The sequence below is a fragment of the Pistacia vera genome, unplaced genomic scaffold, assembly GCF_008641045.1.
Source record: "Pistacia vera cultivar Batoury unplaced genomic scaffold, PisVer_v2 Contig521, whole genome shotgun sequence".
Lineage (NCBI taxonomy): Eukaryota > Viridiplantae > Streptophyta > Magnoliopsida > Sapindales > Anacardiaceae > Pistacia > Pistacia vera.
In genome coordinates this window covers 995363-1065869 of record NW_022196359.1, presented here as the reverse complement: position 1 = coordinate 1065869, position 70507 = coordinate 995363, and the positions used below count along the sequence as shown (strand labels likewise).

General features: G+C 35.4%; 9 protein-coding genes across 11 annotated transcripts in view; 5 read left to right on the top strand and 4 right to left on the bottom strand.

Annotated features, from left to right (window-relative positions):
• The window catches only part of LOC116106777 (multisubstrate pseudouridine synthase 7), an 8126-nt gene extending 3331 nt beyond the window's left edge, over positions 1-4795 (bottom strand). For 2 of the 3 annotated variants that reach the window (XM_031393101.1, XM_031393100.1), the window contains exons 1-14: positions 4620-4795; positions 3972-4050; positions 3660-3863; positions 3204-3418; positions 2759-2831; positions 2436-2492; positions 2092-2171; positions 1945-2007; positions 1751-1838; positions 1403-1505; positions 1189-1292; positions 832-905; positions 402-466; positions 82-257 (exon numbers count right to left, since the gene is read on the bottom strand). In XM_031393101.1, coding sequence (XP_031248961.1) covers positions 82-257; positions 402-466; positions 832-905; positions 1189-1292; positions 1403-1505; positions 1751-1838; positions 1945-2007; positions 2092-2171; positions 2436-2492; positions 2759-2831; positions 3204-3418; positions 3660-3863; positions 3972-4050; positions 4620-4702 — 1464 coding nt within the window. In that variant the 5' untranslated portion in view covers positions 4703-4795. The remainder of the gene's footprint in view (positions 1-81; positions 258-401; positions 467-831; positions 906-1188; positions 1293-1402; positions 1506-1750; positions 1839-1944; positions 2008-2091; positions 2172-2435; positions 2493-2758; positions 2832-3203; positions 3419-3659; positions 3864-3971; positions 4051-4619) is intronic. The other variant, XM_031393102.1, reaches the window with a different exon arrangement.
• Positions 4796-9952: 5157 nt separating this feature from the next.
• Positions 9953-14250, top strand: LOC116106766 (ER membrane protein complex subunit 2-like). Its single transcript, XM_031393090.1, has 9 exons — positions 9953-10308; positions 11300-11364; positions 11750-11798; positions 12200-12294; positions 12452-12537; positions 12632-12691; positions 12792-12873; positions 13469-13582; positions 13838-14250. Exons 1-9 carry the CDS (start codon positions 10122-10124, stop codon positions 14003-14005), a joined length of 906 nt encoding a protein of 301 aa, XP_031248950.1. The 5' UTR covers positions 9953-10121; the 3' UTR covers positions 14006-14250.
• Positions 14251-14497: 247 nt separating this feature from the next.
• On the bottom strand, positions 14498-19668 carry LOC116106776 (protein tesmin/TSO1-like CXC 2). Its single transcript, XM_031393099.1, has 10 exons — positions 19615-19668; positions 18834-18997; positions 17969-18746; positions 16492-16958; positions 16333-16407; positions 15938-16118; positions 15618-15713; positions 15477-15543; positions 15144-15285; positions 14498-15058 (listed from the first exon to the last, which is right to left on the bottom strand). Exons 1-10 carry the CDS (start codon positions 19666-19668, stop codon positions 14734-14736), a joined length of 2349 nt encoding a protein of 782 aa, XP_031248959.1. The 3' UTR covers positions 14498-14733.
• A 10815-nt stretch (positions 19669-30483) lies between these two features.
• On the bottom strand, positions 30484-30869 carry LOC116106743 (gamma-interferon-inducible lysosomal thiol reductase-like). The gene is made up of 2 exons (XM_031393069.1): positions 30771-30869; positions 30484-30636 (listed from the first exon to the last, which is right to left on the bottom strand). The coding sequence occupies exons 1-2, from the start codon at positions 30867-30869 to the stop codon at positions 30484-30486; spliced, it is 252 nt and encodes an 83-aa protein (XP_031248929.1).
• Positions 30870-32430: 1561 nt separating this feature from the next.
• On the top strand, positions 32431-36012 carry LOC116106741. Its single transcript, XM_031393068.1, has 3 exons — positions 32431-33664; positions 35532-35582; positions 35876-36012. Exons 1-3 carry the CDS (start codon positions 32431-32433, stop codon positions 36010-36012), a joined length of 1422 nt encoding a protein of 473 aa, XP_031248928.1.
• Positions 36013-37734: 1722 nt separating this feature from the next.
• On the top strand, positions 37735-38541 carry LOC116106740. The gene has a single exon (XM_031393067.1). The coding sequence runs from the start codon at positions 37735-37737 to the stop codon at positions 38539-38541; it is 807 nt and encodes a 268-aa protein (XP_031248927.1).
• Positions 38542-39753: 1212 nt separating this feature from the next.
• On the top strand, positions 39754-42241 carry LOC116106739. The gene is made up of 2 exons (XM_031393066.1): positions 39754-39824; positions 41404-42241. Exons 1-2 carry the CDS (start codon positions 39754-39756, stop codon positions 42239-42241), a joined length of 909 nt encoding a protein of 302 aa, XP_031248926.1.
• A 3394-nt stretch (positions 42242-45635) lies between these two features.
• LOC116106738 lies at positions 45636-46732 on the top strand. Its single transcript, XM_031393065.1, has 2 exons — positions 45636-45659; positions 46106-46732. The coding sequence occupies exons 1-2, from the start codon at positions 45636-45638 to the stop codon at positions 46730-46732; spliced, it is 651 nt and encodes a 216-aa protein (XP_031248925.1).
• Positions 46733-53951: 7219 nt separating this feature from the next.
• LOC116106737 lies at positions 53952-54735 on the bottom strand. The gene has a single exon (XM_031393064.1). The coding sequence runs from the start codon at positions 54733-54735 to the stop codon at positions 53989-53991; it is 747 nt and encodes a 248-aa protein (XP_031248924.1). The 3' UTR covers positions 53952-53988.
• Positions 54736-70507: the final 15772 nt, after the last annotated feature.

Here is a 70507-nt window from a genome sequence, read left to right as displayed (position 1 = left end):
TGGTCTACGTACACCCTATGAGATTGGTTCTACATCAGAAATAGCAAAAAATTTAAGCAAGCAGTATGATATAAACCTGACCTTAACAAGATTATTCCTTCCTACAGGAAGTTCTGTAGCTGAGACCTCATCTAATTGACCACAATCATCTATGTCATTACAATTCTCAGCCTCACATTCAGAATTAACACATGTCAGCTCCTCAGTATTATCTGCTTTAGAATATACTAAGTCTCCCACCACAACTTGCTCAGTTCCTGTATAGTAATAACATAACAGAATTCAGATGTCACTTCCAAATGACACAATAAAGCTTTGATAATAACCATTACAACAGCGGATGTAGTTATGTGCACAGAATGCTAGAGGAATTTAGATTTGTAAAAACAAAATAAGCATACCGTATTTTTCCACTCTCATACTTGCTGCATGGTTCCACAAGTAGCTTTGGTAACTATGTACATACCTAAACAATAGAGCAGCAACAATATTGTTAACTGAAATTTATAGAAAGATATCTCCTTTTGCCTCTTGTTTGATTGCATGCAAACATGTATATATTGCTGTAAGTTCTAATGATTGCCCCACAACACTGTGCTATAAGGTATTTAGTAACTCATTTGCAGGCATAAGTTGCATATATGCAAAGTTAGCCATGGTTTTAATGTGATGTAGCAAAGAAATAACTCAAAGATACATTATAGTGTTTCAGGGTAGACCAGCTTCACTAATATTTCTTTTTTTTTTTTTTTTTTTTTTTTCTGAGGCAAGCTTTTTCACAGATCAAGTGTATGAAATTATGTACTCATATATACTGAGTAATTCACTCACATCATTCTCAACGTCCTAGGTATAGCCTTCAGGGCCTGCAAGAAATTCCCAGGACATTTCTTCAAACACTGCAGCTGCATAAGAATAAAAAGGGAAAAGGATGATGTTAATCAAAGCACACAAGTATTAACTTAATCTTCAGTAGTAACAGAAAATATGAAGATCAGAACTGAGACAAGGACGTGATCAACAGAAACTGCAATAAAGGTGGCAAATAAAGAGTAAAACACCAAGTTTCTGAAAGACATCGAAAATTAAGAAAGTAATTCTCACAAGATCTTATGCAAGCAATACATATTAGAACTTAGCAGACACCCAAACAAGATTATGCAAAAGCAACCAGAATCAAAAACTTACAATAGCCCTTTCAGCAACCAAATGGCGAGGTAGTTTTCTTAGAGTCCCGTCAATGTCATCAGTTTCCTTATAATATTCTCTTGCCTTGCTTATCTCATTTCTTTGTAATTAAAAATTATAAGTCAAGAAAAACAGCAAATGTTTTTCAAATGACAATGAATTCAAGCATATGAAACATCCTCCTAGCAAGATTCAAAAACAATAAAAAGGATATCCCCTTCCCTTGGGTCAAGAATCATGCTTACGGCAGCTTTCCACTCTCCTCGAAGTAATGTGGCTCCAACAAGTTGAGTTGGCACAGAACCACTACCAAAACGCTGAGAAAAATTATACACTGTGGATAAGCAGAGTTTAAAAAGCCATAATTCAATTTAACACAAATATGCACACATCACATGATAAGCTCCCTCACATATATAATATTTTCAACACAAAAAATAAAATTAAATTAAAAAAAATTGTTATAGAGGTTATGACCAAATGGAAGTGGTTCAAATGAAGAAAGTATTAATCAAAAGGAAGTAAAACATAATGAGAAAGAGAGAGATAGATGATCAAGTACTTGCAAACCAAAGTAGTTGATGAACCCAAGCCTTCCTAATGAGTTTGCAGATGCCTTGATGACATCTTCAGAATTTGCAACAACTCCTCTGAGGAGATAGTACACACCATGAGACATTGGCAAAAAAGGTTAGCCATGATTATAACAAAAGAGAATGTAAAAATGGAATCCATGTTGTACAGAAGAACTCTCACCGTAATGTGACCGTGAATCGATTTCCTTGGAGCTGCCCAAGAAGAAGACCTTCCTTGACATAACTGGAAAATAATGCAGGCAAAACTTATGAATCATCAAAAAATAATTTGTGGTAAAACAAAGATCCCAGGACTCATTGATCTTACCAAAAATCACCAACTTGGATCCCAATCAACCTTTTATTAAGAGCAGCTAATCTACTTGCACGCTGCTTGAAAACAGTTACCTGGAAGTACAAGAACAATCAGTATAAAGTACCAATTTGAGATTCAACTAATATATTACAACATTAACATATTTTTTCCACTAACTAAGATTTACAAAGAGTAGCTAATGTGTATCTCTGGTTCTGAGAATTTAATCACATAAACTCACAAAGTGAATCATTTGCTTCGAGTTGGAGCAAAAAATCCTCTCATCTTAATTAATAGATAAACCTAAGATTCCGAAAAGAAGCAGCAGAAATAGGGCAAAGACCAGAACTACACACCCTTTGTGTTGAGACTGCGCGCTTATCTTTTGTACCTGCAAAACCAAATGATCTTGACTGCCAAACAAAAACATCAGTTAAAAGGATAATTATCCAACAATAATGATGATTAAGGGTGAAAAAGTATTAGTTGCTAGGTGAAAAAAAAAAAATCCAAAAACATGAAGATCAATTATTTAGAGTGGGAAAAAAGAGAATCCAATCATAGAAACCTAATTGATCACCAACAACAAAAGAAGAAATGATTTTCAACTTCAACATCCTTTCACAGTCCCACTAGCGGGCAGACAAATTAGCGATTCTGAAACACAAGTAGAACATACCTGGATGCCAAGCATCTTTCCTATCAGCCCCAAAGCCTCCTGCGTATCCTTGTTCTCTTTGTACAGATGAAACCTGAATGAGAGTGCCTTTCAGATGCTGTTAAAGTATGATAAGAACTTCACTCCATGAAAGATTGCGCAAGGATAATAGAAAACTTTCATGCATAGATAGATATATCCTATCTCTTAATTAACTTTTTTCACTAATTTCTTTAAAGATATAGAGTAATGTTTCCCTGCTACACAAGCAAGCAATGGATAGTCAATAATTAGTCTGGGGGACCAAATAATAGCATTAATAAATCATGCAGGATCCATTTCTTCTATTAGCAAATAATCGAAATCTGTTTCTTCTATATTAGCATAGGTATTGATGAGAAAAGGATAACTTATGAGCTTTGACTCAGCTGAACAGGCAGCATGAGCCACCCTATATACCCACTACCTGAGGAATTTGCCTTGATGCTCAGGCCAATTTTCTGAACCTCTGCTATCGAAAGGGTTATCACCTCTCTCTTTCCGTTTCTTAGAATTTCGACCACTGCCATTATTCCCTCCTGAATTCAATCTCACGCGTATGCATTTTGATGAAGCATCCGGGCCATCAATTGTGTCTGTGACCAGGAATTTGAAGTTCTCCTTAAAGAAATTATGTATTGCCTGACAGATCCAAAAAGTTTAAATTAACTATTTAAGAACAAAGAGACCAAAATAAATTCAGGTTACGTAAGATAAGTGCCTCTCTCTGAAACCAAAGATTGAATCAACCCTGTATCGGATATCTCTTTCAAGACCAAGTCTGAAAGTTTGAAATGGCAGAGAACCACAATAAACTAAACTAAAACCACACCATCCTCAATGCAATACACTAATGCACAAATTTTGATACTTGTAAACTAACCGTTCGATGGGATTTATCTGAATTAGCAGAAAGAACAACAGGCGAAATGCTGTCTTCACTATTGCCAGAAGTAATTTGATTAATCAGAGCCTTCAAACAATCTGCATCAGAATCACCTGCAAGTGATCTGAACGATTCAATTTCAGATGCATAGCTTTTATTCAATTGATCAGATCTCTTCATTTCCTTATGCTCCACCACAGCCTGAATGGACAACAAAACCAACCATCATTCACATAAATAGACAAGCAAACACACATTTATATGTAACATACAACGAACCGATAGGAAAATTAATGTGAAGTTGCTTACCTCTGGAGGTGCATCTAAACAGGTCAAATGAACAACATTTCCATCAGTACCTACTTCATTGACAATAAAATCAGAATACCTACAAATACAAAACCAAAATTAGAAATTATCTAATTATGAGGATAAGTTCCCTTTTTACCTTCAGGGGGTTTGACTTTTTTATAGGTAGAGCTGTCTTGTTTGGAAAACAGAGACCTCCTCTCTAAGGAATTTTCTGATAAAATTTTTTAAACTTCAAGGGAGGCCTCTGATAATTTTAGGAGAAATCTGTGACCATGTTAAGAGTTTTTCGAAATTAATGAGGTAGTCTATATTTTAACCAAATCTCATGGGAGATTAATGAACTTTTCCCTCATCATAATCCACTACAAACTCTTCATTTATAATAAAACCAGCATATAAGGTAGAAATTAGTCATAAAGACACTGCAATTGTTAAAAATGATACGGCAGCCATTGCCGCATATTCTATTTTAATCCATTTAATTTTTATTTCACTCTTTCAAATAAACACACATTAACGCTCATTTCTTTGAATTTTCTTCCCAAACCAAACATATCCAGATGGTAAAATACTAAAAAAATTTAAAATATGACACTATTATAAATGCAGACAGCCAAGTGTGTGCACTACAGAGATGGTGACAACCTTTGTTTGAGGATGCCACGAAAACCAGGGAGGTTGGAGATGAAGCAGAAAATGCCGACGTCAGATTCATCAAGGGTTTTCATTTTTACTGTTGTTAGGGTTTTGTTCAACACTCTGGAGAGAGCGTAGTTGCAGAGCGAGTAGGGTTTTAGAGCTGAGAATGACAACGATACAGGATTTCTCCACATTTCAACGTTGCTAAGAAACGCTCGTTTTGTCAGTTACATTCAGGTAAATTACACATAAACCCCTGTAACACAGCCTATTTCTTTAAGGTGAGTTTAGGCATGGCAATGAGGCGGGTTGGGCAGGGATCTCATTCACCGTCAAAATCACTCCCCACCCCCGCCCCATCCCCGTTACGGAGATGACAGGAATTTCTCTTTCCCGCACCAAAGGGAAATGTTTGAGACTCGTCCTCGCCCCGTTAATTTTACATAAGCATAAATTAATTTGAGCATTACAAAACACAATAGTTAATTCTCGTCTACATGACAAACACTTAAATTTATCGTTTAAACATATGAAATTTTACATGTATATGGGTTAGGGTTTGTTCTTGTTCAATTGTTTAGGGTGAGGGAAATTGGGAAAATATGGGTTTATATATTATATACGGGCCGGAGCAGGGGAAAGACATCACCCACCCCCGCCCCATCCCCGACTATAGGGATTAAAACGCCCCCCACCCCCGCCTTTATCCCCGAAAAAACTGGGGCTTCCTCACCCCATATAGGGCGGGGTAGGACGGGTCCCCGGAATTTCGGAGAACATTGCCATGCCTAGGTGAGTTTAGTTTAGAAAACGTTATATTAATAGAAAGATAGATTACTTTGAGGATTATTGTGAATGTTTAAGAAAATGCGTTTGGTTAATTTGGAATAAATTGGTGGGTATGCTATATAGATTACTGATTTGCCTTTTTATTTTAATATTATTATATTAGATTATTTTTAACTCTCTACATTTAAGAATTTACTAAACACCCTCACAACAAAAGTTTAAAAATTAAAAAAAGCACCCCAACCACCTAACAAGACAGCCGGCCATCGGATGGCAATTGGTAGTCGCTGGAACGGCACATGGCTGATCGAATCTAGTTGCTCATGTGTAGATTTAGCCAAATAGATTTGGCTAAAAACGGCCAAATCGACACACGATCGGCCATATCTAATCGATCATGCCTCATTCCGACCACGTCGGGCCGGTGTTGGTAGCTAGTGAGTAGCAGTGGTCTTGGGTGGCCTACAATTTGTTTTAAATACAAAGATATTATTGTCTAAAAACTTAATTAATTATAGATAAAATTGCAATGGCAGGTTCTTCTAAATTAATTTCAAAATAAGGGCATATTGTCTTAAATTTTTATTAATAAAGGGTAAAATTATAACAAAAATTAGATTATCAAATAATCTCAAAATATCTAAGAAAGAGGTGATAAACAGATTATCACCTATATAACTAACAGTGATTCCCATTGGTATTAGAGGATTACTAAAATCTTATATTACTTGATAACCAAATATGATAATGTAAGTAGTCTAAGATGACATTATTGAAGTAATGTCAAATACCCTCAAGCCAAATGCACCCTTAAGGGAATCCATCAATTAAGCCCCATTTTGCAACAAAATAAAATCATACTTAATTTCAAAAGAAACCTCGACATAATAAATTTAATTAACCCCTTTACTTCCAAAAATATCAAAAGAAACCTTGATATTTCAAATATCATTTAAACCAAGTTCTTACCAAATATGTAAAAAGCACCCATATGGTGTCAAATGTATGAAAGCCCTTAAATTTACAAATACACTAAAAACAACCTCGACATGCAAAATATCAATTAAGTATCCATGCTTTAAAAGAATAAAAAGCACCTTCGATGTGCTAAATATCATTTACACACATGTAATCACCATTGCATATACTTGGCACACCAGGTGCCCCAAGTGGGTATGGATCGGGTCATCGTGGATACGGGTAAAATAGGTATGGGTCCAAAAAGTCCTAGTTCTATATGGGTAATGAAATTTGAACCCGTATGCTACCCGATATGAGTACGGGTGGACCCGCGGGTACCGTTGATGCAACAAATTCTTTTCCTTTCATTTCTCTATTTCCTTATCCAACTTCTCAGCATCAAAAAATTTCCGTCAAGCCCACATCAATCTCTGTGTTTAGGCCTCATTTCATCCATAATTTTCACCACCAATTCATCAAACTCAATAATTCTCAAGCCAACTGCTAGTAAACAAAACATAGGGAAGAACCGTTGCTCTTTTTTATAAAGGAACAATCAATCATACGAACAATATCAGCTGAACACTTCAATTTTCTATGAAAATCACACCACCACAATTTAAACAACTCTTGCAAATTCATTTCAAGTTTTCAACACACAACCAGCTCAATTTCACATCTATTTTGAGGGCTTTGAGTTTCTTCAAAATGGGATCTGACACTTTTTGATCTTTTGGAAACGATGGTGATCTAATAAGCTAGTCTCTTCATGATTAGAAAAATGGCAGATGGCGGTGATCTGATTGACTAGTCTCTTCACAATAAGAAAAGCGGCTAACGATGGTGATCTGATGGATTGGTCTCTTCATGATGGTGATCTTTTGGATCTTTTAGAAGGGCTGTGCGGCTGACAGTGATGCGGGTGTATGGGTGTGGCTAGACTAGCTGTGAGGCTGTTTTGGGTAGACTTGAAAAAGAGTTTATGTGAAAAGAATTAGAAATTTAGAATAAAGGAATTTTTATTAATTTTTTTTTTTTTTAAATGTGGGTAACCTGGTGTACCGCGCAAAAGCGGGGGTCCGAGTAGGGTTCACTATTCACGGGTCCTTAGAGTATACCCGTACCCTATGTATAATTGATAGGTACAGGTCCGCCACCACGGGAATAAACCCATTTTGACAGGTCTACAATGCAAATCCACCCTCTCTTAGACAAATATAATGAAGCCATTTAATTTAAAGATACACAACACGCCAGCGTTAAAAATTTTAAGGAATTAAGGCTTAATTACTTGACAAATCACAAATGCACCCTCAATGTGTTATATAGAGCCCATGTACTTACAAATGTATAAAAGCACTCCTTTTTTTTGTCAAATATCAACTACGCTGGTAATTTAAAATGGTAACAAAAACACCCTCGACAGTTATATATGTTTAGTCTATGCACTTAACAATGTATCAAAGCTCCCTTGAAAAGCAAATATTGTTAGGCCTGTAGTTAAGATATATCAAAACACCTCAATGTGCCAAGCAGTATCGTTTTGTCCCTTTAATTGACGAAATATCAAAGCACTCTTGTTAAATATCAGGTAAGCCCATGTACTTAGCCATATTCAAAAGCACTCTAGAGAAGTCAAATGCTAGTTGAGCTGTTACTTCAAAAAGATTTCAAATACACACTTGACGTGTTAAATATTGATTCAGTCCCCTTACTTGACGAAACATCAAAAGCACCACTGTGTTGTGAATATTAGTAAAAACTAGGGGTGTTCGGTTCCGGGTACCCTACACATTTTGAAGGAACCGGAACCGGAACCGACGGTTCCTTGAAATTTGGAACCAGAATCGGAACCGACGGTTCCGGTTCCTAGGTACCCAGAACCGAACTTGTAACAATGGTTCCGGTCAGGTTTCGGGTACCCTGTAAAATTTTATGACCCCCCAAAAGTTTTTAAAATAGCAAAAAAACCTTTAAAAACTTACAAATATCCCCCACCTGGCACTTGTTAACAAAATAAAATTACAAATTATAAATTCAAAATTATAAACTCATTACTTTGTAAAGATAGATTCTCAAAAGTCAAACAACTTACTTTAAATGTTATGAAATATAAATATAAATGTATTCACATTACTTTTTCTACAAAAGTTTATATAACTCCCCTAATCTTTATTTTATTTATATTAGTCTCGGTTCCTGGTTCCTGGTTCCGGTTCTGGTTCCTAACTATAGGAACCGGAACCGCACAGTAACGGTTCCAAAAATTTGGAACCGAAACCTACCCATTGACGACTGGTTCTGGGTAGGAACCGGAACCAAACCCAGGGTACCCGTCGGTTCCGGTTCCAACCGGTTCTTTTGAACACCCCTAGTAAAACCCGTAATTTACAAGGGTATCAAAAACACCCTCAACTTGCCAAATATTAATTCAGCACCTCTACTTGAAAAAATATCAGAAGCACCCTTTATTTGTCAAATATTATAAGCCCATGTACTTACCATTATATCAAAAGCACCCTTGGTTGATATAAATTGATTCCCTAAATTTATTTAGCCTATTATTTTAAAAATTTATCAAAATCAACGTCCTCGTGCTTCAGCCTCTTCACTTGCCGAAATATCAACCTAATTATTTGAGCCCATCTACTTTCCAATAAATCAAAAGCACTCTTGGTTGATATAAATTGATTCCCTTAGTTTACAAATATTTCCAAAACACCTTCGATACTATAAATATCAATCATTCAAAATTACCCTTGATATGTCAAATATCATACATGCCCATGTACTTACATATACATCAAAAGTACCCTTGTGTAACTATTATTAGATCCATTTTACCGAAAGATTCAAAACACCCTTGATGTTTCAAATATCATATTGACTTTACTACAATAACAAGAAGCTACCTCAATATGTCAAATACTATTTAAGCTCATACAGGAACTAGATTTTTAGATAATCACATAGGGCTTAGGGGTGTAATCGAGCCGAGCTGAGCCAAGTATTTGGTTACTCGAGCTCAGCTCGACTACTATAGTATCGAGCTAAAGCTCGAGTTTGAGTTTAAGCTTGGTCAAGCTTGAGGTGTGGAGCTCGAGCTTGACACTGAAAAAGAGAACCCTATATTAGTTTATTTAAGGTAAGCCCTGTACTTTATCTAGATATCAAATGCACCCTTATGCTGTAAAATCAAATAAAACCTCTATACTTTACTACTAGAGTAACACTAGCCTTATAAAGAGACATACAAATAGATAATCTCTACCCCTTAAAAGAAGGGAAAAAGAGAGAGAAAGAGAGAGAATCATGAATTTTAAGGATATGAATTGTTTCTTTGTATACCTCTTTGTAAGACTAGTGTTACTCTTACTAGTATATAGGTTCGGTACTTGTAGAATCTAATCAAAATTACCATTAGAAAATTAATGCCTGCACACATAATATCAAAATAGCCCATGCTTTGTAAAATTTTAATAACCCTTTTGTTGAAATTTTAAACAAATAAGCTCATGGCCCTTTTTCAGTTCTACGGTTTTACTCAAAAGTACTTCCCTAAAAAAAATCTACCGACCAAACGCAACTTGGCCTTCAACAATAATTGGAAGCGGGTACACCAACAAAACACACAAAAGAACTCCCAAGTCAATTAACAATCACAAACAAACATACATCAAACTAATAAGAGATCCAAAAGCAAAGAGACACCACTTCACATTGTTATTTTCACACACACACACAGACACGCACAGAGAGATGGTGACCAAGACAGAAGAGACCCAATTGAACAGATTGGAGAACCAGGTTGATAATGGCGGAGGAGGAGCTTGGGAGTATCTTTGTTTAGTAAAGAAGCTCAAGGTTAGACGTCCTGAGAAGGTCTTGAAGCATGGCTTATCGATCTTGAATGACCCCAAGAAGCGATCCAGTCTTGGCCCAGATGGTTAGTTCTCTTGATTTCTTCAATTGGGTTTTGTTTTGTTTTGTTTTGTGTTTGGAATTGTTACATTGAGCTCGACTTTTAAGTTTTTTGATCTGTTCAACGGTTTTCTGTGGTGGGTTTGAGATTTCGAAGCTTCATTTGGATTGGATGTGATTCGTATGGCTTGCAGATGTAATTACTAGTGAAAATTCTGTTGATTTGTTGAACTGGGTTTATGAGATTTTGAAGCTTGTTTTCAATTAGGTATGAGAAGGAAGTGGCGGTACAGTCTATAAAAGTTTAGGTATTTTTGAGTTAGTTGATTTGATTGATTTGTCACATGTGACATTGAAGCCTTGTTACTTGATTGAATTGAACAGAGAATTTGTGGTTTGTTGTTTTCTTTTGTTCGATTGTGTGTGTTTTTGATTCTTGAAGTTCATTTCAATTTGGTCGGTAAGATATTTTCTTTTTCAATATCGATAACTTTTATGTGTCATTGGGCTTAGGTTTTTTAATTTTTTTAATTTATTATATTGACTGAATTTTGAGTAATTAATTTTTTTATTGATATAATTAGCTAGCATTGGAACTATTGTTGGAAATACCAATTGGATCTTAAGCCTTTGATGTGAAATTCATGGTGAAAGGTCAAGGAGAATCAAGAATCAGAAAAAGGAGAGAGAACCTTTTTCCTTAATACACTTTAAGATTTTGTATCTTTAGGATTACTTGGATGACCACTTTATGGATCCTATTGGTAGTTAGTTCAATCTGCAATTTGGATACAGTATTCTATTATTTTGCCAAATTGTGGTTCATAGTATAGGCTCAATTAACACTTTTTAAATTGTTGTTCTAGTTGTGTTTCATCAATGTAACTTTTTAAATTGTTGTTTTAGTTGTGTTTTATCAATATAATATATTTGCCTGCTAGCTGTTTCTGGTTGTTGTACTGCTTTTCATCCATTCAAATATTTGTGACCAACAAATACTTGTTTTTTTGATGCAGAATGGACACTGTATGAACAGGTATCAATTGCAGCTATGGACTGTCAATGTCTTGATGTTGCGAAGGTTTGTTCTTCCCTTTTTAAGTTTTTCCTTTTTGGATTCTTTTCAATATTTTTTGTGTACTGTAACAAAGTGATTATAGATTTGTTTTCGTTCCATGATTTAGTTTCTCAGAAATGCCAGTTGAACCACAAAAGTGGTTTCTACTTCTGGATATTGTGTTGCAATGGCTATCTGCTGCTGGAAATGCATTGTAATCATAATTTCACATTGATTTTTGTATTGTTTGGACAAAATTTCTACTTCAAGCCTACTTCCTTAAGTTAGTTTTTGGATTCTGTAAACTGGTCCTTTTTCTTTATCATTGCCTTGATGTTGCATTTTTCCAACTTATGTACTTTGCTTATTGGTAGGTTGTTTTTATGAGATTCTTTCTTTAATTTCACAGGACTGCATTAAGGTTTTGCAGAAGAAATTTCCAGAGAGCAAAAGGGTTGGTGAGTTGAACAACCATTTTCTCCAAATTATTACATTTATGTCTTAGTTTCTATGGGAAAATTATCCATGCATAAGCTTGCTGTGTTGGTCATTGTTAAGTGAAGAGTGATGCTGATGCCTTTAATGGCCGGTAAGCTCACCGATGGGCTGACATCCCTGAGGACCTTCAGTCTAAATCTATTTTTATTACTGCAGACACACTTTAGTATCAATAAATGTGCTTAGTTTTTTATTCTTGACATGGTCATTCTGTAAATTGCAAACATTTTGAAGATGAATGGTCAGATTCTTAATTCGTTGCCTTGCTGATCAGTCCATAAGTGTTTAAAGCTTAATGCCTATCAACATGTGCATAGGCAAGTTTGCTCATATATTAGTTCTTTATTTGCATGAATCACAGGAAGGTTAGAGGCTATTTTGCTTGAAGCAAAGGGATTGTGGGCAGAGGCAGAGAAAGCCTACTCAGGCCTTTTAGAGGATAATCCACTTGATCAGGTAAATTCTGTAACTGATTCTGCATAAATGAATTTCTTTTTCTGTAAGAATGGAGTCTATTGACTGTTCTATCGTTCCTGTGTGAGAAATATAATACTTTTTTATCTGGAAAGTGAAGAACTGTTTAATGCCGAACAGTGTGATGTTTCTGAAACAGGTATTACATAAAAGGAGAGTATCTATAGCAAAGGCACAAGGCGACTATTCAGGAGCCATAGATTTGCTTAATAAATATCTGGAAATGTGAGTTTCTCTCAAGCCTCTTCTTCCCTTCCTTTTCTGATAATATATAAACAAAACAGATATGGCTAAGCTGTTGTATTTCCACTCTTTTCAGATTTATGGCAGATCATGATGCCTGGAGAGAACTTGCCGAAATATATATATCATTGCAAATGTGAGTGCTCTTCCACCTCCCCCTAAATTGTCCTTCCTCTATCTTGTGTTTACTCTTTGTTTCCTCCCATAGCTTAGTTTTCTTTGTGTTTGTAAATTAGGTACAAACAAGCTGCTTTTTGCTATGAGGAGCTCATACTATCGCAGCCAACTGTTCCACTTCATCACCTAGCGTATGCTGATGTGAGTGCCTTCTTTATTTCTTATTACCAGTGATTGATTGTTTAATGAAATATTTCCTTCTTTTTTTGGTTTTTATGGTAGAGATATTACTGGAGAGTTCAAAGATCCTGTATTTGAATAGTTTAAGAAAGTTTTCTTGTGTTCTGTACGCTAAAGCAACTGCCTCTTAAACAAACTTCTTTTCTTTTATCTCTTAAAACTTAATCCATCATCTGAATGGGGAACAACTTCTAGAAATTTAGTGATTGATGACAAAATGGTTTTTAGTCTTTAATGAATTATGTTTCTGTGTTTGTGCATTGAATACCTTTTGCCTTCAGAGAGCATTTCTCTGCTCACAGAAAGAGGGGGAAAGAGCTTACTACTTTTGTTTATTGTTTTCAATATTTTCTGTTTTCTTCTGGAGCGTTTCCCCCTCCACTGAAGAAAGGGAGAATAAGTATGTGGATTGAAAATTATTGGTGTGCTCCAACTTACAATTTCGATAGACTTATTGTTCATGCATTGTTTCCGACTTAAAAAAGTTATATCCTTGCACAAGGAACAGTAATATAGGTGTAAATCTAACATATGCTTCTTTTGATTTCTTGAACAGGTGTTATACACACTTGGTGGACTAGAAAACCTTCAGACAGCTAAGAAATACTATGCATCCACGATAGACTTGACTGGGGGCAAGAATACTAGAGCACTCTTTGGCCTCTGCTTGGTGAGCTTTTCTCTTGGCACATACTCTTCAGATGAACTTTGTGTGTATTGGGGACATTAATCTCTGTTTGGCACTTCTTTTGCTGGGTGCTGGCTTTGATATTATACTTTAGGTTTTCGGTACAAGACTGGCCTATTGGCTCTTTAATTTCTTTTATACAATCTTGTGTCTTAATAGTTGATTTCTCTCTGCTCCTCTGTTGTCATCCTGTAGTAATTAACTTTGCTTGACTGAGTTTTAAATCCTGGTTGCCAGTGTACCTCGGCCATTGCACAACTAACGAAAGGACGGAACAAGGAAGATAAGGAGGGTCCAGAGCTGCAATCTTTGGCAGCTGCTGCTTTGGAGAAAGACTACAAACAGAGAGCTCCTGGAAAGCTTCCCCTGCTTGCTTCTGCTTTAAGAAGTTTGAAAATTTCATAATTCACATTGCCTTTGGTGTTCAAGATTCTCATTTCAACTCTAACTAGGGTCACCGGCACAGCGTAGAACAGAAGTGAATTGGCAAAAACATTAGATGGTCATTAATTGAAGCATCTTCTTTCTTTGTTTTTTTCTAAAGGTCGTTAAGACTAGGACATTATGTATTTTTTAGATGCTCCATTGGCAAACTGATAATGTTGTGAGATAAAAATTTTCCCCTGCATAAAGATCAAAGGTTATATTCATTTGCTTTCTCTGCCTCTCATATGTGGAGTTAATCTTGTTTATGTATGCACCTAAATATGGGTGCTCATACCTGATATGTATCAGGATCCTTTGTACGAATTCCTTCTCCTTCAGGATTTTTTCTGATTTACCAGTCCGCTTTTATTGTACCTTTAGGCCAGTTTTGCTCCATAGAAACAAAAATTGCAGGGTTAAATTGATCACATGAAAGCTGTGAATTAAAACTCACGAAATAATACAGCAACAGTGCAGGAATTTCTTTAAGTTGTACAATAGAAGACATAGGAATATGATACATGATATTAAATTTTATGGAATTATTTAGTATTATGAGGTTGGCACCGAAAGATGACACACCTGATACCTACCAGAGGTAGGCATGCTTTTTCTTTTCTTATATTTTAAAACCTTTAATTGGCTCACACTCAGCACAACCAGAACAAACCTCAGCATCTTTGAAGAAAACTTGAGCTTTTAGATTATTACTGAGGTTCTCTTGGGGTGGCTGATGGGAATGTTATCTGTCTCAGAGTCAACCTCCTAGTTCTATACCTAAATTGTGATGATCCTGTCTTGTTATTAGGCGGTAAAATCCTCATACAGTTTGGAGAGGCTGAGTGCACACCACCACCACCAGTAGGTGAGTAATTGCTTTCAAGATTCTTGGGAGTTTCTTCTTCTGGAATCACCTGAAGATGTGTTTCAAATTTGGGCTGATGGAAAAGATTAGATGTTCGAAGCTTTATGCTGGTGGACAGCTTAGGAGATGGACCAAAAGTAGAAAGAGATGATCCTGAGCGTTTACCCCTAAAGATGAACGACAGTCAAGTCGATAGCATGGCAAATAATTAACAACAGATGAAAACTAATTTAGATTGCTGAGATAGGGAACCTGGTAACATCAGAAGGTATCATCAGAAGATCTGGATACTCCTCTTCACCCTTTTTGACCACATTATCAGTTAAGGTTGTGTCTGATTCATTCTTTTCACAGGCTTCTGATTCTTCCCCTTCGTCTTCAGTTTCATCACCTCCTAATGGAACAGAAAGGCAAAATAAGAAACTGCAGTCAGAAATGCGTTTACTAGCAAGTAGCAACCTATTATGTAAGAGTGGGAGAGAAGTTTGTTCCGGAAACAATGTTATAATAAGATAATTGAACAGATTAATAAAACGATTCGTTAACAGATGCATGGGAATATAAAAGAACCAGATTAACACTTACCATCCTTTCTTCCAAAAGCATTTTTACATCCTTCACATCTGCAGCTTATAGAGCATCCAACACCGCCCTTCATGCACAAACAACAGTGTTGATATCAGATGGAAACCTTTTAGAACTTATACTGAGCTAAAAAACAAAAACCTGAAAGCATTCGCAGTATTTTTTTAAGCAGCTTGATTTTCTGCAGTTGCATCCACTCTTATGCCTGGCTGAAGCTGGAGTCTTGTTAATTTCATCCTGCATAAATGAATACAGAGTGTGAATTATTAAAGATAATTGTTAATTGTTGAAGGAACCTTAAGGGAAAAAGGTCTACAGAAAAGCCATCACAGCCCCAAGCTCACGAATTTTAGCAATGTGGTATTGCATTGTGCACTCAAGAATAAGGCCATGCAAAGAATGGATTGTAATGACTGGTGCTACGATGACTGAAAATAGAATAATCAATGATAACTTCTAACCCCATATTCTGTAACAGAGTCAGCACTTCTAATCACTTTCGGAGCAAATGCAAGTGGGTTGCGAGATTCGATCTGTCTACGAGTCTCCATCACAGTATCTTCATAAATAGGCTTGTTAAAGCAATCTAGACATGAACAAGGCTCTACACAGTAGAGACCAGCGGCAAAGCATTCACAGTAACTGTGTCAAAGAACATGAATCATATAAATAAATAAATGAATAACAAATGAAAGGGAAAATGACTGCCTAGTACCCAGTAAATTGATGGAAACTGACATGATAACAGTGACAAGTTGCAAGATGAAACATAATCAAACTTGAACAAAAGAAAAAAGAAAACTATCTTACACACACATATAGACTACTAAACCAAAACAAAAAGCAATAAACTTACAGCTTCAAGCATTTTGACCTCTTACAATTGCAGCGCTTGCAGGCCTTACTTTCATCATCAGGCTCTGGCTTGTATCTGAAAATTATAGTAGTTCAATTCTAAATTCTGAGCAAAAGAATTTCTGATCAGATGTCCAAAAGTAGTTATTGCTATACATACCTCTTTATCTTGGGATCAGAATGGTTGAATTCTTCACCACCATCACTTGGGCATGTTTGCAGAGCATTTTCCATCACCTTAAATTTATGGTCACAGGGAAATGAATCCCTTTCCATGGAGTGCAGAGTCGACGATTCATTAAGATTTTGACTGGATGTCACAGAACCAACAGAGGACATGGAACTTGTCATACTTATTAGTTGCCTTCCAGAAGGTAGAGTTCGGCACTTGACAATCTTGCCATTATTTGAAGTAGCTGCAAGAGCATTTAAGTGCAATCCAACACCCGGTAATATGGACGAAGAGTAACCACTTTCCCTCTTACCTGGGACCAACTGCTTTCCTACGCATGCAACTTCATGATCAGATTGTAACTGGATTGAAGTACAGTTAGACTCATTTTCAGCTTGCTTTTTGAGACCCGCTGCCTTCTCAAAAACCAGGCAACGCCTTCGTATCTTAAGCTGCTGCAGGAAATCAGGTAAAACATGGGAAAAAATTATTGATACACTCACTGTGACCGCCAATAAGCGTTCCCCTATGCAAGGCTCTTGAGAAAGCATTAAATTGACTTTCAGACCACTTCATTGCTAGTAATATTTCAAATTATAGTAGTACAAAACATGATATTTGAGAAGCAAATCACCATGATTAGCTGGTATTAGTAAAAGTTCCAAGTTGCGTTCATATATGATAAAATCATGTGGAGGTGGCTGACTGTTTTCCTACATGGGGACCTGTTCAAGTTTTCCTCTAATTATGAAGTAAAAAATTTGCTATGCATGTATAGACTTGAGAACTCTCATATTTCCACATTAATTTCTCTTCCCATAATTCACCTTATACAAACTACTGTAACTTTCATTGCATTCCATTATAGATCTACTTCTAGATAGTGTATTTTTCTAATTAAATATCAACAATCCAGAGAACTGAAAGAGGGTACAACTCTTAATATTAAAACAGATTCAATGCAATTACCATACATTGACAATGATTTTGGTTGACCTATTTTTTATTTTGACAAATAGGGCATTGTTATTAGAGATTCTGCTAGATATAATCAACAGAAAACACGATTGTCACAGTTCATTTCTACTCTAAAAGGCAACAGAAGAGCGACAATAACTCTTCTTGAAGTCAGATATCGTTTTTTATAAAACACTCTTGAGGGACAGTCAAGTCATAAAAAATGAAAATAAAATAAAAATTACACTTGGAAAGTAATGATAAGTCAATTATAACAAAAGATATTCCAGATAATTTCCTATTCTGTAACACTGAAAATTGTTGTTTCATCAATACAACAGCTATACCGTTTAGACCATTCATGAAGGTAATTATGCAAGTAAATTCACCATTGAATTGTCACAAGGAAAAATATAACGAATAGAAGGTGGTATCTATCAAGAATAAATTGTATATAAGATGTGCAACTCCTATTTGAAAATAGTTTACAATAAATCTATCTTTTTACCTTGCAGCTAGACTGGCCACACTTTTCTCCCTTGTCATCCACTTCTGTTCTGGACTCACTAACAACTAACTTATTCAGAAGAGTGCTAGAAAGAAAATCAGGTGTCTGATCCAAATCCTTCAGTTCCCCGATTTCTCCAGTTTGAGTTACTGCTTCTCTTATTTCACTCTGTTTGCAAGAACCACTTGGACCGGTAGATACCGTTTGCTCTAAATCATTGGAATTATCATGAGGGGGATGTAGGGCTGTTGAGATGAAAGACACCATTCCAGGATCCACTGTCGTCTGGTCTTTTTCCTCAAAATTATACTCAACAATGGATGGATTAGAGTTTAGAAGATCAGAGACATCAGAAATCAATGAGCTCCAATCACTTTCTGCTACTTCTTCACTTTGCTCAATTCGAAGAATTTTACGCAAATTTATTTTCGTTTCAAACTGGTGTCTCCCTCTCAAGTCATCCTCATTGGATTGAATAAATGATGGTCCAGCTGCCATTTCTGGCTCTTTGCTTGTCTGCATTGCATCACGAGACACCTTGTTACTAACGGGGCTACTACAATCATATTTCATTGTTTTTGACAACTCAATAGCTAAGCCCAAGGGTTCATTAAGTGGCTCAAGAGTGATCTCTCTAGCAGGATTCTGTGGCATAAGACATTCCAGTTGTTGGGCACACCTAACAGATGGTTGAGCAACTTCTGAATCCCCTTCACTTGGTTTGTTTTCATTTCCACAGAGAGTATGCTCAGGCTTCAATGGATCTGGGGATTGATTACTATAAACAAAAACAACATCAGTTGAAAGTCCAAAACGATTATTTATTATGGGATGAAATGAAGCAAGAATGAATAATTAGTTTTACCTTTTAGGTAAAAATCTAGATTCTCTGAAGGAACTGAACTGCGGTGAAGCAAACGCAGATGAAGGAGAAGTAAAACTCAGCAAGTTGAATGAGTGACCAGTGTGTACGGATTTAACCGGCTCAATGGGTGAAAGATTGTTGATGTAATTAAAGACAGGAGAATCCTACATGTTGACAAGCATTTTCTATCACAACATAGCCTTAAAAACATAGTCAGCAATAGATTATCTTAACAGTTAACAACAAATCCTAATCACAAACACAGAAATATGAATTTTGCCAAGCAAAAATCAAATGGGTCCAAGCCGGACAAGGCAAAAGAAAAACGGCCCATTTTAAATTAATGCTTGCTTAATAGGACACAGTAACAGAAAGGCAATTATGGGAATGTCCACAAGAAAAAGCACAAAAGAAACATCCTGCACATTTAAAGGTTTCCTCACTATAGAAATTCATCATAGCATTTCAAATTTTTTTTCTGTGCATGAAACCTGAAAACGAACATTTTCGTTTGCTTAAATCACAAAAAATCTTATCGCATCAGAATAATTCAACTAAATCAACGATGACAAGACCTTAACCGTACACACAATTAAAGCAGCTTGTACTTCAAAAGCCTCATCAAATTCAAATAAAAATAAAAACCAACAAAAACCCAGATACTAAATCATAATCAAAACAAAAACCCAACGCCAAAACCTCACAAATTGTGTCATTCTCTCGAAACTGAAGTAAATTCACAAAACCCAAAACAAAAAATGGAAGGGTTTGACAAATTTACCTCAAACTTGGACAGCGAAGTAGCAGTAATTCGGTTCTTATCTGGAGTATCCATCTGTAGTTTCTATTAAGTCCTTGCTGTAGCTCCTCCTCTGCATATTTTTCCACTGAAACTCGCAGCTTAACACTTTTACTTTCTAGTTTCTAGTTTCTACACAAAAGCGTTTCGAGAGGCGGGAAAGAAGAAATTAATTTTTTTCTTGGGTTTGGTAAACCCGGGCCCAGAACCGGGCCCAATCTCAGCCTCAAAAGTCATAATAAATACTATTAATTTTGAAAAATAAGAGGAAAAAAAAAAAAAAAATTAGTCTAGAGAACCCGTCGCTTTTATTTGCCAAGTTTACAACTAGGCAACCAAATTATCTGACAATTAGGAAACGCATAATTATCATATTATATATTTAAAAATTTTGGTTTTAATAAATACCAATTACAATGGGTGCGTTTGGCTCCCTATTTCTACCCATATTCTCAATCCTATTCTTCAAATATTATTTGACACATTATTCTAGAAATATTACTATATTTTTTTAATTACTTTTAGACTCCTTAAATTTATTAATTTCATTAAATAACCCCAGATTTTTTTTTTTAAATTAACAAAAACACCCCCATCAACCCATACTTGCCAGATTCCAGCAACCACCGTCGGTGGTAGTCGAAATCTGTACGACGGCCTACACCACGACCATAACTAGCCGGTAGTTCACCGATCTGGCCTTTTCCTGCCAGATCCACCACGGATATGGCCATCAACGACGGTCAAAGATGGACTTCTTTGGCCTTTTCTGGCTATCGACAGCCACATCTGGCCGTAGATCTGGCCGGAAAAGGCTATAGTGATGCGTTACGACATAGATCCGACCAGTCTGTGTCGTATCGCAATTTTTCGACCAGATTCCGGTGGTGGTGGCCGGAATCTGGCATTGCGGGTGGTGGGGGTGTTTTTGTCATATTATATGTTGGGGTGTTTAATTAAATTAGCAAACCTAGGGGTTTTTTTATAAATTTTTAAATTTTACCTCGTAATACTCCCCTATTCAACTACCCAATATTATTCCCAAAATTCTAGCCAAAATAATAAACCAAACACACCCAAAATCTGAATTATTTTCATTTTCAAATTCATTTTTTGAATATGACACCAAGTTGCAAGTAAAATATGTGAATCGAAGGTGTGCATAAATTTTATGAAGTATTTTGTGGTGCATTTGGATCCCTATTTTTATCCATATTCGTAATCCTATTCTCCAAATAATGTTTGGTACACTATTCCAGAAATATTACCCTATTTTTTTAATTACTTTTAGACCCCATAAGGTTATTAATTTCACTAAATGCCCCCTGAATTTTTTTTTAAAAATTAACAAAAACCCCCCATCAACCCAACTTGTCAGATTCTGGCAACCACCGCTGGTGATAGCCAGAATCTGTACAACGGCCTAAATTCTGATCATAAATGGCCGGAATTCTATCGATCTGGCCTTTTCCAGCCCGGCCAGATCTGGCCTTTTCCGGCCAGATCCGTGGTGGATCTGGCCGGAAAAGGCCATAATGATGCGTTACGGCATAGATCCGATCGGTCTGTGCCGTAACGAAATTTTCCGGCCAGATTCCGGCAGTGGCAGCCGGAATCTGACACTACAGGTGGTAGGGGTATTTTTGTCATTTTATATAGTAGAGTCTTTAATTAAATTAGTAAACCTAAGGGCTTTTTCATAAATTTTTTAAATTTACCTCGTAATACTCCCCTATCCAACAATCCAATACTATCCTCAAAATCCTATCCAAAATACTACACCAAACGCACCCAATAAGTTTCCTAAACCTACCCAGTAATGAGTTCACTTAACATAGATCCACTGGCACTGCAACTGCTGGCAAAACAATTCATTTTCCTAGCCACCCAAGGTAACATGGAAAACTATCTCTAAATGGTCAAGTCGTAGGATAGAGACTTTTGAGTGTAGTCTTGAGTTCGAGTCTCTCTTCGATTGCTAATGGGGATATCCACTAAAATTCTTACCTGACTAATAATTCCAAAGTCTCGAAGAATTAGTTAAAATACGCCTAAATCATTCATTAAAAAGGAAAAAAAGCAAACACGGAACCAAACCCAACACAAAAATCACCAAAAACTTTCAATCAGTTGGAAGAAATAAAAAGAAAGCCCTTGAGCCTCCAAATCGGACATTTGACAAAGGCAAGAGTAGCTCTGAAGTGGATTTCGGGGAAACTGCTATAAAAGGAGAAGTGGGTCTGAAAAACCAACTGATCAGGGTGAAAGGGAGAGGCTAGTTATAAGGTTGGAAGCTTACAACAGATGGGAGGGAAAAGATAATCAAAGATTAACTCTGAATGGAAAACCATGCGCAAACTTGGAAGATAATGGTGATCGTGAAGCAAAGACTGAGAGAGATGTATCTTTTATTACTGGTGTGTTTAATCTGATATTGAAAGACATGGATAAGAATGGAAGGAGTATTTTCAAGAAGCAATGACAGAAAAGCTGAGGAGGAAACATGGAGACAAAGGTTTAAGATATAGACTTCCCGGGTGCAAGGCAATCGGCAAATCCTAAATTTCACATTTTCCAACCTAATAATACTTTCTCACCCAAAAAGTTTCAAAATACCACTTTTTCACCCAACGTTTATATTCCGTTAATACCCAAAATACACTTCATTTTCTCAGTCGATATCGATAAGTTACCAGAAGCCAGGGTAAGAGGTTTTTTGTAGGGTTGATGCTGGTGGATTAAATGGTGGGTATCGATTGAATATTCGCCACTGGAAATAAGCTCAGAATAGGAAACCCTAGCTTTACGGTGGTTGACAATCGACAAGAAATTAGATGTCGAAGTAAGATGAGTTTTATATAAAGGAGACCGAAGTTTCAAATGGTGGTTACAGAAAGAATTTTCACTACCGGAATCTGTCAAAATTGGCTTTCGGTAGTAATGTAATATTAACTTTGGGTGGGAAAGTGGTATTTTGATACTTTTTGGGTGGGAAAGTGTCACTAAGACAAACCTTGGGTGGGCAAAAGTCGTTTACTCTTTAATAAATTGCTAAAGATTTAATCCATTTCCAAACACTTGAGTTATTGATAGAGAAATATCTTGAAATTATAATAAAAAGTTTAAAAAGATTTTGTAATTAATTAAACTTGTAAATGGTCTTATATAACCAAACTTTAGTAACAATATAGCCATTCTTTTTCCGAAAAACTAGCCCAAGCTTAATTAGTTTTCTCGGGGCTACACGATTGGAATCATCTTTCGTATAGAATTCTTTCAGAAACTTCGATAAGATTTTTATTGTTTGATCAAATTTCAGATAATTAAATCAATAAATTATCTGTTAAATATTGATTTTGAGTTTAATTAAAATACAATAATGTGTGTCTTATTAGGTTTAGGAAACATCAAGCTTATCTATATATATACATATAACAACTCCCATAATCTCACTACAACCCTAATTGATTCTCATCATTATTTTCTTCTTCTTGCAAACTCAGAATGGTGAAGATAAAAGTTCACTATCCCTCTCTTTCTCTTCAGAATCATTCATCTAATTCACACAGAGCCACTGGCACTGCCACCGCCGGCAAAAGTATTCGTTTTCCATGCCACCCAAGTAAAGTCGGAACCAAACCCAAAACAAAAATCAACAAAAACTTTGAATCGGTTGGAAGAAATAAAAAGAAAGCCCTTGAGCCTGCAAAACAGACATTCGGGAAAGCCAAGAGCAGCTATAAAGTGGATTCCGGTGAAACTGAGGTGAAGAACGGTTTGCAAAACGCTACTGCCATTGAAGTCAAAGGGTTAGATGATGAAGTGGGTTCTGACCATAACCCTACTGATCAGGGTGAAAGGGAGAGGCTAGTTATAAGATGGAAACTTACGGCAGATGGGAGGGCAAAGATAATCAAAGATTCGAATCTGAATGGCAAACCACACGCAAACTTGGAAGGTGGTGGTGATCATGAAGCAAAGACTGAGAGAAATATATCTTTTATAACTGGTGTACTTGATCTGATATTGAAAGATATGAACAAGAAAGGAAAGAGTATTTTCAAGAAGCAAGACAGAAAAGCTGTGCAGGAAACATCGAGGGAAAGGTTTAAGATATGCACACCAAGGTGGAAGCCAATCGGCAAACCCAGAATTTCACTTGGAGCTCCAGGGTTATGCTCACGCTCATCATTTGCATACACGAAAGTTCTTTAATTTTGTTATTAGCAAATTGTAATGTCCCTTAATTTTTTGAGAGGATCTGGATCTCCACTAAATCTGTCCAAAATTTCATACAAAAAATATATATTAAAACATATTTACCTATAACGATATCAAGATATAGTACTTGATCGATCAATGAAAACTTTTGGTTAGACAAAGAAATAATTAATGATAGTCTCTTTCTCAATGAGCTATACTGCAAAAATTAATTGAAGTTATAAGATATTGTGGTAATTAATGGTGTACAACTTGAACATGCATGATAGGTTATAGAAATTAAAAGAATAATCCTCTCTCTCAACAATGGTGTTGTAATAATAATATATATACTATTAATATGCATTTTTATATAGGCTAATTAAAATTGTATTAAATTCAGCATCACTGTTTTAACAAACTGAGATTACATAGATCTACCAGCACAATGAAAGAATTATCTATAGAAGGCATGTTATTTATGCAAGAGTGGTGGCTTAAGGGGTTGTTGTGCAAATTTTAAATGTACTCGCAAGCTTACTGAGTCTGTTGGGATATAGAAATATAAGCAACGAGGTCGAACCCACAAGGATTGCTAAGCCTAGAAAGTTTAATTTATTCTTAAGAAATTATATTTTCAGTCTAAAGTAATGAAATTGAAGAGACAATGTAAATAAAAAAATTACTGTAGAAAAAGAACTCAAGGGATTGAAACTACCAAGGTTTTAGAATCCACCATTGACTAACGCAGCAAATTATCTAATTAATTTTCAAGATTTTGAGGAGAAAGAAGTTCTGGTGGAGTAGCTTAAGGGGCTAATAACTCGTCATAAAGTGAAGAGTGATGCTGATGCTTTTCATGGCCGGTAAGCTTACCGATGGGCTGACATCCCTGAGGACGTTCAGTCTAAATCTAAGACATAAATGTAATAATTTGGAGAAAATAGTTGTTCAACTCACCAACCCTTTTCTCTCTGGAAATTTCTTCTGCAAAACCTTAATGCAGTCCTGTGAAATTAAAGAAAGAATCTCATAAAAACAACCTACCAATAAGCAAAGTACATAAGTCGGAAAAATGCAACATCAAGGCAATGATAAAGAAAAAGGACCAGTTTACAGAATCCAAAAACTAACTTAAGGAAGTAGGCTTGAAGTAGAAATTTTGTCCAAGCAATACAAAAAACAATGTGAAATTATGATTACAATGCATTTCCTGCAGCAGATAGCCATTGCAACGCAATATCAAGAAGTAGAAACCACTTTTGTGGTTCAACCAGCATTTCTGAGAAACCAAATCATGGAACTAAAACAAATCTATAATCACTTTGTTACAGTACACAAAAAATATTGAAAAGAATCCAAAAAGGAAAAACTTAAAAAGGGAAGAACAAACCTTCGCAACATCAAGACATTGACAGTCCATAGCTGCAATTGATACCTGCTCATACAGTGTCCATTAGGCATCAAAAAAAAAAAAATAAAAAAATAAAAAAATATATATATATATATATATATATGGTTATTTTATATTTGTTGGTCACAATTATTTGAATGGATGAAAAGCAGTACAACAACCAGAAACAGCTAGCAGGCAAATATATTATATTGATAAAACACAACTAAAGCAACAATTTAAAAAGTTATATTGATGAAACACAACTAGAACAACAATTTAAAAAGTTTTAATTGAGCCTATACTATGAATCACAATTTGGCAAAATAATAGAATACTGCATCCAAATTGCAGATTGAACTAACTACCAATAGGATCCATAAAGTGGTCATCCAAGTAATCCTAAAGATACAAAATCTTAAAACTGTATTAAGGAAAAAGGTTCTCTCTCCTTTTTCTGCTTCTTGATTCTCCTTGACCTTTTACCATCAATTTCACATCAAAGGCTTAAATCCAATTTCACCGTTTACGGGCAGATCTTTGGCCATCGTTGACGACAAAATGTTGCAATATCGGCATACAACAGGCCAGATCCAGTCAGTCGTGCGTTATTACGGTGACTTCCGACCATCCTCTAGCGGTGGTGACCGGTTGTCGACATTTAATGGGTGGATAGGGGTGTTTTTGTTAATTTTTAATATTTTATTATAAGGGTGTTTATAATTAGCTAATTAACAAACTTGAAAGGTGTTTTTGTAATTTTCACATGCTACTCATAATAACTACCCAACTCAACTTTTTCAAAAATCTTACCCAAAATAATAAAATAAACTATGTTATTCATACTTTTTTTGTTTTTTTTGTTTTTTGAGTTGCATGCAAGACAAATCTAGCTTTTTAATCCTCCCTCTGAAGGATAGTGTTCTAATCATAATATATTATCCGTATGTATTTTTATCTAGGGTAAAATATATAATACAACGTATGTTATACACTTTTTCTATTATTATTATAACAAAAACTTAAATATACAAAAAAGAATTATAATAAATATATTTCATAAAAATAATAGATTTTCTTACAATTAGAGGTCTTTTAAATGTTTATTGATAGAGAAAGATCTTGAAATTATAATAAAAAGTTTAAAAAGAAAGTATAAATTATATAAAAAAATTTAAAGAATTTTGTAATTAATTAACTTTTAAATGGTCTTATATAACCAAACTTTAGTAATATATAATATAGCCGTTCTTTTTCCCAAAAACTAGCCCAACCTTAGCTTTCTCAGGGCTACACGATTGGAATTATCTTTCGTATAGAATTCTTTCTGAAACTTCGATAAGATTTTTATTATTTGATCAAGTTTCAGATAATTAAACCAGTAAATTATCTGTTAAATATTGATTTTGAGTTTAATTAAAATACAATAATGTGTGTCTTATTAGGTTTAGGAAACATCAAGCTTATCTATATATATATATATACATATATAACAACTCCCATAATCTCACTACAACCCTAATTGACTCTCATCATTATTTTCTTCTTCTTGCAAATTCAGAATGGTGAAGATAAAAGTTCACTATCTCTCTCTCTCTTCAGAGTCATTCATCTAATTCACACGGAGCCACTGGCACTGCCACCGCCGGCAAGAGTATTCGTTTTCCATGCCACCCAAGTAAAGCCGGAACCAAACCCAACACAAAAATCAACAAAAACTTTGAATCGGTTGGAAGAAATAAAAAGAGAGCCCTTGAGCCTGCAAAACACACATTCGAGAAAGCCAAGAGTAGCTATAAAATGGATTCCGGTGAAACTCTGGTGAAGAAAGGTTTGCAAAACACTACTGCCATTGAAGTCAAAGGGTTAGATGATGAAGTGGGTTCTGATCAAAACCCTGCTGATCAGGGTGAAAGGAAGAGGCTAGTTATAATTAAGATGGAAACTTACGGCAGATGGGAGGGCAAAGATAATCAAAGATTCCAATCCGACTGGCGAACCACGCGCAAACTTGGAAGGTAACGGTGATCATGGAGCAGGAACCATCGAGGAAAAGGTTTAAGATATGCACACCATGGTGGAAGCCAATCGGCAAACCCAGAATTTCACTTGGAGCTCCAGGGTTATGCTCACGCTCATCAGATGCATACACGAAAGTTCTTTAATTTTGTTATTAGTAAATTGTAATGTCTCTTAATTTTCTGAGAGGATCTGGATCTCCATTAAATCTGTCCAAAATTTCATACAAAAAGTATATAGCAAAACATATTTACCTATGACGATATCAAGAGATATATAGTACTTGATCGATCAATAAAACTTTTGGTTAGACTAAGAAATAATTAATGATAGTCTCTTTCTCAATGAGCTATACTGCAAAAATTAATTAAAGTTATAAGATATTGTGGTTAATGGTGTACAACTTGAACATACATAATAGGTTATAGAAATTAAAAGAATAATCCTCTCTCTAAACAATGGTGTTGTAATAATAATATAGATAATACTTTCCCGACAAACCTTTTACACTAATTTTTTTTCACAAACGCGATGTGGTAGTTGACCAATAGATCCTGCCTGCCCAATAATGGATCTCATATGACCAATTTCAAACTACTAGATTGCGTTTGTGAGAAGAGTTTATTAGCCTATCTTTATTGTAATAATATATACTATTAATATGTAGTTTTATCTAGGTTAATTAATAGATTACATTCAACAGCACTATTTTAACAAATTGAGAAATACATAGATCTGCCAACACATTGAAAGAATAAAGTATACAGATATCTATAGAAGGCATGTTAATGAAATCACCAAGATTTTGAGGAGAAAGAAGTTTTGGTGCTATTTATGCAAGTGTGGCTTACGGGGCTAATAGGGTTCCAACCATTATTTGATGAAGATCAACAAAGTTATGTGGTTCATAGTTATCAAATCGCGAATTGTATCGTATCGTATCTTATCATATCGTATAGTAAGATACGTCTTTTAAAAAAAATAATAAAATAATAAAAAATTTCTAAAAATTAATATTATCCCCAAGATTAATTAACGAATTTTGTGATATTATTGGCTTTAAATTATAGTATTATATAATAAAAATTAGGAATTTATATTATTTCATTTCAACCATTCATATCATTTTCAAGATCAATGTCAATATTTATATTTCCATTTGTGTTATTATTATCATGCAAAATGGGTAACACATCCTCCTCTTTACTTTTTTCATACAAAATGGGTAAATTTGGACGGGTTGGGTGACCCAGATCCAACCCAAAAACTTTTTTGGGCCTTCGGCCCAAATTAACAAAGTCATATAGATATTTTTAAGGATAAAAACTAATACATATTGTATCACATAATAGATATCAATGTATTGAAATGTTTTGGATATATACTCTAATACGTATCATTGGCGACCCGTATTGTAAAATACGTATTGCATATCGTAGGATAGTAATAACCATGATGTGGTTGACTGGGTGTCTATAGTAGCTGAGTTCCGTTTGAAAGAACTCAGATTGTAGGGGGGACCTTAGCGAAATTTTTTAGTCTAATATAACATGTATTATAAATAATACTAATTATTTTTTCTTATACAACATATATCGAATGTTTAGAAATGGAGAAAGATCTTGAAAATAAAATGAAAAGTTGCATTTTGTAATTAAACTTGTAAATAGTCTTATAACCAAAACTTCAGTGGTTATAACGAATTTTTTTCCAAGAAAACTAGTCCAGACATGCGATTGTTATCATCATGTCTAATGGGTATATATTCTTTTATTATTATTTTTTTTTAATGACTGGGGGTGTCTGAGTCAGTTTATACGCATCTCAACTAATATCTCGAGACCCTGAAACCACTAGTTGAGTAAGAGCTCCAATGACCTCTCCTATTAGCAACCGTAGGGACTCAAACTCGGGAGACTATGTCAGATCGTTTTCTTGCTTTTTTACCATCAAGGAGGCTCGAATTTAAAAGACCATGTTAAATCGTCCTTTTATCATCAGGCCACCTTGTGGTGGTTTACGTCAACTAAATGCTTGAATTGTCAGAGTCACAAATGTTGAAATAAAGAGAGTTTTAAGGAATCATATAATTGTATATTTCTGTGTATTTTAAACTATACAAAGGAGATCTCTATATATAGTGGAAAAGGTCAAAATTAATAAGGAAATTAATACACTATATGAAAAGATTCTAACCTAGTATAATTATTGGAGATTATAGCATAATTATAAGAAAAATCATACATTTTAGGGATAATTATAAGATACTGATTTTTGAAAACCTCGCAATTCCAGTCCAAATATTATGATTTTTGACAAAAGTGGTTTGACAAACTGTAGTTTTGGTCGCCGACAGGATTTTTGAAGCCCAGATTTTCTGACAAAACGGTGCGAGGTGGCGAGGACTTATCCATGCTCTCTCTTTCAATCTTCATCTACTTCCAAACAACATTCAATTCTTTCATTTTTACTTTAATCATGGAAGAAAGCAATTTTAGCAGCCACCCCCAAGCCTTTATTTTAACACAAGCAAACTGGGTATCGTATTGAATCCTTCCTCATATAGAGTTAAAGATATGTAAAACAAAACTGATTGAATTTTCTATTTCAGATCTTATCTTTGTGTAACATCATATTATAAAATTAGTGAGCTTAAGTTTTAAATGTTGTCACTCTCAGAATAGGCATCGGTGACAAAATCAAATGGACCCCAAGCTTTTGATCCAGCCCATGTATAATTTTTTATATTAGACCAGAGTTCAAAGCCCACAAGTATCCAATTCATACCCAAAGCCAGAGGGAACCTGTAAAGTGATCTCAAATTCTGAAGGTTGCAAGGAATGAGTGACGACCCTATACCAGAGATGAGTAGTAGTGTATCAGGTAGGACTCAAAGGTAAAAAATTCATGACACTGCCTCAGCTCCACAATTAAGAGTAGTTCAAAGATGCTCGTCACCGGTATTACTTCAGAACCAGGCTTCAGGCAGGCAGCCGGCTTCGATACTATAAGGGGGAAACTTCTGCCACCCTTTGTATCATTCAAGATATATATCCAAGCCATGTATACATTAACTAAGAAGTGAAACTTCAGTAATGATTCAAACTTTGTTCAAGTAACAACTTATAACTCAGGACATCTTTTTGGGGACTGCCATCATCAAAAAACTGACAAGGAACTCATAATTACACAACACCAGTCATGAACAAAGTGATAAGTGTATAAATCTACAGAGACATCTACATTGAAACTGCCATGTTCATCTTACGCATCCATGATGTTATCGCTGATCTGATTCGTGTAGACCATGTTGTTGTCTCCTTATTACAAACTGGACCTGTAGGCTCTGCCTTCTCCTTGTAGACTGTATTAAGCGTTATATTGCTGCAAGCCTTAGGTAGAGTAATTTTCAACAATTACAAACAACAATAAAAATTTTATGATATTCAAGAGAAATATTCATGAGGAAAACAGTAAATTTAGAACTGGATAACATTAGAATCATGACAAAGTGAAAGAAGCAAACCTCATAAAGTGGCTGTCCATCCACAACTACCCAGGGCACATACTGATGAGGAGGCTCAAGGGAATTGGTTTCAGCTGCATAATGTAACTCAAGCTGCATCATACATTGAGAAGAAAGTTGGGCTTCGACGAACTAAATATCAGCAGGAGAGAAAAATGAAATAAAAAATAAACAAAAGAAGTTATCCGGTATGATATTGGGTCACTAGAAAAACAGATGATTTAGAATGAAGGCAACAAAACCATAAAAAACCAACCAAATGATGGAAGGTCAAGAAATAATATTAGGCCTGAAAACGTCTTTTAGGCAATTAAAGGCATTTCCTCGTAGAATACAATATAACAATCACAGTTTATACCAGTTTCACAGGCACCCAGGAACTATTTTTCCTACTACTATTTAATTAACTCCACAGTCCCTCAGTGTGGAATCCACTATCAGGCCACAGTTTCTTGTTTTTTACTTTAAAAGAAAGTTAGAGACATAAAAACTAATATTTAATTACCGAAAAAACTGCAAACTCCCCTGCACTCTGGTAATAGATAAGTGCAGAAAATAGCTCCTAGTTTAAATCAAAAGCGTAGAGATGATACAATATTCATATCCTTCAAACAGTGTATATATACTACAAGCTGCTGAAGCTTAATACCATATACATGCTAATTCTTGAGATGTTTGATGACTAGACCAAACTAACGAATACAATTCAACTGGGCAACAGCACATTAATTTAAAGAAAGACTATAACTCCGGATTAACGTATACCGTCAACATGAAAAAGAGTCATTCTCATTTCTATTGTTTGAAATAACATAACAGAATTCAATACACAAAAACGTGCATTAAGTCAACATGAAACTAAATACTGATTTTCGAGCACACCAACCATCTACAGCTGAAGTAATATTGTAAACATAATAAATTATTCTTATTAAAATTCTTCAACATCAATAAATTAATTCTTATTCAAATTCCTATTCCTACTCTTGAGTGAAGTTGTAAATTATCTGAAATCTGTAGAATCAATATCCTATTGGTATTGGAAATTTATTAATTTAACTCTTAATCAAATTTCTTTTCGTAAAGGCATATCACAGACTTGTTACATAAATAGGAGTATACTTCTTTGACACAAGAAACCATAATTCCCTATATCAATTTAAATCCTTGCCAAAAATAAATAAAAAAAGACCTACTGTAATTTCTAACTCTTATATAGATAGTAGTATTGAGAAACACTAGTTTTAGAGCAATTATGAATTGAGAAATTTAATTGCAATGTCTTGAAACTTTTAAAAAGAAAAGAGAAAAATACAAAATTAAAAGGGTAATTTTAGATATTATATAGAAATAGGGGCTAATAGTTTAATTGTTGGGATGCGTATATAATATCACTCATTAATAAATTACTCTTATTAAAATTCTTAAAAATCAATAAATTTATTCTTATTTAAATTCCTACTCCTACTCATACTCTATCAGTAGAATCAGTATCCTATTGGTATTGGAAATTAATAAATTTAACTCTTACTCAAATTTCTATTCCTACTCGTAAAGGCATATCACAAACTTATTATATAAATATTAGTATACTTCTTTAACATAAGAAACCATAATTCCCTCCCTATATCAAATTTCTTGAAATTTCCCATTCAATTCCATGGCAAACCTTTTGAAGAAGATGTTAACTCTGTTACAGAGCAAATTCGAAAAGAAAGAGGAGAAAGACCATAGGGATGATGAGGATGCAAAGAGGATTTGGGAGTCACTTTCGGAAGATATATTAGGCGAAATTATCCGCAAATTAAGTTTACGTGATGCTCTTAGTATGAGTAGGACTTGCATGTCAGGGAGATCTGCATTGCAAAACAATGTCCAAAACATTGTCATCTTCCCGTGGATGATGTTACCTTATGAAAGGGAAACCAATTGTGTGAGATTCTTTGATTTGTGTGGAGGCTTTCTTTATAAATTCAACCTCCCCAAGAAATTAGGAAGAGTCCATTGGTGTTTTGGATCTTCCAAAGGTTGGCTTATAATTGCTAATGGCCCTCAACGCAATCCCCGAAGTTTTCTCTTCAATCCAATCTCAGGTATACATATTCAGTTACCTCCTCTCACGACAATTCCATCTTTTCAAACTTACCTAACTCACCAATCTGAATTGAAAGTTTCACGAGATATTGATCACTTTTTTGTTAAATTCGAATTATCATCGACAGATTCTACGAATGTTATAGTTGCAGGAATCATGTTTCCATATGATAAGTTGGCAATTTGCAGGCCAAAAGACAAGAGTTGGACTATCTGGGATTATGATACTTATTTACGAGACATCCTATATTCTAATGGAATATTGCATGCTTTGATCCACACAGAATTACATTTTCTTGAAACACATCCATTGAGGGTAGGGGATGAGGATGTTATTCTCAAAATATTATCAGTCCCTTGTCCTGATATCCAACAATATAATGAAATTGAATTTGAATTAGGATCAACAGCGGTTTGTGGAGGGGTTGAGTCATATTTGGTGGAGTCCAAAGGTGAAATTTTACTTGTTCAAAAGATGCTTGAACATACAGCTACTCAAATAGACTACTATGATCATTATGATACTAGGTGTCTATTTAATTATGACTCAACTCGTGGATTTTATGTGTTGAAGATTGGTTATCCTACTATCGCATCCATCGATACGACTGGGTTAAATAGCTTGGATGATCAAATATTATTTGTGTCACAACACAGTTCATACATTCTAGATAGAAATCTCAACTACTTGGAAGGGAATTGCATTTTCTTTTTGGATGAGAATGGTCATGTTTACGAGGAAGATTATGATCTGGGAGGAAATCTTCTATTTTGTGAACCACATCCCTCTCGCGAATCGGGTATTTTTTATTTTAAAGATAAAAAAATATTACGTGTTTTCCCAAGTTTCAAGAATTTACCAGATTTTCAAATGCGTTGGTTTTTACCCAATATATGGTAGAAACAAAGTTGAAGTAATTCATAGGTTTTATTTATTTATTTTTATCATATCTTACATGTATAAGGTCTGAGTCAATGTTAACTTGTTGCTCTTTATTCATTAATATAATCTCTATTATAAATAAAACAATTGTTATGTAATATAGAGTTTGTAGTATTTGGGGTGCTAGTTATGCGTGTACTCTATTAATTATTACATGAAATCTTAATTTATTTTGAAATGAATTTGAAGAAAATTGTGCAGAAAAGAGATATATATGAAAGTAAGGATATCCTTGAAGAATATCCATGGCATGTGTTCATCTTAGAAGAATGCTGAAATTAAATAATTAGGTTTTGGTGCCTTGCACAATTGGTTTGCCTCTTTTGATGAATCATGAATGTTGGTCTACCAGGTATCTAAGCTAGCTGCTAGCCTGCTACATACTTTTTACAAATTAATTAGGTAAAGAGCGAATCCACATTCACCACCTCGTTCAATCAAAACTCAAAAGTTCATGGAAATTGCCAATATATATAAATATGCCCACTCCTCTACTTTGATATGAGTTACTTTAGTTTGGTAAAATAACCAAAGCTTTTGAACTTATCTTATCCTTATCCTTATATATTGACGCGGGCATTCTACAGGTTTAAGAAACTAATAGCAACAACAATCTGACTATTTTCAATTCTTAAGAAAATTACAGATAATGTGTAACATGGACATGCTTAGAAAACTTAATGTTAATCAATGGTCATCTTTGATAAATCAAAATTTTAAGACAGAAAGATCCATATATATTTGGTATTGCCATGTCTCTGCATATTAGCCTATATGGCAGAGGATGAATATAAGTATGGAAATGAGCATCATATCAGTAAGACAGCCAGCATATTTCATTGTAACTTAAAGCACACATGTGATATATTTCAGCATACAATTTGAATTTCTTTCATTTGAATCAATGTCTTATCAGAATTGGATATATTTCCCATGCGGTTGAAAGCTCCGTTAACCAGAAATTTGTCACTGAAAGGTTTTCTTCTCTAGCTAGTTAATGAAATAGTTCATTTTCTATGTTTGTTTGTAGTTATTTATTTTTCCCTTTTTTTGGTTGTTTTCACAATGAATAACTCTCAAAGTTGGCATATGCCAGATTATTAATTTCAATATGATGAATAAATACGAATTGAAGTGTTAAATCCCATCTATAAAGTAATGCTCCTGACAGAGAGGAACAGTGTAGGAAAAAATAAAAGTAATTGTGCAAAAGAGTATGAAACTGTAATCTTAGAGTTGAAATTCAAGTCTATTTCATTTATATACAGAGTATAACAAGTATATGACATGATTTTTTTAATTTGTATGCTAGCTAGCTAGTGGTTGAGAATGTATTGAGAAGAGCGACTCTAATTTTGATCAAACGTCTATACAAGCATTCAAGTCCATCTTCAAAATCTTGAATGCACAACTCCAGGTTCTTTAGCTGGTTCTGCAAATCTGCAACTTGCTTCATGTTATCAGATTTGCAAGTCTTGTGTTGTCACCAATGAGAAACTGCAATGAAGCATCCACCTTCGCAAATTCATTTGCTTGTGTTTCTTCCTCTACACAAGCCACTCTTGTGTGGTGTATTAGTTTGGAAAATAGTGACCATCCGCTTTTGGACCAGAGATAAAAGACAATAAAGATTCAAATACATCGAGAGTGATTGCTTCCACCTCCTTTAGAATGCTCTTATTGTCATTGTTAGAGAAAGCATTTCTATTTTTCATGACCTTCAGATCTCCCAAGGCCTTTTGCATTGCCTTTTTCGCCGCCTTCCTTGAGGCCAGGTACTTCCTAGCCTCACTTGTGAATCCATTGTCACTTCCACATCTTCAGCACATGACGGACTGAAGTTCTTGTGTTGATTCCTTTTTTTTTTTTCTATTCTGTTAGGAAATTCTTATTGATTTCTCAAATTAATTGAATTACTGCAAACTAGAGGTCTAAATCTATTCTCATGATATCATCATCCCTGCAAGGTGTTGACTATGCAGCTGATCAATAAAGTCCTGGAAAGTGCACAGAGTGCTGGAAGATGCAGTACTGGTGCAATGGTACAACGAACTTTCTGTATAAGCAGGAATGTGTTTCTTTGTTGGTGTTGACTGTGGTTCAATGTGTGTCTTTGTTGGTGTTGACTGTGGTTCAAGTCTTCAGGAAAAAATACTTAGCTACTGTGGCTTTGTTGATGGTGTAGTTGGTATACTGAATAATTGAAAGTCTGCTTACTAAGTAAATTGTGCTGAAATTTACATGCAGGCTGCAGGTAACATTGTGCTGAAATTTACATGCAGACTGCAGGTAACATCAGCCTGCATAACTCGTTCCATTGATGTCCTGAATGGTTGATTCTTGTACTGAATAGTTGAAGATGTGTTGTAGTTCAGTCTTAAATGTAGCATTAGATATGCAGAGTTAAAATGTAGTCCAGCATAAGATGTGCAGTGTTAAAATGCAGTCCAGTGCAGAGATACAACGCAGTTTAACATCAGATGTGCAGAGTTAAAGTACAGTTTGATTTGAGGGGGAATGTTGACTATGCAGCTGATCAATAAAGTCCTGGAAAGTGCACAGAGTGCTGGAAGATACACGGTTTAGTTTTAGGGGGAATATTGAGTATGCAAAGTAGCTGGGTTAAAATGTCAAGAATGGAAGCTAGAATATTTGATATAAAACGACATAGCTTAAGGAGTAATATCCGATGTAAACTAAGTAGTTTCCAGTTCAGCTCATTGACTGAACTTGTATATATGCGCACCTGTACTCCAGCTAAATAAACTGTTAAGTAGTTCAGTTAAGAGGTCACAACTGCCTCTGTTTTTCCTCTCAAATTCTCTCTATCTCTAGACTTTTCTCACACAAGGCATATTCTAATTTTCATTTCCTGCTTGTACTTGCATATTGTTAATACACAAATTTATATATTAAGTATATATGCACGAGTGCACAACCATCATGTTTCCTACAGGAAACTAGTGTTGCAGGGAAGACAGGGTCACATAGTTTGCGGATCATTGAGAAAGAAAAGTAATATTTTTTACTCATGAGAAGATATTAGTGTGATCTTGAAGCTCTGGTGGGAGACATTGTATAAATGCAGCTAATATAATGTTCAGATCCAAATCTGAAATCATGTACCTAATTGAATAAGTTCAGTTAATCTTCAAATGCTTCACAAAATTTACGCCATGAAAGCCTTAGTTTTGAAATAGATCAATAATGAGACTCGATCATTAGTTTATGTCAATTTTAAGTATATATTAGAGCTGTCAAGATTCCAATTGTCTCCAAATATATTGAAAACCATCAATTAATGAAATTCACATGGTAGATTCAATTCTTACACGTTTTAAGCATCGAAAAATGAGCTGGCTGTCCTGGTGTTACAGTACACTATCCAATATGTAATAACTAATATTTCTAACATCAAGGAAAGCAATTAATCAGCATAGGACCTCAAATTTTTTATTAAATATTTGCAATTCTGATGTCAACCGCCCTCGTTTGTTGAAAATTATAGTAGTTCTAGTATCAAATAGGTTATGTTTACAGACTTTGTCTCCTGATCACATGAACCGATAAATATACAATTATCATGTTTTATATAGGAAGGCAAGCCAAACTGGATTGCTATCCCATGTACTGCTGCAGAGGAGACAGAGTCAACGCAATGCACAGCCTCTGAATCAGAAAGAAAAAAAAATTATGAATTGTTAGCAACGTGAAGATACTAGTATGATTTTGAAGCTAAAGAAAAAGAGTTGGGTAGCAGGTGGGAGACATTGCATAAATGTAGCTGATATAATGTTTAGATCACATTCCTAATTAAATAAGAGAAGAGATTCCTCTTGTCTTCCTTATCTCATAATATATATTGAGCATATGGCAACAGAAGGAAAGGAAAATTGAACCGAACATCGATTTCCAAAGGAAGAAAAAATGGCCCCTTCTTACCATACTCGCTCTAACAGTTTCCCTTCTAGACCACACCCTCTCACTTCAGAAGTTGATCAGCATTTGAGAAGATTAAGAGCTTCTCAATCTACTTCTACATCATCATCATCAATCAGCCATCAGATAAATGGCCTTCAAGATTTGCATGATTGTGTCGATAAGTTGCTACAGCTGTCCCACGTTCAGCAAAAGGATTTGGTTGATGAGTTGTTGAATGGATCTCTAAGACTCTTGGATATCTGTGGCATTGCTAAGGATTCCTTGTTACAAACCAAAGAGGCTGTACAGGAACTTCAATCAATTTTCCGCAGAAGGAGGGGCGATGATATTGAACTTACAAGTGCGGTTAAGAAATACCTGACCTCCAGGAAGACAGTGAAAAAGACAATCCAAAAGGCCTTGAAAGTCATAAAAAACCAAAGCTCCTCCCCAATCAACGAGGAACAAGCCACAACTAGCATTTTAAAAGAGGTTGAAGCAATCACATTCAATGTGATTGAATCTTTGTTGTCCCTTATCTCAGGGCCAAGGAAGCTAAGCAGTTGGTCAGTAGTTTCCAAGCTAATGCACCCAAAAAAGGTAGCATCTGAGGAAACAAACACAAATGGGTTTGAAGAGATGGATGCTAAGTTATCTATCCTCATCGGTCACAAGACAAGCAAATCTGAAAACATCCAGAACCAGCTTAAAGAAATGGAGTCAAACGTTCAACATCTTGAAGACGGACTCGAGTCCTTGAGCAGGCGTTTGATCAAAACTAGAGTCTCTCTTCTCAACATCCTCTACAATTAGATTACAAAATTTTGATACTCTATACTTGTACATCAATTGTACATCAATCAAAGATACTTGTATATTCTGTTGATATTAAATCAATTATACGCACAATTGTGAGCTCATCCTGATATTTCAGCAAGATTAATGCTGATAAGCTCATCCTGATACAACTGTAAAATCATCCTGATGCTCCTGCACTTTACAAACTTAAGAAACTGATACTCATTTCATCAAGATCAACTGTGATATTTCGACAAGATTAATGCTGATAATCTCATCCTGATACAATTGTAAAATCATCCTAATGCTCCAGCACTTTAGAAGAGGAAGATGTATTTTGTTCAGGAGAAGAAACTTTTACAGGAGATGAAACTACTGTAAGTTTTACTCAAAAATACTCAACCCTGGAAGTGGACAGATGCTTGGTAAAATTGTCAGCAGTATGATGTCCTGTAGGGACATATTGAACCTTTAAGTTGTTGACAACAACTCGTTCTTGAATATAGTGGGCATCCAATTCAATGTGCTTGGTTCGAGCATGGTAGGCTGGATTGGATGCAAGAGAACCTGCACTCTAGTTATCACATCAGATGACAGGTATTTCAAGAAGGTTCAGACCAATTTCAGAGAACAAGCTGCGAAACCAAGCAATTTCTATGGCTCCCAAGGCAAGAGCTCTATATTCAGCCTCAGTAGATGACAAAGACACTACTTTCTGCTTTTTAGAGCTCCGTTACAAGAGGTTGGGACTGAGGAATAAACAACACCCACTCGTCGTAGCAGGTCCAAGGATCTTTTCACTCTAATCCCATACATAATCATACATACTAAGGGGTCACTGCAGGGTCACTGAATTGATCTGGAAGGCTGCAGACAAGTGAAGGGATGGAACCCTTGTGACAACAACACCGTATTCCGATTCAAATTAATCGCATTCCTCACGATCAACGGAATAGAGGCAAACCGAAGACAAGAAGGCAAACAACACCCACTCGTCGATCGTCTGTCTTGGATGTCCCCTGCCCAATCGGCATCAGTGAAACATTCAAGATGAAATTGTTGAATCTTAGTGTATTGAATTCCAAAATCAATGGTGCCTTTAAGATAGTGAAGAAGTCTCTTACAAGCTTGCCAATGGAGTTGAGTGGGGACTTTGCTGGGCGGGTTATAATTTTCAACTATTCACCCTAAACCCTAGAATTATAAACGGCAATTGACGAGCATTCGATGACAATTATGTTGGAGATTTGGAGAGAAAGTGTCGATGAGTCCAAAGGTGGTGAAGGGAGTGATTTCTGGTGAGTGAATCGACCGAAAAAGGCAAAAACCAATCGACCAAAACAATTGCCTATTGCCAAGATTGGCAGAGCGAACGGAAGAAAGATGAGATGGGTTTTATTTCAAACATTTGAACACCGGTTTGACCTACCGATCAAACCAGTTCAACCCAAGACCCGACCACTCTACCAAGCTTCACCCNGAAGAACAGTTGAACTCCTGATATATAATAACTTGGTATCAGAAATACCTCAAAAGTTTGTTAATTTTTGTAGAACAATAATTAACTTTGTATTTAAAATGATGGTGAAAGTACATCTCTGAATCATAGATAATAAAATGTGTCACAAATCTTGATAAATGAATATATATACACTATGCATAAGTCTATTCATGGAGTTCTTTTTTTTTTTTGAAAAATAAAGTTAATGGTTGAATCACAAATATCCATTCCAAGCCCTAAGGATCACCAGGAAATATTAGTTTTCATGCTCAGTACTTCAGCTTGGAGAAAAGTAATAGCTTGTGGTGATCACAATTTCCTGTATGCAGAAAATATCAGAACACAAATATGAAATGCTTTGGGTTTTTGGCGTCTGTAATGTATCAAGATTTTGCTATTACAAAAATTTATTGACTAATCAATTATTTGTGAAAAGCTTGCTCATCTGGATTAGACTATGCAATTTTTTTTGCAGCTGACTAAAATATTGATTGTTGTGTGATGCAATTTTCTTTTAATGGTGAAGAACTAGATAAATCTAAATCATGTCCAAAATCAAGAATATTCATTTTTTCCTTTATTACTTCTAAATCAGATGTTGCAGTGCTACATTAGTTCATTGTTACCTATAGCTTTTGAAACTCTGGGAAAAAATTTACCACATTTTTATTGCAATAACAAGTGTAATTTGAATCAATAATCATAATTGTCAACAGAACTCTTGATAAAATTAAAAGGATGCATACACGAATTGACATTAATAAAACAGGTCCTTGGCCAGAACTCTTCATAAAATTTGTATAACTTGTTCAACATTTAGCTGGCTAAAATTGAAAGGATGCAAACATTATCATTGTTAGATCTTGCAGGAATAAGACCTCTGAAGAAATGTATATACATGAACGGACATGAATAAACAGATATCCGGAGCATAAAGATTAGCAGATAAGCTATTTAGAGACACTAATGAAGTTTCCAAGATGATAAGGATGAAGACCAGAATATTTACACTTCCAAAACCTGACGACTTGAATTAACTAAACACAATCCCACATGAGTATCACAGCCGTGGTACTTCTTTCAGGGGGCAAGCCAAACTGGATAGCTCTCTCTTGAGGAGCCAGAGTCAACGCGATTCGGGTTCACATATTTGATGAATCATGTGAAGACACAAGTATGATTTTGAAGCTAAAAAATAAAAGGGGAAGTGGGTGGGAGGACACATTGCATATATGTCGCTGATATAATGTTTCTATATCCAAATCGAAATCATGTTGACAATTGACATTGTGATTAGGAAAAGATTCCTCTTGTCTCCCCCATCTCCTAGTATATATTAGGCATATGGCAGCAAAATGAAGGGAAACTGAACACAGTTTTCCATCTAGACCGCACCTACTCACTTCAGAAGTTGATCAGTATTTGAGCAGAGTAAGGGCTTCTGAAGCGACCTCTACGTCATCATCATCAATAAGCCATCAGATAAATGGGCTTCAAGATTTGCATGATTGTGTCGATAAGTTGCTTCAGTTGTCCCTGATTCAACAAGCTTTAGCCCAAGATGAGCAAAAGAAAGGGGTTGATGAGCTGTTGAATGGATCTCTGAGACTCTTGGATCTCTGTAGCATTGCTAAGGATTCCTTGTTGCAAACAAAGGAATGTGTAAAAGGACTTCAATCGATTTTGCGCAGAAGAAGGGCTGATGATATGGAACTTAATAGTGAGGTTAAGAAGTATTTAACCTCCAGGAAAGCAATGAAAAAGGCAACCCACAAGGCCTTGGTGACTTTGAAGGGCAAGCAAAACAAATGCGCCTCTGCAATCAATGATAAAAACGAGACTAAGGCCACAATCAGCATGTTAAGAGAGGTTGAAGCAATCACTTTCACTGTGACCGAATCCTTGTTGTCCTTTATCTCAGGGCCAAGGACTCCATCAAAGCGAAGCAGCTGGTCACTAGTTTCCAAGCTAATGCAACCAAAAAGAATTGCATGTGAGGAAGATGAAGCAGACATAAATGAGTTCGAAAAGGTGAATGCTGCATTGTCTACCATCATTAGTCAAAAGACAGGTAAATCTGATAACATCTCTCATGTTCTAAACCAGCTTAAAGAATTGGAACGCAGCATTCAAGATCTTGAAGAAGGACTTGAGTGCTTGTCTAGGCGATTGATCAGAACGCGAGTGCCCCTTCTCAACATCCTCAAGAATTAGATTAAACAATTTTGATATCCGTTTTTAGGTAGGAAAATAGGGTTAAGAGTCTAAAACCAAATAGAATTAAGAAAATAAAACCCTAACCCTCGTGCGATATAAATAGAAGTCTTTTACATTATATTGGGGATTCCTTGAGGAGAAGAAGAGGAGAAAAATCTGCAGAGAAGAGAAGTAACAGAAGTTCTAGAGCTTCGATTCACAACATAGAGAAATTTTTCTTGTTCTTTTCTTATAAACTCATAATGATTGTTTTAATAAAGATAATTGTTTCTTTCATATTTATTATTAACTAAATTTATTCTTTAGGGTTAAGATGTAGCACAATCTCTTGATTATGTATTGATTTTTGTTTGTTTATTTTTATTAAGAATTTTCCTAAGTTTTACTATTATACCTAATGTTTTTTATTCTTAAGAGCTCAAGAATTGAATGAACTAATGGATTAGGTTGAAATCGAGAGATGATATTTAGTTGGTCTACAGTAGTGAAACCATAGGTTGAGCGAACGTTAAAGATAAGTTATCGCGAATTGTGAGGTTTTGGTAAACTCCATAGAGCATAATGATCTTCAATTGCCTAAATTTGATTAGAGATAATTCGGGTTAGTAATTAGAAGTTAATTTGATAATTGTTCGAGAGAAGTTTATTAGAAATTTAGGGAGTTTGACCTGTAAGAAGAGCTTAATAAAATTAATATAAGTGATCGATACATATGAATGAGAGTTGGTGTAAAGTTTATGCCTCATGACTAGTCATCTTGTTTTTACCCAAAGGATTATTTTAATTGTTCTCTTTTTAATTTCAATTGTTAATTTTATTTAATTTATGTTTTCCTTGATACAATTTGGATTGATCAAATAGTAATAGGATAGTTTAATTGGTAATTGATAATAGTAATTCCTTTGGATTCGATATCCATATTTATACACTTTATTACTTGCACAATTTCGCATACTTACGAAAATCTACAACAATAATGTTTTTACTAAGCACGTAAAGTTGACAGTGAAAATAAAGAGAGATTGTATTATACAAGAAAAATGATAGAGTTACCAAAAAGTGTACACTGAAATTGTGCACTGAATAACATGGCAAAATCTTTACCGTTGATTAATATTAACTTATAATGAATCAAAGGTCAGGATTTAGCCACGTCATTCGATACACAAATTCGGTGCACACCCATCGATAACTACAGTATTACTCAATATACAACCATGATCAGTTTCAATTAGGGGTGAGCACGGGTAGCGGGTAGAACCGGAACCGGGGGTAAGAACCGAAACCTACCCAGAACCTGCACTGTGCGGGTAGGTTCCGGTTCCNGAGCATAACAAACACATCCAAATATTCTTAGATGATCAATAGAAGGTTTACAACCATGCCAGATTTCATAAGGAGTGGCATTATTCAAGGCTTTAGTGGGTAGCAAATTTAACAAATACACTGAAGTATTTGCTGCCTTAGCCCAAAAATGTTTAGGTAGTTTTTTTTTTTTCAAACATCAAACACCTAGACATTTCCATCACTGACCTATTTTTCCTTTCACGCACTCCATTTTGCTGTGGAGTGTAAGGAGTGGTCAGTTGATGTATTATACCCTCTGTTTTGCAGAAAGAGGAGAATTCTTTTGAAGTATATTCTGAGCCATTACCTGATCTGAACAACCTTAGTTTGCACCCTGACTGCTTTTCCACTTCTACCTTGAATCTCTTGAACACATCAAAAACTTCTGATTTTTGCTTCAAGAAGTAAATCCAGCAATGTCTTGAGAAGTCATCAATAAAGATTAAAAAGTATTTGCTCCCATTTAGAGAAGCAACACTTATTGGTCCACATAAATCTGAGTGAACAAGCTGCAGTTTCTCAGTGGCTTTCCATTTGCTTCTTGAAAAAGGTAACTTGGATTGTTTGCCGAACTGACATACTTCACAGACACCATGATGATCATCAACAGTTGGTAAATTTAGCACTAGCTCCTTATCATGCATAATTTTTAAAGTTGCATTGTTGAAGTGTACAAGTCTTCTATGCCATAAATTTGAATCAATTTCAGTATGTTGATAAGCCTTAGTGCTAGCTACATTCCAGTCTATAGTAAAATTCTTTGCTATCATATTGACAGTCATAAGTTCACTACCACAAGGATCAACAAAGGTGCATGATTTATTTTGAAAATGCAGAGAATAACCTTTTTCTACATCTGCCCTACACTTAGCAAGTTATGATTAATTTTAGGTACATAAAGAACATCTTGAATGTATTTGGTACCTGCTGGAGTATCAATCACAGTTGCTCCTCTTCCCTTGACATCTAGCATTTCACAATTTCCAATTTTCACTTTGGACAAATAAGATTCATCCAAGTCTTTGAGAATGTTAGCATCAAAGGTCATATGGTTTGAACAACCACTATCTATTAACCAGGAGATTGATTATTCGGAGTTGCATAACAAGTTGCAACAAAAAGATTTTCTCCAGCATCTTCTTGTTTCTCAGTTGAATGAATTTGCTAAGTTTGTTGAGCTTGGATTCCGCTTACATTTTTACACACTTTATCAATGTGTCCAAGCTGGTTACATGACCTGCATCTGACGTTAGGTCTGTACCAGCAATAATTTGGAGAATGCCGCTTCTTTTTACAATGAGGACAAGGAGCATACTTGCCTTTCTTTTCACCTTGCAATTTGCCCTTTACTTTTCTCTCCTCCTTTCTGTCAACATTCTGCTTCTTCATTGAGTTATTGATAGAATTTTTCTCCTGCAGCTTAGCATTAAGAGCACTTTCTACAAATTCTTCATGCCTTAGAGCTCTCCTTTGGTCTTGAGCTTTCAAGGCATTTATCACTTCAGACAAGGTAAGATCAGAGAAATTTTTAGAGTCTTCAAGAGAGGAGATTTTAGCCTCATACCCCTCGGGAATGCTCACTAGAATTTTCTCCACAATCCTCTGATCAGAAAGAGTTTCACCCATTAACCTTATCTAAATTACAACTTTCATAATTCTATCAGCATATTCCTTAATAGTTTCAGCCTCCTTCAATTTCAGAACTTCAAACTGTCTCCTTAGATTAAGGACATTCATCTGCCTTGATCTTTCATTCCCTAAAGAGTCTTCTTTCAATCTTTCCCATGCTTCCTTAGCAGTCTCACACGTAACAATCTTAGTGAATACTGCATCAATTACAGCTTGATGAGTGATTGATAAAGCTCTAGGTGCTTTAGCAACTTCTTCTTCATGCAATCTTAATTGATTTAATGTTGGATTTGGCCTCAAAGGAGGAGGTTGTTTCTCCTCCTCCACATATTGCCATAGGCCTAATCCTCTCATGTAGGCTTTCATTTTGACAGCCCATAAATGATAGAGCTCACCGTTATACATTGGTGGTGACATGGATGAAGATGAAGAAGCCATGGTGAACTAGTGATCAAAACAGAATATTAAAACTCTGATAACTTTAGAATGAACACACCCCTTAAGATCAGAAAAGCTCTGATATCATGTTGTCAAGGCTGAGAATGAATTAGACTGATGAAGCAAGACAAATTTATGCAGTAAGGAAGCAAATCAAGAGAAACAGTGGAAAGAAAAACAGAAGAAAAAACAGACGAGAGCTGAAGCTATATTTCATTCACATATACGTCAATACAATATACATGACTAACAAAATATATAAACATCTGACGCACCGTCCCTTAATTAAAGCACAACATACATAAAGTAGCAACAGTTCCTTAAAATAAGGATCACCAAACATTTTAACCAAAAAACTTCAACTAATACAACTACTCCACTGACTTGAAAGAAAGCAAGAGATATAAACAACCTCAATCTTCTAACAGTGTTGATAAGTTGCTACAGCTGTCCCACGTTCAGCAAAAGGATTTGGTTGATGAGTTGTTGAATGGATCTCTAAGACTCTTGGATATCTGTGGCATTGCTAAGGATTCCTTGTTACAAACTAAAGAGGCTGTACAGGAACTTCAATCAATTTTCCGCAGAAGGAGGGGCGACGATATTGAACTTACAAGTGTGGTTAAGAAATACCTGACCTCCAGGAAGACAGTGAAAAAGACAATCCAAAAGGCCTTGAAGAATTTGAAAGTCATAAAAAACCCAATCAATGAGGAACACGAGACGAAGGCCACAACTAGCATTTTAAAAGAGGTTGAAGCAATCACATTCAATGTGATTGAATCTTTGTTGTCCCTTATCTCAGGGCCAAGGAAGCTAAGCAGCTGGTCAGTAGTTTCCAAGCTAATGCACCCAAAAAAGGTAGCATCTGAGGAAACAAACACAAATGGGTTTGAAGAGATGGATGCTAAATTATCTATCCTCATCGGTCACAAGACAAGCAAATCTCAAAACATCCAGAACCAGCTTACAGAAATGGAGTCAAACGTTCAACTTCTTGAAGACGGACTCGAGTCCTTGAGCAGGCGTTTGATCAAAACTAGAGTCTCTCTTCTCAACATCCTCTACAATTAGATTACAAAATTTTGATACTCTATACTTGTACATCAATCAAAGATACTTGTGTATTCTGTTGATATTAAATCAATTATACGCACAATTGTGAGCCCATCATCATATTTCAACAAGATTAATGCTGATAAGCTCATCCTGATACAACTGTAAAATCATCCTGATGCTCCTGCACTTTACAGACTTAAGAAACTGATACATTTCATCAAGATCAACTGCGATATTTCGACAAGATTAATGCTGATAATCTCATCCTGATACAATTGTAAAATCATCCTGATGCTCTTGCACTTTACAAACTTAAGAAACTGATGCTCCTGCACTTTACAGACTTAAGAAATTGATACTCATTTCATCAAGATCAACTGTGATATTTCGACAAGATTAGTGCTGATAATCTCATCCTGATACAATTGTAAAATCATCTTGATGCTCCAGCACTTTAGAAGAGGAAGATGTTTTTTGTTCAAGAGAAGAAACTTTTACAGGAGATGAAACTACTGTAAGTTTTGCTCGAAGATACCAACCCTGGAAGTGGATAGATACTTGGTGAAAATGTTAACAGTCTGATGTTCTGTAGGGACGTATTAAACCTTTAAGTTGTTGACAGCAACTTGTTCTCAAATATAATGGGCATCCAATTCAATGTGCTTGGTTCGAGCATGGTAGATTGGATTGGATGCAAGAGAACCTGCACTCTAGTTATCATACCAGATGACAATTATTTCAGGAAGGTTCAGACCAATTTCAGAGAACAAGCTACGAAACCAAGCAATTTCTATGACTCCTTGAGCAAAGGCTCTATACTCGGCCTTAGTAGATGATAAAGACACTACTTTCTGCTTTTTAGAGCTCCATTACAAGAGGTTGGGACTAAGGAATAAACAACACCCACTCATTGATCATTTGTCTTGGATGTCCCCTACCCAGTCAGCATCAGTGAATCAGTCAAGATCAAATCGCTGAATCTTAGTGTATTGAATTCCAAAATCAGTGGTGCCTTTAAGATAGCGAAGAAGTCTCTTACAAGCTTGCCAATGGAGTTAAGTGGGGGCTTTGAGAAATTGACTTAACTTGTTAATGGAGTTGGCAATATCAGGTCTTGATAGAGTGAGATATTGCAGGGCACCGATTGTACTTCTATAAAGAGAAGGTTTGTCAAACAACTCACTATCTTCAAATGTCAATTTGTTCCCTAGAGCCATAGGGGTTGAAAATGATTTGGAGTCACTCATACTAGTTTTTATCAGGACATCCCTAGCATATTTATCTTAGCTCATGTGAATGCTTGAATATGTCCTATGTACCTCAAAGCCTAAGAAGTACTTGAGAGAGCCTAGAGTTTTCAATGCAAACTCAATATTCAGCTTGTGGACAATATCAGCTAAGAGCCTGCGATGCATTGCCTTTGCTTTTAACTTCTGATTATCAACGGTGTACCAGTGGAGTCGAGAAAAAGAATTAACGAGGATGCATGTAAGTTTGTTGTTGCAACTCTCCAAAACCAGCCATGGACTAAACTCATCTCAACATAAACTTGCAAAAGAAGTCGGACTTGTAAGACTTGATGCGGTCACATGCCATAAGTATGCAATTATGCAGTTCAAAGTGCAATTATGCCATAATCATCTAATTATGTAATGTTATAATTAATTATGTAATCATACTATAATGAATTAAATAATCATACTATAAATCTTTAATATAATATTATAATCAATTTGTTTATAATAGAATGTTATAATTAATTAAGTAATCATTTAATTATAATGTAATGTTACAATTAATTAAGTAATCGTACTGTAAATTTATAATGTAATGTTATAATTAATTAAATATCTAATCATTTAATTAAGTATTGTACTAATGTTTATATAGTAAATTAGTAATTACTAATGTTTATAATATAATGTCATAATCAATTAAGTAATCATTTAATTATGTAAAGTTATAATTAATTATGTGATCATACTATAATGTAATGTTATAGTGAATTAAGTAATCATACTATAAATCTTTAATATAATATTATACTAATGTTTATAATGAAATGTTATAATTAATTAAGTAATTAACTAATTATACTATAAATCTAGAATGTAATGCTATAATTAATTAAATTTCTAATTATTTAATTAAGTAATATACTAAATGTTGTGAGTAAATTAATTAAGTAGTAATCAATTAATGTAATGCTATAATTAATTATACTATAAATCAATTAAGTAATGTTATAAAATTATAATTAATTAAGTAATCATTTAACTATAATGTAATGTTATAATTGATTAAATATGATATTTAATTAGTAATTAAATTTATTAATGTTTATCAATTTATCATATATAATTAATTAATTGCTAATTTACTATAGATATACTCAGAACTTGATAATTGAAGTAAATAACTAAATATATTATTATTCAATCAAATATACTATTTTATTCAAAAATGATTCTTTTAATAACATTAAAACACTTTTAACTGGATCCTAATTCCAATTATACACTTAATTAATCAAAACTTTAATATTAATATATTAATGTTTTTAATATGGTGTAGTTTATATGTAATAAGTATCATTGTATATTTATTTAATTAGGTTATTCTAAAATTTTAACTTTTTCTATTTTAAATTTTTTATATGTAAAATAATGAAATCCCCCATTATTCACAAATATTTCATTGGAGCTCAAGTTCCAAAATAGGTTGCAAAAATCGGTTCCAAACACATTCCAAATCGGGTACCCGCTATAGGCTCCAAACCGGGTACCCATTTCAGGTTCTCTTTCCAGGTTCCAGTTCCGGTTCCTCCAAACATAAGAACTGGAACCGGAACAGAAACCACACAATGTCGGTTCCAATAAAATAGAATCGGAACCTACCCGCAAAGTGCTGGTTCCGAGTAGGTTCTGGTTCCGGTTTCGATTCTACCCATGCTCACCCCTAGGGATGAGAAGTGCAGACCATGAAACAGAGTACCCTTGATGTAGCGTAGAATTCGAAGAACTACAACAAAATGGGTAGATCGAGGTGCACTCATAAACTGACTGACCAGATGAACAACATATGAAATGTCAGGCCTGGTGACAGTAAGATAAATGAGACTGCCAACTAATTGTCGATAAAGAGGTGCATCTGCAAGTGGAGAACAGTCAGTGGCCAGAAGCTTAGTATTATACTCAAGTGGACTAGTGGCTATCTTGTTGTCTGTCAACCCAGCTTTGGAAAGTAAATCAGAGGTATATTTTACTGCATATTGTTGTTAATTCAGCTCTTTTTTGCTTGATGCTGTGACATAAGGAGTGGTCCGCTGTTGAGTGATAATTCAGTTTGAAGTTTTGTGTTTTTGGTGATATAAGGAGTGGTCTAATGTTGTGATATAAGAAGTGGTATGCGGTTGAGTGAAAATTCAGTTTGAAGTTTTGTGTTTTTGATGATATAAGGAGTGGTCTAATGTTGTGATACAAGAAGTGGTATGCGGTTGAGTGAAAATTCAGTTTGAAGTTTTGTGTTTTTGGTGATGGAAAAATTAGAAAATGTTTGGCTTAAGGGGAAATGTTAAGCAAAGGTGCTGTGAGGAAAAAGTGAAACAGGGTAGTTTTAGAGGAGCTGGGTCTATTTTTTAATGATTGTGCAAGCTATGTGGCTTAAGTGTAATTACAGAATTTAAAAGCACTGCCGTTTTATAAGTAACAATGGCTATATAAGTGCTTATGAACTGTAACAGAATTTAGTTAATAAAAATTCCAGATTCCGTATTCTTCTTCTTACTGAAACTTCCTTTGCACTTTTCTTTCTTGATTTTACAAAATCCTTTACTGGCCAACTAATTAAATTTGATATATGTCTGTTGAAAGCTACTCGCTTTCTTTTTTTGGTATTCATTTTCAGCCCTCCATTACCATGTCTTTGAAGCTTCGAAAACCCAACGACCCAGAAATATGTGACCAAGAACATAAGTCTCTTGGCTCTGGCAAAACTCCAAAAAAGAAGGCAGCGATTGGCTTTTGATGTCATTCGCTTCACCAGGGCTCTTGCTTCTTTGTCAAAGATAGCAACAAACAAATCTTGCGGTCCCTCTCTTATGTTGCCATTGTTATTGGTAGACGCTGGAGTTAATTTTCTCAACATTGAATAGAAAATACTCACTGCCATCGTGAAAGAGAAGAACTTCGAATCTTTGAGTAATCTTGGAGGAGTGAAGCACGTTGCTGCAATTCTTGGAACCGACGAAAAGAGTGGTGCCCAAGGTAATGAGGCTAAACTTCTGCATAGAACTGTAGGTTCTTGAAAGAGAAGTTCAAATAAAAGGATGAATGTTTTGCAATGAAAGGAGACGGCAAAAAAGGCACTTTTCAGTCTATGTTTTTCATTCATAAAACAGAGTCATTTATACAGACTTTTAGCACTGTATTACCTACTGCAATATAATAAACTTATTACAAATCAACTTTAGCAGAAAACAAGCACCTAACCAAGTCTAAGTCTCAACTAAACAAGACACAAAATCTGCATTTAAATGGCTAAATATCTGCTCCACAACCACTGCAAATTTAACAAAATAAACTTGAGCTGCAACTTTGGCTCCAAAACATATTTGAATATTCATTGTTAGGTTGAGGCTAGGCCTAATTCAAATTTCAAACTTAAAAGGTTGAATAAGTTCCTTTCACCCATCAATCAAATCCTAGCTATGGCGGTATCAACTGTAGTGGAGAGTGGAGCAAGGCTTCTTTTTCTTCGGGTTAAACCATTTGATGCTTATTTTTCAACCCCCAATCTGCCTAATGCCTATAAGGGGGCGTTTGGTTCGGGTGTATCTGTCATTACCGAGAGCAAGTGATCTTATATTACTTGATTATCATGTTTGATTGTCAAGTAATATAAGATACCGGTAATCTTCAAATATCAATAGTAATTACTATTGGTAATATTGGAGATAATATGATTACCTTCATTTTCTTAGGTTTTCTAATATTATCAGGGTTATCTTTTTTTGTTACAATTTTATCCTTTATTAATAAAAATTTTGGACAATAATGCCCCTATTTTAAAAGAAATTTACAATAATATCTTATTTCAATTTTACCATTGTTTAATTAAAATTTTGGACAATAATGCCCTTATGTTTAAAACAATTTACAGACCACTGCCACCTAGCCACCACTGTCGACAGTGGGCCAACCACCACGGACCGCCGCCGGGAAGTCGCCAGAGTCTCTAAAAAAGAACCAGATTCGGTGGGAGGCTCCGGGAGGCTTCGGTGTGGCCGTTTCCGACCATATTAATGGTCGAAAACGGCCATATCAGGCCAGATCTGGCCGTTAACGGCCAGATCTGGCCTGATATGGCCGTTTTCGGCCATCAATGTAGCCAGAAAAACCATATCGAAGCCTCTTAGTCACTGTGAGCTACTCACGGGGACTTTCGAAGGTTTCCGACGGTGGTTTGCGGTGGCGACAGGCGACGACAGAAGGTGGGGGTGATTTCATCATAAAATAAAGTTTTATATAAACGGGGTTGTCTTAGCTAAATCTAAAATATTGGGGGTTAAAAAAATTATTTAAAAATTAATAATAAAAATAATATTATATTAATATTTTAAAAAGGGACAATTTAGTAATTTAAATAACATACCCACCAATTTATTCCCCATAACCAAACATATTAATATAACATACCCATCAACTAACCAAACACATTTTCCTAAAGATTCCCAGTAATCTTCTAAGGCAATCTATCTTTCCAGTAATCCAATATTCCCAGTAATCTAACATTCCTAAACCAAACGCCCCCTAAGAGATAACTCAATGATATCAATAACAAAATTGAGTGTAATATCATCAATTATGTCAATCCAATAGTTTGCAATGATTTAATCATAAGTGGAACATCAATCAAGATTGCAACTGTGGTGCTGCAGCTCGGAAGGCAGATAAACTTAGATAAAGTTAACCATCACTGGATAACTTGATGGTAAAAGAGTGAAAAAAAGGTTTTATGAGCTCCTGAGTTCGAGGGGTGACCATTGGGGCTGTTATCTGGTCGACAATTCTAGAACCCCGAAAGATTAGTTGAAGTGTGTGCAAACTAGTATCATATCAACATTATCACAAATTGACACATGAACATCACATAAATATTAAATATTCAAATTTAATGGATCTTCATGTTTTAAGCTTCTGGAAATAGCTGAGAAACAAACAAATAACATCAGGCTTCATGAATCTTTTGTTTGGTACCTTAAATTTAAGATTGCAGTTCAAACAAGAATAATAATTGAATTGAATTGATGGTAGGAAAGGACGGGTCCAATTATAAATTTGGGTCATTTACTTGTATTTATGTTACCCCAACATTTGGGCCCCGAGCTTGTTTGATGGCTCAACTGTGGGTCTAGTGAGCCTTTTTTAGCTTTAACCTCAATCATATATCTCAAATTATTCACACTAATTATTGAGAAATTGACCATGTCAAACTTAAATTATAGCTCCCTAATTTAATTCATACCAACAATTAAAATTCAGTTAACTATAAATTATTTTAAATATAATTTTTAAGATGGCATCAAACCCATCTTCAAGATTGTATCAAACACAACTTTAACGAAGTTGTAAAACGTCGATATAAAAATTTAAACCCTTTCACTAATGATTTTAGACATGAATATTATTTTAAAATAGAATATCAATCAATAACACAAGCATTGGATAACTACCTTTGGGTGATATAACGGTTTGATAAGGTCTTTTGGATATATTATTTAAGAGATCTTAAGTTCGAGTCCCTTCTCGGGTGCTAATAGAGGTAACTACTAAAGCTCTTACTCGATCGATAGTTTTATGCAGAGGTAACTCTTAGTTTCAAAGTCTCAAGAGATTAGTTGAGATGCGCATAAATTGGCTTGGATACCTCCGACCTTCAAAAAAAAGAAAAAACACAAGCATTAGAGGTCTACTAAATAAAAATTGACTTAATCATAACATATCCAGATTGTTCCAAATGATTGTATAGGTTTTCGCAGAAGAAAAACAGAAAATCCATAATTCTGTTGCAGCCAAAGTACAATTCTCAAGCTCTTCACAAACCTTTACAAGTACAAAAATAAAGCATTTTCAAACCATTACTCCATCTTGTAATTCTACATAAAATTTAGTAGACATTCAGGTATGAGGTTCACTCCAGAAAATGACTATATATTTTCGAAGAAAAAATATACAATTACTCAAAAATACATGCCAAAACAAGATACCAAACTATAATTTTATATGTCTTGCTTGCAAAATGTCATCTTTCGTGGATGGTTCCATGGCATGGCACTCTCTGCAAGCAAACAAAAACGACATGAAAAATCTCTTGCAGAGCCCTTGCGCCTCCGCCCTGTCACGGCTACTCCTCCTCCTTTCTGTACCTTGCGAAGCTGATCTCTTTAATGATGATGAAGATGGTGATCTCAACCCATCTTTCAACACAGCTCCGCCGGCATTTCTCCTCTGCGAAGTCTCGCGTTTCAGCACTGCAGCAGGCACCGGCGTCAGATGTTGCCACCTCTGCGAAGATCCATACAGCTGAGCGGTGACGATTCTACTGGCTTTCGTCGCTTTGCATGCAGTGTTTTTGTTATTGTAATACAAGAATCTCCTCTCCGAATTGTCACTCGAGCTCGTTCTTGCGCTGCTGCAGCTACTGCTCCTGCTGTTAGTACTATTACTTCTCGATGACATGAGCGAATCCTTGCTACTAACACTGCTCGTTCGACTTGTCGCACGAGATATACCAGCATTAATGTTATCAGTAGACGGTCGTTGATCGCGTGGGAAAGAGTGAGGCAAGAGGCGGCCGTTGAAGAAAAGATGATCAGCAGGTGAGTTTCTTGAAGGGTCTTGCGAGGGAGAGTCAGGAGTAAAGCAACCAAATTCAAAGTCAGAATCTTGGTCTTGATTTGGGGTACTAGGGAAGGAGAACAGCTCCCCGGAGCTCGACTTTTGGCGGCGGTTCTCCATTATTATTAAAGGGTGCGTTGTTCCTTGGTGGAGAGAGTGTAGTGAGGCTAATTGTGTGTTGATGATATATACAAGAAGAATTGGTAGTGGATGATGTTATAGACAAAGTATGGTTTTGAGGGCCCTGCCCTGCCCTGTTGTCGACTGATTTTTGATAAGCTTTCTTGGTAGTGGTATAAATCATGTAGCCATATACTTGCCAACTCAACCTTAACTTAGCACATGCTATTGTTTGTTGGTGTTGTAATTGCCTCATTCCAAACCAGTATGTGTTAAATGATTTAGCTACTCCATTACTACCATCCTACCCACCTTCATGGAGATTTGCAAAACTTCTCAATACCCTTTTATTTATTCAGTTTTCATTAAATATTAGATTCGTGCAACCTTTGGTATAACATCTATATCTCATTTTTTGGATAGTATATGTAAATGGTATATATTTTATCGTGTAAAATCCTTTGTATTGGATTTATAGGTTATTCCAAGTTCTTGCTTTACCATCACCATTGATTAAATCACCGATTTGGGTTATATTTTGTCTCGTTGTTCGAAGAAACTTCAAGGAAGCTTGAAGCATTTGGTATTGTGCTTGTGTTGTTTTTAATTCAATGAATTGGGCTGTGCACTTGCTTTTGTTTCTTGGAAGGACACGTCCTCCCAAATATACTCTTTGATAAGTAAAGCAAAAGATACCTTCAAATCTGTAAGAGAGAAAGATAGATAAAGTAGAGAGACTAATTAATCAACTATATTACCAATTGGGGTTGTTTGTTAAGATTATTTTCAGAAGACCAAATTGCCATGATCGGATCAACTAAAGCTTTTTCTTAGTGTTGTGGAAAGCAAAGGCTCTGTAGGGACTAATGGAAAGAGGTAATCAAAATGGCATTGAGTAAAATAATTTTATCAAACACTTGGATGGCTCCTAGAATTGAGGACAAAGCAGGCATTGGAAACCTGGTTTGTCTCCTAAATGGGCTTCTGAGGAGAGAGCGCTGGGCCCATTTCAACATATCATGCCTGAGGGACCACGCCACTCAGCCCGCCTTTTGTCCCCACAAGCAACTCATTTGTTAAACCTTTTTCTTTGTTGATACTCTAATTATGTGATGTGGAGGTCCCCTTCATTTTTGTACGAGTGTTGACTGGTTTCGTTGACTGGGAGCCTACACTTTTGACCAACAATTATCCTGTGGCTTTTTGTTTTTTTGGCAAATTAAGAAATACTTCCATTTTAATATGTATGAATGTTAATGGTAGCTTAACTCCAAGGTCTGGTCTCACAGTTCATGAGGTTTACACTTGTTGGGTTCGAATCTTGAAATTATTTACCACATTGTGATTTACCTGATTCTTTAGGTTTGTAGGATATTCAATGAATTCCAGAGATTAGTTGATGTGTGCGTAAATTGGTTTAGACACCATAGTTAAAAAAAAAAGTTAATTGTAGGAATAATTAAACGTCTAAAATTTAATATTCTGATTAAAAAAGTTATTAAGACGTCCTAATAAGAAAAAGAGTAATTTTGAAGGTTTTGTAAGCTCCCTTGTGTAAAATCTGTGTTGCGTTTGTATTTTGCTGCTCCAGGATTATGTTCATATCGTTCTACAATGTCCTATCGTGCTGCTACAGTTTACATCGTGTTGTATAATGTGGTTGGGGTATTATCATGTTGCGAAATGTGATCGAATTAAAATTGTTTTGCTATTTGTCGTGTCATACTCATACAAAAATGCAGTTGTTGGTAAACTTTTATATGTATAGAACTTGAGAGTTTTGCTTTGTCCCTCCTCGAAAGAGGGATGAGCGGAATGGCTTCGGAATCGATAAGCATTCCTCCGCCGGGTTCAGTTTGGGGTTTCCAGTCTCCTTCCCTTTAATTGCATGAGATAAGGAAAACGAGATCATCCTCTTTCTCTGGCTGAACAGCAAAATAAAAAAGAATTTGACTAAAAAAGCTGGGGCGATTTCTTCCTTTCCTGCTGGATTTTCGCATAAATAGGATGCCCCTATCTTTCTCTTCCCTAAGGAGGAGCTACTAGAATGCCTTTCTTTTAAAAGAGAAAGAGGTGAGATCGTAAAGTACTGAGATTGATTAGCTTGGCCGTCTTTATTCGCTTGCCCATTTTTATAATCTTTATATGTACAGTGGTAGTGCTGGGTTAGATTCTTGGCTCCAGTCTTTAGATATTTGTCAATGAGATGGTAATTCTTTGATTAGCAGAGCCCGAGAATGTGCTCTAGTAGAACTTTCAGATATGTCTATGTTGATGCAGTGATGCCTTGCTGGAAATGCATCAAATGCTCAAGTCTGCAAGATTGTGTTTTTGGAAAATGCAGAATGTTTCATGCAGCAAAGACTTATCGTGCATGGGAGAGTTTTTGTGTATTTGGTTATCTTGTTGTTTAAAGGGTATTTAAGTAAGTTCATTAGAAGTAATTTTACTGTAATGTTGTGTTGAAATTTGAATTTGAAAGTTGCAACTTCTGCTGTAGTTGGTGTAATTAGCAGAGAGTGGATATGAGTTATATATGGTCTTTTCTAATAAAAAGTTCATAAACTTTTTGCAAACATTTGGGGTGCTCTGTTTTTTGTTTCTCTCTCTCTCTCTCTCTCTCTCTCTCTCTCTCTCTTAATGTTGTCCGACTGAAACCAACAAATGGTATCAAAGCCACCACAAAAGCCAGAAACTTAGCATTGTAAACCTTCGATCATACCTCCAAAAATACTCTTCATCTCAAAACGATAAACCTGCAGTTGTTCTTCCTTCTTCTTGCGACAGACACGAAAAACAGGGGCATGGCAACGCAATCTGCCTTGATGGCTCCACCGGTATTCAATGGAGAACATTACCACATTTGGGCAGTAAAGATGAAAGCCTTTCTTCGTGGACAGGGATTGTGGCAATATGTGGAAGAAAACCGGTAGCCACCTCCTCTTGAACAGAATCCCACGTTGAACCAAATGAGGCTACATGAGGAAGAAACAGCCAAAGCTCCAAGAGCTCTTTCTCACATACATGCTGTTGTGACTGATCTTGTTTTTACAAGAATCATGGCATACGAAAACCCCAAAGAAGCATGGCATAAATTGAGAGAGGAGTACATGGGGAGCACTACAACAAGGAATATACAGGTTCTTAATCTAAGGAGGGAATTTGAGATGCAAAGAATGTAGGAAACTGAAAAAGTAAAGGATTATGTTGACAGACTAATGAATGTTGTCAACAAAATCAGGCTTATGGGAGTGGAGTTGACTGATCGTAGGGTTGTGGAAAAGGTTTTAGTAAGTCTTTCGGAGAGATTTGAGTCCAAAATCTCTTCTTTAGAGTACTCTAAAGACATGACTCAGATCACATTGATTGAGCTTGTCCATGCTTTCCAAGCTCAAGAGCAAAGAAGGCTCTTGAGGCAAGAAGATACTAGTGAGGGTGCATTGGTTGCAAGCTTCAAAGGTAACCTGCATAGACACAAACAAGAAAGTATACTGGAGATAGAAAAGGGAAAGAGAGGAGTAATAACCAGTGGGAGAGACCTATTGGAGCGAAATAATTTCCAGCCTGCACCCACTATAAAAAGAAGGGGCATCCGGAGAGAAGATGCTGGTTCAGGCTTGGTATACAGTGCAGGAGTTGTAAGCAATTCAGGCGTATTGAAAGAGTGCGTAAGAACAAAGTAAACTAGCCAATACAACAAGCAAAAGTTGGGGAGGATCAACAACAATGTCAAGAGACAGAACATCTCTTTGTGGCCAACTGCTACACTGCACAAACCAGCAATGATGCTTGGTTAGTTGATAGTGGCTGCACCAATCACATGGCTATAGACCTACAAAATTTTGTTAGCTTGGACAGATCGTATAGCTTCAGAGTTAAGATTGGGAATGGTGAATTCATGGAGGTCAAAGGCATAGGGGATGTTGCTGTCCAAACTTGGTCAGGTACAAAAGTAATCTCTCATGTGTTGTATATTCCTAGAATTAGCCAAAATCTATTGAGTGTGGGGCAAATATTAGAGAGAGGTTATTCCTTACATTTTGAAAACCAAGCATGTACCATACTGGATCCTAAAGGGGCCGAATTGATGAGGGTAAAGATGATAGGGAAAAACTTCCTGGTTGAGTGGAAAACCATCAATGATTCTACCCTGTTAATTGGACAAGAGGAGTCAGAACCTTGGCACAAACGGCTTGGACATTACCACTATAATGGCCTCAAGGAGTTGAAGAATGCAAACATGGTGAGTGACCTGCCAGAAATTGAGGAGAAAAGCACATTGTGCAGTGCATGCCAAATTGGAAAATTGAGCAGACCTGCATTTCCTACGGATCAGACCTGGAGAGCAACAATGAAGCTTCAACTGATTCATTCAGATGTTTGTGGTCCCATGCAAACAGAATCCTTAAGTGGAAGCAGGTATTTCATACTTTTTATAGATGATTATACACGGATGGCATGGGTGTATTTTTTACAGCAGAAAAGTGAGGTTCCTACAGTGTTTGGAAAATTCAAACTGTTAGTAGAAAATGAAGCTGGAACAAAGATCAAATTATTGAGAAGTGACAACGGAACAGAGTACACTTCAAGGGAATTCAGTTCTCTCTGTTTAGAAGTTGGTGTTAGGCATCAATTCACTACTCTATACACTCCACAGCAAAATGGAGTAAGTGAAAGAAGAAATAAGACTATCATGGAGATGGCTAGATGCATGTTGGCAGAAAAACATCTCCCTAAGAAATTCTGGGATGAAGCAGTAAATATGGGGGTTTATCTCCTGAATAGGCTACCAACCAAAGCAGTCAAGGGGCAAACACCAGTTGAGGCATGGACAAGAACTAAACCTGCAATTGGATATTTAAGAGTGTTTGGAAGTGTGTGCTATGTGATGGTTCCAGTAGTGAAGAAGACTAAGCTGGATAACAAAGCTGAAGTGGGTATTTTCATTGGTTATAGCAACTAATCAAAAGGATTCAGAGTGCACATTCCAGAGACAAAAAGAGTTGTGATAACTAGGGATGTGAGAATTGATGAGAATACAGTTTGGTGTTGGGAGAGCAAGAAGATTGTTGCTGACTGTAACACATAACAACCAACTGGAGCTGCTCTGGATGAACTTGAAACTGAAGAAGATGAAGTACCAACAGATGAAGAACCAACAGTTCGTGGAACCATGACCTTGGCTGATGTTTATGCAAGGTGCAATGTGGCTGTGTTGGTGCAATGTGGCTGTGTTAGAACCTAAAATGTATGCTAAAGCTGCTGGATCAGATGCTTGGAAGAATGCTATGCAGGAGGAGATTTCCATGATTGAGAAGAACAACACATGGAGGTTAGTTGAAAGACCTGAAAACAGAAGAATAATTCAGGTAAAATGGATTTATAAATCAAAGCTCAATCCGGATGGTACAATCCACAAACACAAGGCTAGGCTCGTGGCAAAAGGATTTGCACAGCAGCAAGGGGTGGATTACACTAATACATTTGCTCCGATAGCAAGACATGACACTATAAGGATGATCATAGCCATGGCAGCCCAATTTAGTTGGAAAATTTTCCAACTTGATGTCAAATCTGCCTTCCTAAATGGCTGTCTGGAAGAGGAGATTTTTGTGGACCAACCCAAGGGCTACCAAGTGAACGGTGAAGAAAGCAAGGTGTACATGCTGGAGAAGGCATTGTATGGTCTAAAACAGGCACCTAGGGCTTGGTACAGCCGTATAAACGATTACCTTAATAGCCTAGGCTATGTAAGAAGTCCAAATGAACATACCCTTTATGTTAAAGAAGCTGAAGGTGATTTAATTGTTGTGTCATTATATGTGGATGACCTACTGATGACAGGGAGCAATCCGGACCAGTTGAAGATGTTCAAGCAATCCATGCAATCTGAATTTGAGATGACAAATTTGGGAGAGATGTCATATTTTCTTGGTATGCAGATTTTTCAGTCCAAAAGTGGAACATTTGTGTATCAGGAAAAGTATGCAAATGAAATCCTCATAAAGTTTGGGATGGAGAATTGCAAACCTGCAGATACACCCTTAGTATCTAACCTGAAGCTAAGCAAAAATGATGGTGAGAAAAGAGTGGATGAGAGCATGTTTAGAGGTCTGGTAGGATTCTTGCTATACTTGACAGCCACACGTCCAGACCTGATGTTTGCAGCGAGTTATCTCTCTAGATTTATGAGTTGTCCAAGTGAATCTCACTATAGAGTAGCAAAGAGGGTGTTAAGATATGTGAAAGGAACTTCAAACCTGGGCATTTGGTTTAAGAGAGCAGAAAAATTGGTTCTGCAGGGATACACAGACAGTGACTGGGGAGGTTCCTTAGATGACATGAAAAGTACCTCTGGGTATGTGTTTTACATCAATGAAGGTGCCATTGGTTGGTTGTCGAAGAAGCAAGACTCGGTGGCTCAGTCCACTGTAGAGGCAGAGTACATTTCTGCCGCAGCAGTAGTGAACCAAGCTGCTTGGTTCAGAAAAATCCTGTCTGATTTGAAGCAGGTACAAGTTAGGCCAACACCAATATTGTGTGATAATCAATCAACAGTGGCAATGGCAAAGAATCCAGTTCTTCACGACAGGACCAAACATATTAAGATCAAATTTCATGTAGTTAGGGAGGCTAAACATGACGGGGAAGTGACTTTGATGCACTGTCGGGGTGTGGATCAGATTGCAGATATCATGACTAAGAGTTTGCCTAAAGCCAAATTTGAGGAACTTAGACTGAAACTTGGTGTTTCCAACAAATGCATCAAGGGGGAGTGTTGATGTAGTGATGCCTTGCTGGAAATGCATCAAATGCTCAAGTCTGTAGGATTGTGTTTTTGGAAAATGCAGAATGTTTCATGCAGCAAAGACTTATCGTGCATGGGAGAGTTTTTGTGTATTTGGTTATCTTGTTGTTTAAAGGGTATTTAAGTAAGTTCATTAGAAGTAATTTTACTGTAATGTTGTGTTGAAATTTGAAAGCTGTAACTTCTGTTGTAGTTGGTGTAATTAGCAGAGAGTGGATATGAGTTATATATGGTCTTTTTTAATAAAAAGTTCATAACCTTTTTGCAAACATTTGGGGTGCTCTGTTTTCTTTCTCTCTCTCTCTTAATGTTCTCCGGCTGAAACCAACAGTCTACAGTTGCCAATGAGGTCTTTTTTGAGTCACTAGGCTTTGATCCATCGCCATTCTCTAAACGGAGTTGTGCTTTGTTCTTTGTAAGTACTAAGTTTGAGGCAAAATAGAAGAAGTTTGATCCAGATGTGATCTTTGAGAAGAAGAACTTAATCGTGGCAGAGGCAGTAGCTCAAGCTAAAGAACTTGAGAAGGCGTCGGAGGAAAGAGTAATGCTACACCCACATCCTCTTTTCACCAATTTTCTCTTATAACCTCGACGTGACAGCTTATAATTGGTGAGCCATAATTTATCAGGTGAGACTTAGGTGATATTCATTATAAGTTCTTACCTTGGGATTATTAGAAAAAGTTTGTGAGAAGAGGTTGTGGGTGTAGCATTTTTCTTAGAGGAAAAGATGAACTTGTTTAATACATGCCATGCTATACCCAAGGATCTGAAGACTCCTACTCATTTTTCTGGAGCAGATCACTGAGTTGGAAAGGAAGTTGTCGGGTTTGCGGAATTAAGCTTCATTTCGTATTCTTATGGAAAAACTAGATGAGTGTAATGACAAAGAGTTCGAGCTAGAGTTGCAGATTCCATCTGCTGCATAGGACATAGAAAGCTTGTTGATGAGGGTCCTTCTTGCCGAGCATGAGTATGAATGTGCAACAACTATTTCTTTTCTTCTCTTTATGTTTATAGGGAGAAGATTTTGTGGCTGCAAATGTCTGTTGAGGCAGTTGGGCTTTGAGCTTTCTTGCTTTGTCCGCTTTTGATCCTTGGACGTTTTCATAGTTTTGATTTGATTTTCTTTATGCCGGATTGGACATGCCTATAAACTTGGTTTGATTTATTGGTTTGGAACTATTATGTATGCATGAATTCCATGGTTTTCTTTTTCCTTTTACACTCTTGCTCAGGAGTTATATGCTTACACCTAGTAGGACATGGTTAATCTGCTCCTTCATCTTTGCTTACACCAACTAGGACATGGTTTACACTTATGTTGACATACGACATAAATGATAAGTCTTAATGCTTCTGAACACTCATATTTTTCTCCTACAACCATCCCATCCATTACCCCAAAAGAGTTTACTCCTTTAATCCATCTTTTTAAAATCAACTGCGGAGGAATTTCATCTACTTCAAGTTTATTAAAAATTCTCAAGAAATGTTTATTGGTGCTCAAGATTGTCGATTCTGATACAAGTGTTTGAGCCCTTCATTATCATTCAAATCAAAATCTACAATTAAAGCATTCCACATGTCTTCAAAATCCTTTAGTGTAAGTATTATGAATGCATTTTTTCAACACACTTTTGAGTTTGGACTTTTTAAAGCAAACTAGACATGGGCCCGCGTGTTGTGCCGGTATATTTATTCAATGTTTTTGAAATAAATTGTAAACAAATTAATTCTAACAAAATAAACTAATTAAATTAAGATATAATAAGTGTTAAATTATACAAATTTTACAGTAAATATAAATTGTATATATGTACAAAGTTGTGTTAAGATAAAATTAATAATTGTACCTGTATAATTATTAATATCAATTATAGGTAGATGTTATTAAATCATTCATCCAAGTTGAAAATATCACCTGAATATTATATAGTCTAATTATATTTTCAGAATCATCACCTTGTACAATTGATATTATTTTTACAGACATGTCTTTGATATTTGATGTCAGTATTTTGTAGTGAATTATGTATGATATTTAATATCACCTAAATATTATCAAGATCAACTATTTAAACTCAAAATTTATATTGACCTTCCGCAATTTCTATAACTTATATTCATTTTCAAGTTGCGTTGCATGGATATGTTTATTATATTTTTTTTATATTATTATTGGTTTTTTGTGTTTTACATATATATTTTCTATATTGAAGTTCATTTTATATTGAATTGATAATTAAAAAATCAATAAACAAAATATCCACAAATTGAACTCAAAGTTTATATCATCATGGTCATTCTCAAATATGTTACCATTAGACATTTGCTACCAAAGTTTAAAACTTTGTCAAGAAAAGCAAAAAAAATTGCAGGATAACCCACTGGGTATTATTGATAAGTCTATAAATTAATCAAAGAAAGAGAAACTTTGTTGAAAAATGTGAACTTTTAAGCAAGAGACTTGCAGAGCCAAAGGAAAAAATTGATTTTGATTGTTGAGAAGAGAAAATGAATTATTTTTATTATTATTATTATTTTAGAAAAAAAAAAAAAATTAAGAATGTTGAGAAGAGAACTCACATATGTTGTGCGGTTAATCTGGAGAGGATAACTCCCTGTTAGGAGAGAAGATATTTAGATTAGCTCAATTTGGAAGGAAGATATTCAGATTGACTTAGATTCCAACTAAGGTAGCCAAAGATCATGCAACTTCCTAATCCTACGTATTTGAATCTTATCTCAACTCTATCATGAGTGCTATATAAACCCATCATAACTTGTTTTCAAGGGGGCTGGGCAATTGTTCTAAGCAAATTTTCCTAGGAAATATACTGTTCTTTGTAAGCTCTCAAAAACAATAAGATAACAGTGGACGTAGGCTAAAGATCTAACTTGCCAAACCACTTTAAAAATCTCTCTGCCATTTACTTTATTGCATTTATTATTCATCCACTGCTAGTTATCCATAATCACGCACACATCTATTCCGGTTCTGACAGGGTCAATCAGAATTCTTTGGTTGGTGCAGATTTTTGTATCAATATTTTGGCGCTAGAAGGAGGGCCGAATTCACAGCAGCTTTCCATGTTTTTCCCTCAAGTCTCAACTTCTTCAACAAATCCCAGCTTCTTAATCTAGAATCATGTCATCAAATGTGAAAATCTGAGCAGGATAAAGTTTGAATCTAGCTAAGTGCTAAACATAATAACTGTAGCCTTTGAGTTAGCTTTCCAATGGTCTAAAAATCATCCAAATATGAGGTCTATAGCTCAAGTTATCATCAAAATACTGAAGCCTGTTCCAAATTAGAGTTCTTAGATCTCGTAGCCAGATCACTCAAATCGCGTGCTCAAATCTGTCAGATTAGAAAGAGCTCGCTAGCTTTCTAGCTCTCTGGCTCTCGAAGCTTTCTGATCGAGCTATGCTCTCAGATCAAGCTCTCCATGCTTTCTAATCGAGCTGTGCTCTTAGTTCAAGCTCTCTATGCTTTCTAATCGAGCAAATATTCTCAGATCAAACTCTCCAAGCTTTCTAATTGAGCAATGCTCTCAGATCAAACTTTCTATGCTTTCTGATCGAGCAATGCTCTCAGATTAAGCTCTCAGATCAAGCTCTCTATGCTTTTTGATCAAGCAAAGCTCTCAGATCAAGCTCTCTATGCTTTCTGATCGAGCAATGCTCTCAGATTAAGCTCTCCATGCTTTCTGATCAAGCAATGCTCTCAAATCAAGCTCTCTATGCTTTTTGACCGAGCAATGCTCTCAAATCAAGCTCCCCATGCTTTCTGATCGAGCCATGCTCTAAGATCAAGCTCTTTATGCTTTTTGATTGAGCAGTGCTCTCACATCAAGCTCTCTATGCTTTCTGATTGAGCAATGCTCTTAGATGAAGCTCTCTATACTTTCTGATCGAGTAATGCTCTCAGATCAAGTTCTCAATGCTTTCTGATCAAGCCATGCTCTCAGATCAAGCTTTTTATGCTTTTTGATTGAGCCATGCTCTCAGATCAAGCTCTCCATTCTTTTTGATCAAGTAGTGCTCTTAAATCAAGCTCTCCATGCTTTCTAATCAAGCAATGCTCTCAAATCAAGCTCGCCATGCTTTCTGATCGAGTAATGCTCTCAGATCAAGCTCTCCATGCTTTCTGATCAAGCTATACTCTCAGATCAAGCTCTCCAAGCTTTCTGATCAAGTTATACCCTCAGATCAAGCTCTCCAAGCTTTCTGATCTAGCAATGCTCTTAGATCAAGTGCTCCATGCTTTCTGATCGAGCTATGCTGTTAGATCAAGGTCTCCATGCTTTTTGATCGAGCTATACTCTTAGATCAAGCTCTCCATGCTTTCTAATCGAGCTATGCTCTTAGATAAAGAGCTCCATACATTTTGATCGAGCTATGCTCTTAGATCAAGCTCTCCGCGCTTTCTAATCGAACTCCTCTCACTCTCAGATTGAGCTCCTTTTGCTCTCAGATCGAGCTCCCTATGCTCTTAGATCAAGCTCTTTATGCTCTCTGATTAATCTCATAAGCTCGCTCATTTGCTTGAGATCACGTGTTGAAGATCTCTTAGATCTCTTAGATTGCGACAAGCATAATTCAAGTTCTTCAGTTCAAGACTGCAGCCTATAGTGCGACAACCATCCAGATCAAAGACATGAGTTTTTGAAGCGTGATTACGCACTCCAAAAACTGGGGGGCTATTGTTGTGCGGTCAATCCAAAGAGGATAATTCCCTATTAGGACAGAAGATATTTAGATTGGCTCAATTTGGAAGGAAGATATTCAGATTGACTTAGATTCCAACTAAGGTAGCCGAAGATCATGCACCTTCCTAATCTTACATATTTGAATTTTGTCTCAACTCTATCATGCAAATGGGTGCTATATAAACCCATCATAACTTGTTTTTAAGAGGGCTGGGCAATTATTCTAAGCAAATTTTCCTAGGAATTATACTGTTCTTTGTAAGCTCTAAAAAACAATAAGATAACAGTGGACGTAGGCTCAAGTTCTAACTTGCCGAACCACTTTAAATATCTCTCTGCCATTTACTTTATTGCACTAATAAACATTCTTTGCTAATTATAACTAATCATGAACACATCGGTTCCGATCCCGAAAAGGTCGATCGGATCTTACTGGTTGGTGTAGAATTCTGTATCAACAACATAGAAAACAACAACAACTCCAACAGTATAATCTGAAGGCAACTTAATTGAAGTATTGAAGAAGCCATGAAGATAAAGGTCCTGTGACACAAATCCATTTGCTACAATTAGAATTGACCACCACCTATAGCAAAAAAAGCATTTGATGATAGCATCATAAAGAAAGACGATAATTGTAAAACCCACAAATTAAACAACAAAATCAACAAAAAGAGATAGAAGAAATATAATTAAAACTACATATCAATATTTTTTTTCCTTTGTCATCACTAAAATTGAATTTGTTTTATGTGTGTGATGATAAAATGAATGGTTCGGTAACATGTCTATAGTTATCCTAATTCATCATATAATATATCAAATTAAATCCCTATCTTTCTAGTTTCCAAAGAATCAAACCGCTCATCAATTGGATTTTTACTGAGCAAGTTATGATTAATTTACTACTGACTGTTAAGTGAAAATCGAGAAATAGGGAAAACTGAAATGTGTGCGATGATAAAAAGAATGGTTTTAAAGTAGGGCTAAAGTTATCCAAATTAAGTGTATAATATATCAAATTAAAGATCTGTCTGTCTAGTTTCTAAAGGTTTAAACCTCTCATCAATTGGATTTTTATTGAGCAAGTTATGGTCAATTTACTACTAACTATTCAGTGGAAACAGAAATGTGAGTGATGATAAAAAGAATGGTTCGGTAGTGGAGTTAAAGTTATCCAAATTAAGCGTATAATTCATAAAATTAAAGCTCTATATATTTAGTTTCTAAATATTTAAATCTCTCATCAATTGGATTTTTATTAAGAAAGTTATGGCCAATTTGCTACTAACTGTTCAGTGGAAACTAAAATATGTGTGATGATAAAAGAAATTGTTTAAAAGTGGGGCTAAATTTATCCAAATTAAGCGTATAATATATCAAACCTGTCTGTCTAATTTCTAAAGATTCTAATCTCTCATCAATTGGAGTTTTATCGAGCAAGTTATGGTCAATTTATTACTAATTGTTCAGTGAAAACCTAAATGTGTATGATGATAAAATGAATGGTTTACTAAAGCTACATGGTTTAACATCAAACATCAGTTGATATTTGTTATTTAAATGAAATTAGTTATATTCAACAACAAACTCTTTTCATGATATATGTATGTAACATAAAAGATATCATCAAAAAGAGATAGAACAATTACAATTAAAACTACATATCAATATTTGTTTTCCTTTAAGGATAATAATAATGGTTCGGCATATTATAAATGGCTTACTAAAACTACATGGTTTGGCAACAAACATCAGATGATATTTATGATACAAACAAAATTTGTTATATTAAGCAACAACCTATTTTCGATATATGTATGTAACATAAAATAATATCAATAAAAAGAGATATAACAAATACAATTAAAACTACAAATCAATATTTGTTTTCCTTTGTCATCACTAAAATTCAATTGGTTTTATGTGTGATGATAAAATCAATGGTTTGATCGCAGGTCTATAGTTATCCAAATTCTTTGTATAATATATCAAATTAAAGTTCTATCACTATAGTTTCCAAAGATTCAAACCGCTCATCAATTAGATTTTTATTGAGTAAATTATGACCAATTCACTACTGATTGTTCAGTGGAAACAAGAAACAGGAGAAACCAAAATGTGCATGATGATAAAAGGAATGATTCAGAAGTGGGGATACATTTATCAAATTAAGTTTATAATATATCAAATTAAAGCCCTATCTGTCTAGTTTCTAAAGATTCAAACCTCACATCAATTGGAATTTTACTGAGCAAGTTATGGTCAACTTACTACTAACTATTCAGTGGAAACTGAAATGTGTGATGATAAAAGGAATGGTTCGGCAGTGGGGCTACAGTTATCAAAATTAAGCGTGTATATACCAAATTAAAGGCCTGTATCTCTAGTTTCTAAAGCTTTAAACCTCTCATCAATTGGAGTTTTATTGAGCAAGTTATGATCAATTTTCTACTGACTGTTGAGTTGAAACCGAAATGTGTGTGATGATAAAAGAAATGGTTTGGAAGTAGGGCTAAAGTTATCTAAATTAAGCGTATAATATATAAAATTAAATCCCTATAAGTCTAGTTTTCAAATATTCAAACCGCTCATCAATTGGATTTTTACTGAACAAGTTATGACTAATTTACTACTGACTGTTCAGTAGAAATCGAGAAACAGGAGAAATTGAAATGTGTGTAATAATTAAAAGAATGGTTCGACAGTGAGGATAAAGTTATCCAAATTAAGCATATAATATATCAAATTAAAGCCTTGTGTATCTAGTTTCTAAAAATTCAAACCTTTCATAAATTGGATTCTTATTGAGCAAGTTATGGTCAATTTACTATTGACGGTTCAGTGAAAGCCAAAATATGTGTGATGATGAAAGGAATGATTCGGTTGTGGGGGCTACAGTTATCCAAATTAAGTGTATAATATATCAAATTAAATTCCGTCTGTCTAGTCTCTAAATATTCAATCCTCTCATCAATTAGATTTTTATTGAGCAAGTTATGATCAATTTACTATTGATTATTCAGTGGAAACCGAAATGCGTGTGATAATAAAATGAATGGTTTACTTAACCCAAATTTAAGGGATTATCATATTGGCACTGATAAGAAATATTTCAAGTAACACCTATTAATTGGAAAACGGAATCAGCTAAAATTAATTCATTTAACATATATACTCACACATCAATAGGACATAAACAATTAATCACTCATATAAGAAATTAAAATACACGAATGTTTTTACAGAAAACGTATTCAATACAATTGAACTGTTTCTACTAATATAGATATGACACATAGTCATAGTTTGGCTGACAATAAGATCATCCTCGATTTGATCTTAGTAAAGTACATGAACATTTCCTTGAAAACAAACATAACAAAATTTAATCGATCTTTATGTTAAGGAACAATTATTCATTCGTATAACAACTGTTACCTGAAAACGAAATCAACAAAAGTTAATTAATCTTCATATTAAAATTGTTAAGGAATACACTTATCGTTCGGCAGGACTAACACAATTAATCATTCAAATAGATTAATCAAACAAAAACAATCATTCAATCAAATAATAACTGTTAAAATAGTTAGGAGATATACTTACAATTTCGTATTAAAATAGTTAGAAGATATGCTTACAGTTAAGAAGAACGAATCAAAATAACAACTCATTTGACAATGTCAATCGGACATCCAACCTTTATTCTATGTCAATTCATGAATCTTTGACCTGTAAGTAACAACAAAAACATAAATAAATAAAAAATTATCGATTAATAAAATCATGAAGAACAGACGTGTTATTGACACAAACTAACATGACCTATAAACAATTAACAAAAGACCATACGTATTGTTGACACCAACTAACATATTGCGATAATACATAACTGAACATACACTCCTTTTATAGCCCCTTATTTAGACCTTTCAAATGCCAACATAATTAAATACGAATTGAATACGAAGAAAGGTTTGCAATGTTAATACAATGCATCTGTATAATTATTAATCAATAATGCTACAGACATCGGGACTGTGCACCGAAAATCTTACACAAATTACGTGTCACGTGATTCAGACCAGCCACATATCCCGATAACAAATATTTTGTGAGTGAACGACCGTTCATCAACTTTGGACGGTCGTTCACTGTTATTGGACGAGAGTCCATTATATGTGGACGCCCGTCCATGCGAAATGAACGATGGATGGGGGGCCACATACAATAGACGCCCGTCCAT

What these genes read in the sequence shown, in the direction of transcription:
- LOC116106743 (XM_031393069.1), bottom strand. Translation starts at nt 30,869, where the DNA reads ATGCAGCTTGAGTTACATTATGCAGCTGAAACCAATTCCCTTGAGCCT. An exon ending in ATGGACAGCCACTTTATGAG is followed by an intron (nt 30,637 to 30,770) that starts GTTTGCTTCTTT and finishes ACTCTACCTAAG; the next exon opens with GCTTGCAGCAATATAACGCT.
- LOC116106766 (XM_031393090.1), top strand. Translation starts at nt 10,122, where the DNA reads ATGGTGACCAAGACAGAAGAGACCCAATTGAACAGATTGGAGAACCAG. An exon ending in AGGATAATCCACTTGATCAG is followed by an intron (nt 12,295 to 12,451) that starts GTAAATTCTGTA and finishes TTTCTGAAACAG; the next exon opens with GTATTACATAAAAGGAGAGT. An exon ending in ATCACCTAGCGTATGCTGAT is followed by an intron (nt 12,874 to 13,468) that starts GTGAGTGCCTTC and finishes TTTCTTGAACAG; the next exon opens with GTGTTATACACACTTGGTGG.
- LOC116106776 (XM_031393099.1), bottom strand. Translation starts at nt 19,668, where the DNA reads ATGGATACTCCAGATAAGAACCGAATTACTGCTACTTCGCTGTCCAAG. An exon ending in TCTAGATTTTTACCTAAAAG is followed by an intron (nt 18,747 to 18,833) that starts GTAAAACTAATT and finishes TTTTGTTTATAG; the next exon opens with TAATCAATCCCCAGATCCAT. An exon ending in TGCTTTTGGAAGAAAGGATG is followed by an intron (nt 15,286 to 15,476) that starts GTAAGTGTTAAT and finishes CTGTTCCATTAG; the next exon opens with GAGGTGATGAAACTGAAGAC.
- LOC116106740 (XM_031393067.1), top strand. Translation starts at nt 37,735, where the DNA reads ATGGCCCCTTCTTACCATACTCGCTCTAACAGTTTCCCTTCTAGACCA.
- LOC116106741 (XM_031393068.1), top strand. Translation starts at nt 32,431, where the DNA reads ATGGCAAACCTTTTGAAGAAGATGTTAACTCTGTTACAGAGCAAATTC. An exon ending in ACATCCCTCTCGCGAATCGG is followed by an intron (nt 33,665 to 35,531) that starts GTATTTTTTATT and finishes CATGACCTTCAG; the next exon opens with ATCTCCCAAGGCCTTTTGCA. An exon ending in GCCGCCTTCCTTGAGGCCAG is followed by an intron (nt 35,583 to 35,875) that starts GTACTTCCTAGC and finishes CTGTATAAGCAG; the next exon opens with GAATGTGTTTCTTTGTTGGT.
- LOC116106739 (XM_031393066.1), top strand. Translation starts at nt 39,754, where the DNA reads ATGACAATTATGTTGGAGATTTGGAGAGAAAGTGTCGATGAGTCCAAA. An exon ending in GGTGAAGGGAGTGATTTCTG is followed by an intron (nt 39,825 to 41,403) that starts GTGAGTGAATCG and finishes AACTGAACACAG; the next exon opens with TTTTCCATCTAGACCGCACC.
- LOC116106738 (XM_031393065.1), top strand. Translation starts at nt 45,636, where the DNA reads ATGGATGAAGATGAAGAAGCCATG. An exon ending in ATGAAGATGAAGAAGCCATG is followed by an intron (nt 45,660 to 46,105) that starts GTGAACTAGTGA and finishes AAGTTGCTACAG; the next exon opens with CTGTCCCACGTTCAGCAAAA.
- LOC116106737 (XM_031393064.1), bottom strand. Translation starts at nt 54,735, where the DNA reads ATGGAGAACCGCCGCCAAAAGTCGAGCTCCGGGGAGCTGTTCTCCTTC.